Source organism: Amblyomma americanum, chromosome 4 (genome assembly GCF_052857255.1).
Source record: "Amblyomma americanum isolate KBUSLIRL-KWMA chromosome 4, ASM5285725v1, whole genome shotgun sequence".
In the NCBI taxonomy this organism is placed as follows: domain Eukaryota; kingdom Metazoa; phylum Arthropoda; class Arachnida; order Ixodida; family Ixodidae; genus Amblyomma; species Amblyomma americanum.
In genome coordinates, this window is record NC_135500.1 from 89,256,560 (window position 1) to 89,328,648 (window position 72,089).

At 48.3% G+C, this 72,089-nt stretch overlaps 1 protein-coding gene across 1 annotated transcript; it reads right to left on the bottom strand.

Moving 5' to 3' along the window:
- Positions 1-33,442: 33,442 nt before the first annotated feature.
- On the bottom strand, positions 33,443-57,002 carry LOC144129644 (uncharacterized). The gene is made up of 4 exons (XM_077663758.1): positions 56,904-57,002; positions 34,009-34,095; positions 33,732-33,939; positions 33,443-33,597 (listed from the first exon to the last, which is right to left on the bottom strand). Exons 1-4 carry the CDS (start codon positions 57,000-57,002, stop codon positions 33,443-33,445), a joined length of 549 nt encoding a protein of 182 aa, XP_077519884.1.
- Between the last annotated feature and the right edge of the window lie 15,087 nt (positions 57,003-72,089).

Genomic DNA, 72,089 nt, shown 5'->3' on the forward strand with positions numbered 1-72,089 from the left:
ATGTGTTTTGTTTATTTGCCTCTCCCTTTGTTAGCGCACTTTTGGTGCAAAGATTTTTGTTGAATTATCTCTCTCATGTGTTACTTTGCACGCGTTGCATGGTATTTGTGAATCACTTTGTATGCGCTCGTACGAGTGATAGTGAAATTCTTTGTGTCGTCTCTTCGCTGTGTAAACTTTGTTTTGTAATTGTGAACCTTTTTTTCCGACCCATTCTCTGGCTTGCGACCGGTGAAAGCTGGGCACCAAACGACCAACCCCCTTGTCACTTGGTGGCTGGTCTCCGGCTGAGCTTGCCACGCTGGGTCGAGGGCATCTCCTTTGTGATCAAGACCGCTATCCCCACACGCTGTCAGGGTGTCTGGGACCGCACGCAGAAGTGCGCGAAGTGGTGACATCCGGGAGTTCGTGGGTAAAAGACAGTCCTTTGCCATGGTCATTAAACAACTGTAAGATTTGGTGTACTGAAAGTTCGTAAGCAGAGTCATTACAAGCTTTTAAAAAGATTAAAAAATCATCAACGTACCTAAAAACCTTTAAAACCGGGCCTCCGCTAAAACCTTGTTCCAAAAGGCGATCAATATAAGCTAGATAAATGTCACATAAAATAGGCGCCACACAGGACCCTATACACACGCCGTTGCATTGCAGGAAAGGCTGCTTGTCAAATTGGATAAAAGTGACACTCAAATAAATTTCTAAAAGCTTTAAAAAATTTTCGAGGGTCACACCTACTGCCGACTGAAAGGAGAGCTCCCCCGATTTTTCAGCGGACTTTTTTACAACGAGTAAAAAGTTCAGCTTGAGGAACAGAATAAAATAAACCCTCAACATCAACTGAGAGCGCGTAACCAGCCCGTCGGTCATTCTGGAGAAAATCTGCTACTTCTTGAGACTTCTTAGTCAGGAAAGGGTCTTCTACATTAATCAACTTTAGGTTTTTCAACGAGAACCGGCTGACACATTGCTGCCCAAAAGGAATTCTCACTAATAATAGTTCTAAACGGAAAACCAGGTTTGTGAGTTTTGCCGTGAAAAAGACGTTCAGGTAGTTGCCTGTACAGCGGGAAATATAATTGGCTATCTTGGTCAAATTTATCTCTTTACAGAAATTCATGAACTTGGTTTTTACAATTAAATTGCCTTTTCTCACGCGCACAAAGTTCTTCTCAACGGCTACCCTTCCCTTTTTCGCAAATGATACATTTTGGTACTCGTTCTTTCTTCGATTGTAGATATGTAATCAATTTTCCCCCTTTTTCTTTTTTCTTTTTCTGTCAAGAAGCCCAGAGGCGCCCTGGTGTCATGAGCGCATGCGATGTGTACACGTATATTGACATCTGTTATGGAAAATAAAGCCAGTTGTTAGTAGCGTTCGTCCTTGTCGTGTCTCCCTATCGTGCTCGTCTCTTTTGCGCTACATCTTTTTCCAAGTGTGTGAACTGGGTGTATGTTTTGGGGCAGAGGGTGAACTATGAGTCGGTCGCTGATGTGTGTAGGGATGAAGTAGGTGTTGTGGGGGGGTGGACCTGTGTTGGCTGAATTTTCAGAGAGACGAAAATGTGTCTACCTGTTTATGTGGAGAGGAGTGTCAATCTGAGCCGTGCGACGAGCTTCAGTTACTTCTTCTAGTGTATTGTGCACTCTTATGCGTAGATGGGTGGTGAGAGCTCGTTGTGGGAGATTTAAGGCTGACTTGTATGCCTGCCTTATTAGTACATCTACCTTCTCCTCTTCCGCCTTTCTGAGGTAGAGGTAGCGAAGGGAGTAAACCATCCGACTAATCACGAATGCCTGTACAAGCCGCCTCAGGTCATGTTCACGCATGCCTCGGTACTTGTTTGCTGTTCTTCTATTCAGTCTGATAGTTTGATTTGTCGTGATTGTTAGTTTAGAGTGGGTCTCAGTGTTGCGTCCATTGTTTTGTAAGAACATGCCTAGGATGTGTATCTTTTCAACCTCTGGCACTGGTAGACTATTGACCTAGACGTGTATGGAGAGATTTTCCTTCCTGTTGCGGTTCGGGGTCGGGTGGAGTAGCAAGAGTTCAGACTTACCAGAGGAGCATGTGAGGCCTATAGAGGCTGCGCACTCCACTACCGCGTCCGCACCTGCTTGAAGGGTTTATTCCATGGTCCCAACATTGCCCATTGTGGTCCATAAGGCAAGGTCTGCATGGAAGGAGCGGGAGAGGTTTAGAATGCACTCTAGCTTGCGAGCCATGGGAATGAGAGTGATGTTGAAAAGTAGGGGAGATAAGACTGACGCCCGGGGTGTCCCCTTCTTTCAAGCGGAAAGGAGGGGGACTCTATAGGGCCTAGTTTGATTTCCGCTTTGCGCTCTCGTACGAAAGCTGCTATGTAGGTATGTTTTCTAGTCCCGACTCCTAGGTTGGATAAAGCGTCCAGTATGGCTGTTTGTTGGACATTGTCAAACGCCTGAGTGAGGTCTAAGGCTAGCAGTGCTCGTGTGCGTTTGCAATGTCTGAAATGCTGGATTTCTTCTGAGATTTGAAGCAATACGTCTTGCGTTGATAGATGGCTTCGAAATCCTAGCATTGTGTGGGGAAAGAGCTCTTTTGTTTGCACGTAATTTTGCAGTCTGTTTAAGATTACGTGCTCAAATAGCTTTCCCAAGCATGAGGTGAAGGAGATCGGCCTGAGGTTTAACAGGTCCAGCGGTTTGCCGGGCTTGGGGATGAAAGTGACCCTCGCGTGGGTCCACTCGGAGGGAAGAGTACCTTCCTTCCAGTGCTTGTTGAAAAGTTTTGTTAGGGCTTGGATGGAGTTCTCGTCCAAATTTTGTATCGTTTTGTTTGTGATCCTGTCTCCTCCATGCGCAGACGTGGTGCGAAGTTTGAACATTGCTGCTCTAACCTCCCACGTTGTTATGCCCGCGTCGAGCTCGGAGTTTTATACGCCCAAGTAGGAAGGGAGGGGTAATTTGGGAGTTGTTGTGAAGTATCTGTCTGAGATTCTGGATCAGGAAATCATCATTCATGCCTATTCTGTGAATGAGATGCGTTACATCACGCTGTTGCCTGCTCTTCGTGTTGTGGGGTTCTAAGAGGCAGCGCATTAATTTCCATGTGTCTCTTGGGCCCAGGTTGCCCTCCATGCGGTTGCAGAGCTGACCTTATTGCTGACGGGTTAGTTGTGCCGCATGTGCCTCTATTTCCTTGATCAAGGCTGATATCTTTAACTTGAGTGATCTGCTGTGTTTTTTACTAAGCCATTGTTTCTGCAGGCCGGAGTGAGCCTCCCACATGTGGAGTCTGCTGTGAACCGCGTCTGATTCGCGATTGCTCGGGATCTCAGATTTCACTGTAGCGACGTCCTTTGTGAGTTCTGCCATCCACCTCGCAAGGTGTTTGATTTGGGTGGGGGCGTCGTTCCGGAGGTTCCGAAACCTGTCCCACTCTGTGATCTGCAGCTTATTGTTCATGAAGGGGGCGAGTGTGTTTAGTGAGAGTGAGGTTTCAATTATTTAGTGGTCGCTGCCTAGAGAGGTCTGCGTGTGCGACCACTGACATTTTGTGATATTCTTTGTGAGTGTGAGATCGGGAGTGGTGTTTTGTTGCACGCTGTTACCGTTCTGAATTAGCGTCCAGTGCTGTGCTCCTTTCCTGCATTTGAATTTGTACCCCCAGCTGATGTGTCTGGCATTAAAGTCACCAAGCACGATAAGCGGGTGCTTAGCGCTGATATGGAGCGCTTTGCGCATGGCTGCGAGGAGGGGGCTGCTTTGCCTTTCGGGCTGCTGTATATGTTGAAGATGCATAAGCTAGTGCTATTTCTAGTTCTGAGAAGGAGTTGTATTAGAAGACAATATATGTATTCAACCTCTATGGGGCGATTTGTAGTGGTGTATGCTCTTTGAACTGGGGTTGCTACTTTTTGAATGTGTTTGTTCAATGGCGTGTCCCAAGTGTAGTTGAGTAATCTGACAGGAGCTTGAGTTTCCTGTAGTTGGACGACTGTGGGGACTTCTGTGTAGGAGAGATTGAATGTGGAGTTGCAGATTGCCTCGCTTGGAGCGATATACCCTGCAATCGTAAGGAAAGGAAACGGTGTCTGTCTCACATTACTCGGTGGACACCCGGACCGCACAGTGGGGGAAAGAAAAAAACCACCGCATTCACTAGAGGAGCTTTCGTTCATTCCAAACCATCGAGCTAGTGTGGCGGAGTGCCTATCGTACTCGTTTCGCGCTCTGGAGTCCCTGGTTCGATAGCCGATCTCGACGCATTTCCTACTCGGTTTTATTTGTTAATGCTTCTAGGATTTTCCGCTCACGGTCAACACCGCCGACGCCGAAGACGCCGGTTGTTAATAATATCGGGATCAGAATACCGACCAACGACCCAACCCTCCTCCCCATTCCTCGATCCCTTCACTGAGAGCTGGTCATCAAGACACTGCCAAAAAATATGCACCCCTCCCACCATGAGCAGCGCCGCAGAGCCCGTGCGAAGGCACTCCACCGAGTGTACGGCTCCGAGCCGGACGCCGTATGGGTGGACGCCGCCTGCACGGGTGACGAAGCAACCGCAGCCGTGGTGGACTGCTCTTCATCCGCCCTTCTCACACTACCTCTCCCCCCTGACACCCCCCAGAGGCTGCAGAGGAAGCCGCCATCGCAATTGTCATCACCCGCACGGAAGCTCAGTACATTTTAACAGACTCTAAAACTGCAATTCTAAATTTTGCGCCAAGCCGAGTCCACGTCCCTGCTTTTGGCATATTGGGCTCGCCCGATGCACCCCCACCCCGCCATGTAGAGCTTATATGGGTGCTTGCGCACTCCGGGAATCCCGGAAACGAGGCCGCCAACCTTTTAGCCCGAGGTTCTTTAAACCGGGTTCAGGTGGCCTCAGATCGGCGATTCGCGAGAGAGCGAATGCACTCGTTCAGCGAGATGACGCAGGCCTACAGAGCCTCGCGCCAGCTCTACCCCCGCCCCACCCCTCCCTAGATAACAAACACGCAACACTCTGGCGCAAACAACAGACACACACACTCCCCTCACCCCCGACCCTAGCCCACTATCACCCCTCCTTCCCCACTCCTGCCTGCACCTTGTGCCCAGAACCATTCGCCTCTTCCCTCCACAGCCTCTCCCTCTGGCCGGCGGACCCTCTCCCGCGCGGCCTAGAGGACCTCAAGACCTGGGAGGGCTGGGAGACTCTGCTGCGCTCGGAGGACCCGGCCGTGCAGACAATCGCCACCAGCCGGGCTGCCAGTGTTAAGGACCTTAGGGACATAAACACTTGAGTGCAGTGGGATCGTGCGGAGACCCAGGGGCGTGCCCCGACTTCCTCTCCAACAATAAAGTTTTTCTCTCTCTCTCTCTCTCTCTGCGAAATGGGGCTTTAACGCTGCAGCGCTAAAAAGGAATTACGCCGGTCTCGTTCGACACTCGCCCCGCGACGTAAGCGAAGAAAAATGATAGTTGTATTAGGAAAAGGAAATGACGCCTGACTCGCATTGTCCAATTTTCTTTCCCTAAAAAATATCTTTTACAATTTGGCTTTCCGAAATTATCTGCAGTGTTTGCGCGTCGTTTGGAATCTGATTTGGTTCCATGTCTGCACATACAACGAGCAGTAATACAGTTGTAAATATCACCAAAGCTAAAATAAATATGTACATTCTTGTATGGGTTGATATATCCATTTCCTCTGGGGACCGCCATATTGGATTCTTCGGACTAAGAAAATTTCACGCCGAAGGGAGGCGGCACAGCCCAAGAAATTGAGAAACGTGATGAATAAGAGCTAACGTTCTGAAAACGCCTGCTACTTTGTGTCAGTACGGCTATCTGTAGAAACCGCCACTCGCTCGACCACAAACGTAGCCAGGGAGATGCAGCTTTTCGCTGTAGACTGAAGGGTGTTAGAGAGTTAAACCACCAGCAATTTTTCTTTTAAAGCAAACGAAAGACGCATAATTTTCCCCTGGGACGCTGGACTCTTCAGTCGCGCTATAAGCGACGTGACGGTAGTGACAGATATGCGCTGCATGCGTTGGCATTCTCAACATTCTAGCAGGAACGCGGCACTGACGCCATAGACCGTCGCCGCTCTTTGTGTTCATTAGCGTCAGTTTTGGCAACGCTCTAGACTCCGATGATTTTGAGGAAGTGAAGGCGCATAATTGGCGCATAAACCTACTATCATAACTTTATGAAAACGAGCACTCTCGCAGAAATTTAATTCCGTTGCCTCCACGACGCACAGCTTTGTTTTTAAGATGCACTCTTTAATTTTCACGCAAAAGTTTAAGGTGGTCGTATCTGTCCTTGGCGCCACGCAAATTGGAAGACAAAACATTTTTTTAAACAAAACTGAATTAATAAACTTCTTATTGCAGGTGTGCACGGTGGTCCTCTTCTAGGGTGAACCTTGGAGCTAAGGGTGAATTTAAATCACAGCTCTGCAGAACACGAGAGTTATGAGCTGAACAATGTCCACATTGAAGCAGCGTGGAAATTAATGAAATTACACGCGTTTACTCGAATCGCCCTTTAGTCCAAAAATAACCGCCGTATGGCCAATTCACTTAAGGTGTTAGAGTGACCGTAACGCAATAAATAGTATCGTCTGAAGAACACACATTCAGTGCCCACTATTCGGAATGGCAGGCCAGAGACTATTTCTGGCAACCTTTACGCTAGCTCACCATGATTGCTGTCCATATAGAGCATGGCTTTAACACTTTTTCGTTTGAATGTCTACATGAATGTCTGTCCATTTGAATGTCTATGCGAGCGCAGTGCAGCGTTTTTCCCTCCAAGTAGAGAGGTGAGGCAGCAGTTCGCGGTTTTACAAGGCAACCAGTACCGACGGAGACATTCCATGTCGTTAGCTCCAGCATAATTTTTCTTTCTTCCTGAATAAGCATAAAAATAAGGTGTAAAGAAAGTGTAAGACGTTCTGTGATGCCTAATGCGCGTATCAAGCCGGGAAGACATAATTTGTTGCGTTTTCTGCATGCTCAACTTTTTGTGCGGAAAGGTCTACTTCGAAGCGGATCGGAAGTTTTGCTGTCTTGTAATCTGTTGTATGCAGGCAGCTTAGCTAGTAACGAGAGCACGTGTGACGTTTAATGACAACCTTTTTGCCGTTTATTACAGACGAAAGGCATGCAACTTTTTGTAGTTTAAAGGGTGCCTGCGAATGTGTGTGGGTTAAATAGTTATCTGGAGGCGAATATCTGAGGCCTAGATTGATTTATTTCTGTTGCGGTACTTGGCAATTTATGTAGAGTATGAAAAATTTTGCAAGCTACTTTGTTGTTTAAGGGAACATCAAAGGTATTAAAATATTGATTGGTCAATTTGCTGCATATAATTCCCCCCGCCTTGCTTGAACCTTATTTAATACATAGATTGTTCGCTTGAAGAAGGTTGATAAATGGCTCTTTTACAGTGAAAGTGGATCTATTTTTCTACCGCTAGCCGGTGAATTTCTGTGGTTGCTGTAAGGGATGCACGCAGCACCCTAAATTTGGTGTCAGCTTCTGCGTGAGCCCAAAGCAGAAGGCACCATTGTTCTGGAGCAGCGCAGCCGTGGTCATGCTTCTACGGGCGCAAAATGGCATGATCGTCCTGCATCTGTCTTCACTGGCACTCGTAAGCGTTGCGTAAAGTGCAAACAATTGCTGCTTTCAGCAAAGATAAATCAGTTCCACTTTTTCGGAGCGAAAGCATGCTTTGTGGCAGATCTGGCATCTACTTGGAGCGCTGAAGATTTGGTACGAGTGGTGTCGGCCACCACCGCTTGCCTGAGGTCCTTGTCAACGTCTAGCAGGGGCAGCGATAACAGTGGTTAGTGGCAGGATTGGAGATCAGCAGGGCGCCTTCGAGGAAGATCTGCGGCCGCACTGGGTCCGCGCGCCCCGCAGGACTGCGAGTTGACCTCGGGCGACAATCCCCTGCCACAGGTCTCGTGCCCGATCGGCGCGGGCCGGGGTCCGCGCGTTGCGCACCGGGAGCCCCTCCCCAGAGGCCTGCGGACGTCGGGGCCAGGCTTGACCTGACCTTTGCTGTGACGCCCGACTTCGCCGACGTCACCCGACTTCAGGAGCGCCTGACAGAGTTCCTGAATTGCGAAAAAAACAAGATTTGTGTCCAGGCGCGCACGCAGATCTCTCAGATGTTTGGAGAGATTGCACTCCGCTGCGCTGAATACCGCGCACTGGCGTTCGATGCCAGGGGCCGCGCGGAGGTCCTCCGCACCATGCGGAGGGCGGAACGTCGCGACGCCGTGGAGACGAGATCAAGGGCTTCGCTGGCAGAGGCGAGGCTGTGGGCGGGCCGGTTCCGGCTGCTGCGCCCACTTTCGCCGACTTCTTCCGCAGACCCCGTTCTCAAGAACAGCGATCAGTGACCCCAAACTGTGAGCCACGTTGCCTTTCTAACATCGTTGACAACTACGACAACAGCTGCTCAGCTAATACACACCATCAAATCGAACATCATCCCTGAGAAAGAGGGCATAGGCCCCGTTGTTTTTAGACCTTCCGCGAATGGTGTAACCATTTTAGCTAAAGACCGCGATACACGGCACAACTTAAGATCTGCGGTGAGGAACAAGGCAGTCACCAACAACGCAATGGCAGTATACGTCGAGGAGCGTCGCCGGCCCCACATTTGTGTGTGGGGCGTCGATTCGTACGCCGCTGACGATGCCGCCATTGCACAGAGAGTCACAAAGAATCGAGACCTCGGCATTGATCTGTAGACGATGCTGAGACGTTACTCGTTTCAAGCCAGAGACGGCACCAAGACGCACGTGCTGTCCGTGACCCCGGAACAGTTTCCAACAATTAAATTCAGGGGGCGACTGATCATAGGTTAATCCTCGGCTCCCGTCAAGGACGACCTCCACGTGCCCCTCTGCACCTTTTGCGCGCAGTACGGGCACTCCCGCCGATACTGCCGCCTCGCGTCGGACTTGACGAAGGCGGTGTGCACGCGGTGCGCCGGAGCGCACCTTTTAACGGCGTGTGACGCCTCTGGCGGTGCTGGTTCCGTGGCTTGTGCCGTGTGTAGGCGTGCGGGAAGAGAGGTGCCTGCTCACAGGGCCGGCGCGAAGGAGTGCCCCTTCCTTGCCGAGAGGATAGCAAGGATGCGGCTCCGCACTGATTATAAAATTCATTGGTCACTGCCATGTATTTTTCGAAGGGCGGATGGCCGTGCTCTTTCATCTCCATACACACTTTGTCCGGCGCCTGCCTCTCAGATTATGGCGCCGGCGTTCGTCATTATCACTGTGTCATCCCTTCCTATTGCATTTAGAGGACCGTACATTTAAAAGCTATACTTTCAATCTCTAATCACTTCTTTCTCTTTTCCGTGCAGGCCAGGTAGGCACGTACCCTGTGCCTGTTTCATTTCGTCACCTCTTTGTGCACAACTTTTTCAGCAATTCCTCTATTTTTACAGTCCTTTCTTTTTTCCAACTGCCCAAGCACGGCTCATTCGCTCGTCTACAAATGCACACCTCATTTGCCTCTCCCTCGCTTCTTAAGCGACGGGCGCGACACGGCTCTCGGTTCACTCTGGTGGCCTTATTTTCATACACCACCCAACTCATGTATATCTCTTTCACCGCCCCTCGCATTCACTGATTCTCCCTCTCTCAATATTTACCATTAATATTTCTGCTCAACTCTCCGCTACACAACTTTTCTACATGGAGCATTCCTGCTTGCACTGCCTGCAGTTTCAGCCCACACAATCAACAATAACGATGCCTAATCTAACATTTTCGTTAATTCAAGCCGACCTCGATCACTACCGGAACGCCGCACCAGTATTTATTGACAGGATGAGAGAGGGGGACTTCCAGTTCGCACTCATGTCGGACCCCTACATATTCGCAGACATCATAACATGCATTCCACCGGAATAGTCCATGTTCGCTGCCTCCTCGCACCCCCGATTAGCAATCCTCGCCCGACAAAACACATTCGACATGTTTCCTATTGTCGTTTTCCACCCGAGTTGTAGCAGTCATCTGTTCCACGGCCACCGCATCTTACCTACTCATATCAGCCTATGTACCCCCCACACACTCCCATGACCCAAACATTCGACGATATTTGACATGCACTCATCCTCACAGAGGGCATGCGGGTTATTCTTGGCGGTGATTTTAATGCAAAGCACACAACCTGGGGACCACATATTTGTAATTTTCGGGTAAGATAATTCCTTAATTTCGCTGTCCTAAGGTTTTTAATTTTAAAATACCCGGCATCCCCTCGTACCTATTCAACCACGTGCACAGATAGCTGGATCGACATAACACTAGCATCCCCCGAAATGATCTCCGCACCATACACATGGACAGTATCTGAAACAACGCACACAAACTCACAGAGGCACTACACGACTCCTACACGACATACCTCGTGACCCCTTCTTTGATGCGGTGGCCGATGTTCATTTGGGCTCGGCGGACGTAATTGACACTATTACAAAATTCCAATACATTTTAGACAAATCACGCAAACGCCACTCATTCATAGACTCACTCTGAACAGAATAAACATTCCTGCGTCCTGATGGTGACATGAACTCACCACCGGACGATCATGGATGTGCGCACTACGCAAGAGATGCCAACGCTGCAGACCATCTAATGGGACATCACGGACACATTTATTACACCATCCTTCGAACCTTCCGACTACACGTTGACGAGGCCCGACACATTGACACTCAATCATTGACATATGACTGTATAAAAATCGGCGTATACGGCCGCCGATTCAATATTGCTTTCGGTAGGTAGCGTGCACCCCTCAAACTATCATCCATATTGGTCCCTGACTGCACTCTCACCACTTCTTTACTTTGCACAGCCAACACTTTTTTGTCAGCGCACATTTCGACAGATCACACGTCCATTGACCTTCCGCACCACACACACACATCAGATGAATAGCGCAAGACCCGGCACTGGGTGGTCCGGATGACGTGCCCATTAATTACGGCGAGATTGACTGGGCGGTCTCTTGCATAAAGCAGGGCACAGCGTCCGGTCTGGATGGGCTCACGCCAAGGCTGATCACGGAACTTTGCAGAATGAATCCACATTTTTTCACTACAATATCCTCCGTGGCATTGAGTTTTGGTCACTTACCCGTGGCCTGACGCAAGGGCAGAAAAATTTTCATAAGCCAGGCAGACCACAGTATGCCCACACATCATACCCCCCCCCCCCTATCGTAATGAACTCGGTGTTAGGCAAAGTGCTGGAGGGTCTTCTCTATGCTCACCTCTACCACTTCATGGCCCACAAAATTTACTTCATTCCAACCAATTCAACTTTACATACAGCGAAGTGCCGTAAAGGCATTTTACGCTTTAGTCTCTAAATTAAGAGGGTTCCGTGCGGATGGCCTCGACGCCGTAATAATTTTCATCGATTTCAAAGGTGTTTTCGACAGTGTATGGCACCCTCTAGTGCTCAGTTCCAGCACTGAGCAACCTCTAATGCTCAGTGCCCGAGAAACTTTCGCGTGCTGCCCCGGTCTTTTCTATCGGACCGCGAGGTGGTGATCCGCTCTAACGCGGGCGACGCGGTTGCGCGTCGCACCTTGGGGAGGCCGCAAAGATCTCCGCAGTCACCGCTCCTCTGGAATATAGTGGTGAGTGGCTTGCTCGAGCTGCCGATGCCAGAGGGCCTATCGCTCTAGACGTACGCAGACGACGTCGTCATCATTGTTCCTGGGTCCAACAGAGAGCAGCTGACGGCGCTTGCGGAGGATGCGCTCGGCCGAGTAGCCTCGTGGGCGAAGCGGGCGAGGGTTTCCATCACCAGGGAGAAGACGGTGTGCCTTCTTACCTCTCCTGTTATGGGGCGGGGGGGGGGGGGGGGCGCACACCTCCTGCCATTCTCCTCGATGGAGCACGCCTGCAATACAGGCCCTCTGTCAGGGTGCTTGGCGTGGTCTTTGACGGCACCCTCTTGTTTATAGCCCACCGGGATTTACTCAAGGAGCGTGCCGAGATGCTCTCTGCACGCATCGGCACTTTCTTGAGGCTCAGTGGCACGCTGGCTCCCGAGCGGCTCAGGGCACTTTACACCCAGGTAGTCTTGCCGGCTCTCACATACGCGTCCCCTGTGTGATGGAACGAGCGTCCTCACTCAGGTTTACCTACTCGTTTGGTTTCCGTGGAGCGGGCCCGCTTCTGGCGTTGGTCTGGGCATATTCCACAACGAGCACCAGGGCGCTTAAAATGCTTTTGAGGGCGCCTCTTCTCCAGTTCAATCTTAGCAGGTTGAACGTGAAGTTTGCGGTCTTCACACGCAAATTGGATGTTTTGTTCGGATCAAAAACGTTTCGCGCCTCCGAATAGGCAGTACCTGTCGATGGCACGATCGAGAACCCGGCCGATGCCGTTGCATTCACTCCCGCACAATTACAAGCAGCGGACATACACATCCAATTCTCATTTCCCCAGATATCACATATACACGAGTGGCTCCTGCACCACAACATCGGTTGGTGATTCCTACGCAGTTTTCACCATTTAAAATCATTTGATCTCAGTATTGCGCTTTCGAGTATAATTGGCGTCCAGCTGCGTTTTTTGCTAAGGTGGTCGCCTTCCACGAGGCTCTCAATTAATAATTAACATAGCCCGGCACAACAACTCTACATTTTTACTCTGGGTGCTTGTCTCTTTTAAAACTCTAAACAATTAGACCATAACAGACCACCGCATTTTTATGATAAAAATACTTTCACAATCCTTAATGTCTATGAGACCCATTCACTTGTACCACGTTCGATCTCACAGAGTAGTTCTCGGCATTTAACTAACAGACCTCATCTCATCACGCGCCAGCCGAGCCACACGCATCTGATCATCTACACTATCACGATTATTTATTGGTAAACTTTTACACACGACAGTAATTATCCAATGGAAACACTTGTGGACAGACAACAACGACGGCACTGCAATATTTACATGAATAGCTGCCGTACATAACATTCCCAACATGTTTCCTCTGCAGAACCCTCTCACCACACTACTCAAAGGACATGGCCGCTTTCCATCATACATCGTTTTGGTTTGTCATCGTCGTCGGCTTGTCCCTGCGGCCACCCTGACGCTGATGTTTCCCACTACTTATCATCCTCATGTCCAATTACACAAAATTTAGTCAATCGCTTACCACATCACACCAAAGATGCTAATACCACGGCCTTGTGGCCATCATGGTTGGATGACCCTCCCAAATGCATATACACGACGGCGTACCGCCTCCTCTGGGGAGACATTTGGCCCAATTATGGGTGGACGTTGCCGTGTCCTTCCATTGTGTGGTGACGTGTCGCAGTCCCCAACGCACCTACACAATACGTTTCATCTCTCACGTTTATTTCTTTACACTTACACCTACACCTTCACCGCTACACTTTAATTTTATTAGCCGCCGCGGTGGCATAGTGGTTACGGCGCTGGACGGCTTGCCCAAAAGACGCGGGTTCGATCCCGGCCGCGGCGATCGAATTCCGATGGAGGCGAAATTCTAGACGCCCGTGTAATGTACAATTTCAGTGCACGTTGAAGAGCCCCAGGTGGTCGAAATTTCCGGAGCCTTTCCATCACTACGGTGTCTCTCATAGCCTGAGTCGCTTTGGGACGTTACATCCCATAAACCAAACCAAACCAAACTAAACTTTACTTTTGTTATTCCACACAAACTATACCCTACCCCTACACTAGACTTCCTTCGCTTTTTCTTTCCTCCCATCCCTTATGACGCCCTTTTGCTCTCTTCCTATATTTATGTATATAAATCTACTACTTTTCTTGCTGGCCTGGACATTTTTCACCAACTAACTCGTTACCGAAAAGGCACACCAACACGTTACACATGCGAATTGTCGTTTCTTTCTTCCTCGCTGCTCTCTCTCCGGCTCTTTTATTCTTCACAGATTTCATCTGTCAACCTCCTCTACCAGACCTTCCCACCTGCATCTTCGCCATCTTCACTCCGTCACCGCCAATAATTCTCTTTCCGTCTGTTTTCTCTTGTCTGTACCTTTCGTCACCAATCATTTTGTATATTTTGCACAATTCATTTTATTTATTTATTTATTTATTTATTTATTTATTTATTTATTTATTTATTTTTATTGCACCTCTATGAAATCTTTTTAACTTACATCATTAAAAAAAAGAAGCTCTCCGAGGCACTATCATCCCTCTGTGTTCGTTGAGCCCTTAGGACATCCTGTAACCGAGCCCAACTTTAATTCTCCAATCGGACTTCTCTAATTGGTTTTTAGGGAAAGGAAATGGCGCAGTATCTGTCTCATATATCGCTGGACGTCTGAAGCGCGCCGTAAGGGAAGTGCTAAAGGTGGGAGTGAAAAAAGAAAGGAAGAGATAGGTGCAATAGTGGAGGGCTCCGGAATAATTTCGACCACCTGGGGAGGTCTAACGTGCACTGACATCGCACAGCACACGGGCGCCTTAGCGCTTTGCCTCCATAAAAGCGCAGCCGCCGTGGTGGCCTTTTCTACAAATTATAAATTTTTGGCAACTTGGGCCCTGTTCATTATATATTGATTTGTTTAAGCCTCTTAATGCTCCGCAGGGGCAGGCTCTTTCTCATTCCGCTTTAGTTTTGTTGTTGCTTTTTGATTATTAGCCTTGAATGGGACTCCAACTGGGGCGGCGATAAGTGGTTAGTGGCAGATTCGAAGATTAGCGGTGCAAGAATAAACGAAAAGGCGCCAAAGCCACGGTAGGTGCAACTCTTTGTAGCCTTTTGCTCCGAGGAACCAAGTGGTGTGAATACTTCACAAGGAACCACGAGTTGATTAACCGCACAGGGCTTACAGTATACGTCCTTAAGGTTACGGCACGGCGCGGTCGCTACATCTGCAGCCATAGCAAGAACAAATATTGCTTACCTGCACTGTAGTGTACAACTGTCACCAATTCCGCTGCCGGCAAGCGCCGGCACTAGGCTTCGCCTGAAGAGGAAGTCGCCCCGCCCTCTTGGTGCCGGCTATGCCTGAATACGCTGCAAAATCTGACACAGCGTCTCCGAAGACACATAATAAAAGCAACCCCTGTAATTGGTGGAGTTGCGGGGTTCATCTCCTATCAACCTGGTACTCCAGAGCCGTACTCTTTCCCGTGCGTCAACCATGCCAGAGGAGACTGCCTCAGCACCGGGGGCCATTTTCACCACAGTCTTTTGTTCTGGCGTCATCCGGCAGCGTGACCCTTCCATCTTCAGAGGCACAGCCGATCAAGATTTTGACAACTGGCGGTCTTCGCACTAGCGAGTCAGGAACTACAAGTGCGGTGACCCCATCAAGTTGATTTATGTAATATTGTATTTTATGGATGTAGCGAACCTCTTGCTTCGCAACCATAAGGCCGACCTAACCACTTGGTCCGTATTTTGAGAGTTTTGCAGACGTATTCGGCCCCCATGCAGTGCGCAAGCTCCGTGGAGAATAACGGTTACGTGATAGTGCTCAACACACCGAAGAGACCCTCACTAGTTACATAGAGGAAATCATCGGCCTCCGTAAACGTGTTAACCCCGCCATGCCCGAAGCGAGCAAGATTCACCACATCCTCAAAGGCATTGCTGAGGACGCATTTCAGATGCTATTCACAAAAAATTCTACCGCCGTCAGTCAGGTCAATAAGCTTTGCCAGAGCTACGTCGAGCTCCACAAGCAGCGTGCTTCTACGCGACGCTCCAGTGTCTGCAAAGTGGCCTTCTCCACACTGCCCTAGGTGGTTTTACTCATAAGGACTCGCCTCTTCTCCACCAAATAAAAGCCTTCCTTTGAAAAGAGGCCAGCCGCCAGCTGTCCCTCATTTTACATTTTCATGACCCCACCCGCCGCAGTGACCGGGCACCCACTGTGCACGCACGGCACATCCTCTCTGCGCGAGGCGCTCGATGCGCGAGAGAATTTCCCGCAGTAGTGGAGCGGCCGTTAGGTATCGCCGGCAACGAAGAAGCTGGCGACCTTGCGACCGCTGCACACGAACTACATGCCAACAATCGGCTCCTTGCGCTGGAGGACGTGCGTGCGGCCATCCACGACTGTCTCCGAAAGCAGCACCCGACCCACGCATCGCAGGAGGTGAGCGCATCGACAGTATCACTGGCTTTCGCGCACTAACACGGTCACAACTTGTAATGATTCTCCGCGCGCGCACTGGCTGCGTGTGGCCTGGGGAACGACGGGAGCGTCACGGAATCTCGAAGAGTGATGTGTGTGACGGATGCGGTGCAGTGGAAACACTAGAACGCCTGCTCCTTCACTGTGCCGCGTTCGGCGATGCTTGTCGCGATATGCTTGCCGCCTAAAGGGCGCAGGGAATGCTACCAGACTCCATCAAGACGCTATTGTGGCTGCAGGGCAGTGTGCGCACTCGTGAGCGAACATTGGTGAGCCTCTGTGCATTCCTCGAACTCACGGGCTTGACGTCCCGTCTGTTCTCCGTCAGGTAGTTACACGCAGTGAGCGAACGCTCCGCGAGTTGTACCTTGAACGATTATTAACTGGACGCCCCACTCCAGTTGTAGCCAATACAGTGCTGTGCGCGTGTGTTTTAATTCCTCTGAAAGGAACTAATCACGCGCACAACCTGGACACATCTCTTATCGTGTAAATAAATTGTATATATTACTTCTCCCCCTAACCTCTCTTCCCGCCCCCTCGCCCCAGTCATGTAATTTCTCCATTCTGACTGCTATCCTTTATTTCCGCTGCCCCAGATCAGGTCTTCTGTATCGATGGCAGATGCCGGGGCTAGCAAAAATCTTTTCCTTCCTTTTTACTGTTATTTTAATAAAAACCACTACCACCACCACCACCAAGACCCCACCCGCCGTGCTCCTTACTCCGCCCAGTCTTTGGCCCCAACCATACTACGCCTTGTCGTGGAGAACCACGTCGCTGATGTTCTGCCGTCTAGCCCTGTGCTCCCACCTGTGACAGCACCCCTAATATATGCCCACGCGGTGGCCAGGCCTCGACTTCAGCCGCCACTCGATTCCTATCAGGCCGTTCCTCCCTTCCGTCCTCCACCGCCATCTCAGTCCCTGTCTCATGCTCCATTCTCATGAGCCCGCCCACATCCTACAAAACCCTCGGCGTACTAGGGACAATCGACCTATCTACTACACCTCGGGTCTGCCCGGCCATGTCGCGCGGCTTTGCCGCCAGCGCCTTCCGCCCACTCGACCTTATCTGCGCTCCTACACGTACGATGCCGAACCATCCTCGCCGAGAAGGCCGCCCGGCTCCCCCTTTGTGTCCGCAGATCTCAAAATTTATTCCATTCGCTAATGGCCTTCCCATCGTCACCGTTCCCCTTCTTCAATGCTGCGACGTTCCAACTCCACCCTTGAGGGAAACTAACAGTCGCCGTTCCGGGGGAAAGAATTGCGCTTGTTTTGAACTCAAGTCCTGCGTGTCGTCCCGCTAATGTACTCACACGTGGAAGGCGCCGCAGTTCTCGCTCTCGTCGGCATGGGCGCTGCTGTACTCCTCCGCACCGCCTCCTCACCCCGCACTCATCCCTCAGCCGCGTGTACGGCCTGTGTTCTCATTCAGGATGTTTTGCACACCGTCGAGATTACTGTTTTGTCTCAGTGCTCACACGACATCATCCTGGGATGCAACTTCTTTTCGACTCATTGTGCCGTTATTGAATGTGGCCGAGCGGAAATTGCTTTTTCTCCGCTGTGTGAAGACCGCTTGCGCGACGTACCTACCCATTCTGCCAAACTTCTTGTTGCCGCTGATATCGACATTCATCCGTTTTCTGCAGCCCTCGTACCACTCTCCTGTGCGGACGTCACTCAATCAAACGTTTTCTGCACGCCTACCACAGCCGTGGCCTTGTGTTTGAGCGGTCGCCTCGGCTTCGGGATGTCGGGGGTTTTATCCCCGCGGCCGCTCGTTAATCGGGCACCTCCACCAATTGTAGGGGTTCGTTTATAATGAATCCTCAGAGACGCTGTATTGGACCTTGCAGCATATTCTGGCGTAGCAAGCACCATGAGATCGGGGCAACTTGGTCTTCAGGCGAAGCGTAGTCTCGGCGCATGCCAGCAGCAGAACTGGTGACTGTTAATGCAATACACGGTAAATAATAGTATGAGTGACAGGTGGCGATATATTCACCGAATTCTGCTTTTTCTCTTATAGAGTTTAACCTCTCAAAGCAACTCAGACTACGAGGGGCGTCGGAGTGGAAGGGTCCGGGTTATTTCGACCACCTGGGGTACTATAACGTAGAGTGACGTCGCGCATTACACGGGCCTCTATCATTCGCCCGCATCGAATTTCAACCGCCTCGGCCGCAATATAACCCACGTATTTGGGATCAGCGCCGAAATCGGCGCATTTTCGCTTCTTGCTATTATAATAAAGTAAAGAGTGCACGGGCCACCGGCTGCAGTGCATGATGCACGTTTTTTAGAATATGGCACGTGCTTTAATCCTTTCGGCCTTGGAGTTTTTTTTAATTTGGTCACACAATTTTTTTCCTGCGTCCTTTTAAATCGCCTAAGGCCCCATAACTATGTAGTAAAAAGGAAAGCTCTGGTTGGAAGTGTAATCGATTTACAGGAATTGTGTCAAAATGGATCATCAGGGCACAGTGGGTGTAAAATACGAAATGAACCATTTTGGTTACCGCAATCGACAACAAAGAAATGATTGGAGAAATTCTTATTTTGCCATCTGGAGAAATCTAAAGGAGGTTGTTTTTTTACTTTGTAATGGATAGACTGAACTCGCAGCTGCCACAAAAAAAAGCCGGTCTCTCCTGTTTACCTTGCGTTTTGTATCATACCTCCTCGTTCTTCGTGCTGATAGTCTTGTGTTTCAGCTTGTGCACGTCACGTAATCAACACACTAGTTCCAAACTTGCGTATACCTCCTGGAAGGCGACTGTGGACAAGACGAAGGCTTTCAATAAATCTGTGTTGCGCTCGTGTATCGAGTTTCGTTTCATGAAGTGCTTCCGTAAGGCATAGCGCGGAACTCGGCGTACTTAAGTTCTAAACTTGCGTAAGGCACAGTCCATCTGGATTTCGCCTGTTTTCAAACTAGCTGTTTATATAGAAGAATTTATAAAGACGAGGATAATCGATCGTTTCTGTATTTTTACCAAATTCGGTTCTATCGGCATCGCAGTTCAAGCATTTCCATTCATATGTGCGGTCTAAGGAAGAAGCAGCAGAACGGTAGGAATGGGTTGAAGAAGCCGAGGAATAGCAAATTTACCGGCATGCGCCTGTTTTCAAACGAGCTATTTACTATAGAAGATCTCATAAACTGGAAGATGACCTGTCGTGTCTGTATCTTGATTAAACGCTGTTCTCTACTCGTTGCAAGAAATTTTCTGTCATTACTAAGCTTACGCAGCGCAGATATTCTCGGCCGAGAAAAAAGCAGAAGGAAGGAAGGAAAACGTTTATTGAGCTCTAGAGAGTTGGTGAAAAATTTGGCGGGAAAAAGCAGAAGATATTTTTGCGGACACCCCATATGCTTTTACAAGAAATGAGCCAAACACGCTACATTACTACAAGCGTCGAGGGTGCTCTACACGTGCTGCACGAGCGGTGGTGCACGATTTTCAGTGTGAATACCCCGGTCGCTTCATGCCCTTAATGCCGTGCTCAGAAGGGGAGGCAAGCGTTTGAAAAGAAAAAAGAAATGAAAGCGCGAAGTCAGGTCTCCATTTTTTTGTCTCTATTTTTCCGCTGCGGTTCTTGTTGACATCCGCAATGGCATTCACACTGTCATTTTCAGGCCCGATTCGAACGTTTACCTGGTGTGATAGCGAAAAATTCCAATTTCCAGTTCATCAGAAACCTTATTTGAAGATTTAGTGCATTTGCTGCGATGAAAATTCATGTCAGCAGTCCCACAAACATACCAGCAAAGGCGTATCCACAAAAATTCTGGCAGATTCTCTTCTACAAAGAGCACCTATTATCGCACTATGGCCACCGCTGGTAACCGTTCAGCCCTGGTGTTGTCAAAATCGCGCATCTTAAGAATGTGCTCATGCGCAGCGTCAAGGTATTCAATAATATTTACGGCGGGGATATAAGCTTGGATAGGCGTTTCATAAAACATTAAAAATCTGATGGCAAAAGAACGATTGGGTAGTGAGATATAAATCTACAAATTTGCTATATCTCGACTTGTTGTTTCCCTATCAAAAGATGGCACATACCCACACTGGGGGATCGGCCAAGAATCTGGTGGATCCCCCAGTGTGGGTATGTGCCATCTTTCTTCCCCGCATGTCTACCATGCTGCTGCTTCTTCCTCAGACCGCACAGTTCAATGGAAATGCGTGAACAGTAATGCCTATGGAAAAAGGGATCTCGGAGGAACTGTTGTAATAAAATTATTAGTGCTTTCTTGAAAACTAATTTTTGGGGAAAGGAAATGGTACAGTATCTGGCTCACATACCGGCGGAAACCTAAACCGCGCCTTAAGGGAAGGGTTAAAAGAGGGAGTGAAAGAAGAAAGGAAGAAAGAGGTGCCGTAGTGGAGGGCTTCGGCATAATTTCGACCACCTGGGGATCCTTAACGTGCACTGACATCGCACAGCACACGGGTGCCTTTGCGTTTCGCCTCCATAATAATAATAATAATAATAATAATAATTGGTTTTTTGGGGAAAGGAAATGGCGCAGTATCTGTCTCATATATCGTTGGACACCTGAACCGCGCCGTAAGGGGAGGGATAAAGGAGGGAGTGAAAGAAGAAAGGAAGAATAGGTGCCGTAGTGGAGGGCTCCGGAATAATTTTGACCACCTGGGGATCTTTAACGTGCACTGACATCGCACAGCACTCCATCGAAAGGCAGCCGCCGCGGCCGGGTTCAAATCCGGGTGCTCCGCATCTGTAATCGAGCGCCCTAACCGCTGAGCCACCGCGTCGGGTCTTTCTTGAAAATAAAAATCTGCTTTTGAGGAAAGGAAATGGCGCAGTAACTGTCTCACATATATCGGCGGACACCTGAGCCGCGCCGTATGGGAAGTGATAAAGGAGGGAGTGAAAGAAGAAAGCAAGATAGAGGGGCCGTAGTGGAGGTCTCCGGAATAGTTTCGACCACCTTCGATCTTTAACGTGCACTGACGTCGAACAGCTCACAGGCGCATTTTACGCTCCGCCTATGAGGCGCGAGCGGAATATTTGTGTTGCGGTGTCATTGACACCGCCAGGGCCAAATGTGTTAAGAACAAAAACCACACTCTGCACTGCACTTCTGAAGTAACCATCAGAATAAGATTAGTCATCTACTGTTTGCAGCGTTGCTTTGTCTACATTGTGCTCATTAACGGCCGACCAACATTGACAAGCCTGCAGCCCACCGAATGTAAGAATATCAACAACGTTGTTACCCTCGGTGCTGTGGCCGCAAAAATTTTGCCTAATTCCATGAGATACGCGCACTGGAGCTGTTGCTTTGCCTGCAAGCTTTTCGAAAGAGCTTGTACTCTGTGCGAAGTACGCGAATTTTTTTGGGCGTCAGGATTGAGGTAACTGTGTTATAAAAATTCTGAAACCTGATATGGACATCTACGGTAGTATACACGCCTCTTAATAGAGAAGAAGACTAACAGTTCGAGGAAAAAAAAATGGAGGACGCTTCAGATTCGCCTTTAAGAGTGGAACGCGACAGCGTGTTGCAGCACTGCCATGGAGTCCACGGAACGCCACCGCCCGTTCGGCGCGACGCTTTGCCCGTTAGACAAATCGCTCTCCTACGTACGGTGAAACGGACGCGCGGAGCGGCAAACCACGTAGAAGTGCTGCCAGGCGCCTTGCCGAAAGGCGTGGGATTCAGGTTGCAGTCGTAGTTTGTCGGCACGTCGTTCTCGATAAACCCGATGCCACAAACGCCAGCATAGATTCCGCGCCGTACGAACGGGCAGCAAGCCGCAAGCTTCGTGGTGAACGCGCCTTGGATGTACGCTGCGTTGTTCGCCGCTCACCGCGTGATTCCTGCGGCCCCACTGCGCCCGAACGAGACGACAGAGAGGCGCTGCCATCGCGCGCTATCAGTTGGGGCAGGGGCGTACATGCCTAGGAAGAGGAGGAGCGAGGAGGAGGAGGAGGAATTTTTCGCTCACGGAAAACGACGCCGACGACACCGGCTTTTCTGCTACACGGGGCCCTGAACGCTGTCGCGTCCAAATTTGACTAGTCAGTATTAGTTACCCAGCCTACTAAAGTCGGATAAAATCGATGAACGAAGCGCTTTTTGCCGTCCAAGAACCCCTTTCTAACCATCGCCGTTGGCCAATATACATCATCCTGCTAAAGTGAAAATGCAGGGTGTGCCAGATGACAGGGCATACCCGGTTCCTCAATTGTCGGGGATGAACCCCTCCCTGCATTGTCGTGCCTCTCCCTCTATTGTCACACTAGAGGGGTCAGGAGAACTGGTCGACGCTTTGATTGGTAGGGGGTCCTTTGAAGAAGAAAAGCCGCTTTTTTCTTGAGTTGTATGGTGTATATTTAGCATGTCTTAGCTGTAGTCTTATGGGCAACACCACTCAGAATGTTAAGCTGAAAAAAAAGGACCCTTCTATGTCAGAGCCTTTTTAAAGGAAATGCTGAACAACTGTGGTAAAATATTTTGTATATAATTCCATAAGAAGAGAGTGTGCAGATATTGCTTGAGTATTGAGTTTTCTGCATAGCAAACGGAATGACGTGACCCATTGTAACTTTACCTCCATAGAAGAAATCGCTTCTCTTTAGTATTCTTCCCTTATATAAAGATGCCCTCGGTGAGAGACACAGAGAACAGCTACCGCAAGTGTTACCTCTTGAAGAATCTGGTACAATAGATTACAGAAGGCTGCGGTGAACATGTCATCAAAAAAAAAGAAATGAAATCGTCCAGGGTGGCAATTAGTGTAACAATAGTAGCGTGCACTGGCACGTTGTCTGCTGGAACACGATTTTTTTCGTGATCCAATGGAACATCAGAACTTTCACTACTACGGTGCTTCAAGTCAAATCCCGACAGACAATTCGCAGCACTAAAACCGAAGAACGTAATGATTCGTGGCGGTCACCGAAACAGCAGAGGTATGCCTGCGTCCGACTCGTAACAGTTTATCATTCGTACTGCAGTGAAAAGACTTCTGTTTTTCACTCTACGATTTCACTTCACTATTTTTTTTGTGTGGAATCTTTGTGTACTCGTTTCCACAGACCTAGCTCCGTGATTTTATGATTTATGTGACAGTGGTCGATTTTGTCGCCTTATTCTTTTTTCCTGCTTTCACTGTCTTATTCTTCTGGTTTTCCTGCTCTTTGCTTGGTGCGCTGGAAGGTCGCGAAATATTCTTTCAAGTTTTCTTGGTTGCTTGAACTGCTTTAGGGACTTTTTCTTGCTTTCGTCCTATTGAGAAACATAGGTATATGTAAAAAAAAACATCATTTCAAGAGCTGTGGAAGAGTCGCAAATGCGCACTTTGGCAAATCAAATGTCCCAAATATTTTATGCAGCACGAAGGCTTAATCCAAGGAATGAAAATCACAACAAATAAGCTGAAGCTACGGGCTGGAGAAGAATGTTAGCAAACCTTCTTTACTTAAAAAAGCAAATACTACATTAAATGAGTGAATGTTTGACAACTGTTTGACTGTACAAGGCACCTTGGCCAATCTCCCTCTGTTGGTATGTGCCACTGCAACAAGCCAGAACAGCTACAAATATGCTCTTGCACTCCTGGATTATGGTACTAACTCAATCTGTGCTGAAAGCAATCGTTATGTTAGCAGAATGTAATGATGAGATACCATGTCATCCTGCTCAAGGCCTGAGGTGAAGGGGCGGGTGAAAGCGAAACTGCGACATTAGAAAGCCGTGTCGTCACTATCTATGACATGACAGCGGTCACGCAGTCCGATCTCTTCGGCTTCTTTCTTGAAATACACTGTTATGTAGTTTTGAGATGCCACAGAATAAAAAGCTTTTCCCACCTTACATGCGCTCCTAACATCATTCAGTTTATGGCAATTTAGAAACTCTACGCTGTGCCTTGAATAAAAATGATTCGTTCACCTCCTACACACGAGATTTTTTCCACTCTAACAAGAAAAAACATCTATCTTGGTAAACCGACCCAACTCTCATGGCTCAGCCATGAGACCGAATATCACTGACAGCCCTGGCTTCTGCTCGAAAACAGCGCCAACGCTGCTCCTTAATGCTTCATCGTCAAGTTCTCCCTATTCAACTGTAACATGTGTGCGCCTTCTGCTCAGGGCTCCGGCAATGACGCTTATGAAGGTGTACATTATTTGTTTTCTTGCTAAAATGGCTCTAAGAAATCATGCATGGCTTATGATGACTAGAAACTGCTGCTTTAGTTGTCCTTGTTTTCATACTTGGAGACGTTGTTTAAAGTGTGCAGTGTTGCTCACGGAAGCACAACTCTCCTTCTCCCTGTCACACTTTAAGGTCAGACATCTCATTTTACGATTGTTTGAAAAATGAAGTGGGCATTGCTCGGTTTTAAAAGCTCTCTTTACAGACATGCACGCACGCGAGCGCATGCGCACACCAACACAGAAATAATGTTAAGCTGTGTACAATGGTAGCTTTAAAAATGTGAAGAGAAGGTAGAAAAAAAAACTCTCATGGCAAAAAAACAAATAAAAAGGTAAGACAATATTTTGATATTTGACGAAAACCTAATAATGCTTTGCTTATGCTCAATAAATAGAAAAGTAAAGTCTTTGTAGCACTAAAAACACCTTAAAAGCACATTTGAGGACGCCTCTGGCCATTTTAGCTGCAAGGGGTAAATAGACGCGTTGTTTATGCTTTATTCGGGAGATATATTCTGCACACCTTTTAAGAAAGACGGTCAAATTCACATTTGCGAATGAAACAATCCTTGCACTCAATTGGACTCAGGTCGTCGTGGTTTTGAGAATAATGTCCGTCTGAGACTAACTCCTTTAAGTGCAAATTTCTAGCCATAACCTTCGATAAAAAAAATTTACTGCGGTATATCACTGATAATCGCTTTCCATCGGATCGCGAAAGTTCTTTAGTGCTAATGGTACACACGCATGGTTGAACAAACTTCTTACTGAACTCTTTTATGTCAGGTATTTCTCAGCGCTTCTAATGTTTCTATACAAAAATACTACACACGGAAAGGTCGTACTAGGTTCGTGGTTGGGTTAAATCTGAATTTTGCATTCGTCACGACATGTATTCATATGCGCTTTGCTTTGAAACGAAAAACGACCTCAGTTATCGAAAAGCCCGCAGAATTGAAGCATTGTTTTTGCCTTATTTTACCAGTAATTAAAAGAAATTGAAGGTACGGTAAGGAGTTGTGAAAATTGAATGGCTGCCATAGGGATGCCCTTACGCTGAACATATTGATTGGTAGTGAGACCCTGGACCTGAGCTGAACATGCGGAGCAATGCTGCGCGCAAAAACCGTACGATGCAGCGAGCTGTTACTGGAAGCAAGGTTTGTAATTTATTAAGCTGAAAACAACTAATTTTTCCAAAGTACTTAACCGGCTATTCGCTGCTTATGTTGCTCTCAAATGGCTGTCTTCTGCACTCGTTACACTTTTCTCGTGTCGTGTTCACAACTGTAGGCTCTTTAATGAATTACGAATATCAGCGCACAGCCGGCCAATATTGTGACATTTTGAAGCCAACGTCGAAAGAATTAATGTACAGCGCAGTGTGATGAACTGGAGCGACGAAACAAGTTATACACGGTGTGCTCTTTTGCAGGCTCGTACGTATTCTCGCCCATTGAGCAACTTCCTTACGTCATAGGATGCCGCACAATCGGTCGTTCGATATTTGTGTGGTGCTTTTAAAAATTCTACAAATGCTAAGCTCTATTTAAGCAAAGAATTGAGAAAGAAGCTTTCACCGCGATGGCGTTTTTCTCGCTCTTTGACTATGAGAGCACTCTGTTCACACGTTAGCAGACTATTGGCAGGCGGCGGCTCCGTCAACGGTCCGGAGCCGGCTAAGAATACAGCTAGACTATAAGCTTCCCTGATAAGCTTGAGGTCCTCTGTGACATCTACTAGTCACCTGGCGACTACTTTAGACTCTCTGCTTCGTGTTGCGCCTCAGACATGCGTGGATTTTGGCGTTGTTGGCGCTTCAGATTCTCACGAGCACGCCGCACTTCGTCCAGCAGTTATAGCTGATCTGTCGATCCCGTGTCTGCACTGTCATGGGAACTGCACCACGCGACCTTTGACCTGAGCCCCAAATAAGACGAAGTGGCAACCCTGCTGCGCTGTAAATTTATATTTATCTGCCGCTTGAGATAAACCTGGATGAACGTTCTCCTGTGTGGATCTGCACAAATCCATGTTCAATCCCCCCCCCCCCCCCCCGTGGGTATGTGCTATAGCTTTTGAGGCAACAACAACAACAACAACCACTCTGCTTGGGCAGTGCTGGTGAGTGCCATCGTGGACGAGCTCCCTAAAACAGATTTTCGCTGTAAAACTGGATGCCTGCCCGTCGGGTATGAAGGTGCAGAAGGAATTGGGCGTCAAATTTTCCGAACGGCTTTCATAAGGTCCAAAAGTGGTTCGAGTGCGCGAGCGACAAGCAGCCAACTTCTACCTTTAATAATGGGTGCGCTAGTTCTGCTTCTACAATGGCATGGATCATTACTTAGGGCTTCATCTCAAACAGTAAGTTTATCTTAAGAAGCATGCTAAGTCATTTGACACCGCTTCGAACATTCTGCGTCAAAAGGTTGGCCCCTAAAATTTATACAGTATAAAATGGCGGTCCCGGGGGGGGGGGTCCCAATTCTATGGCTGCTGCGCTGGAAAATATATAACAGACAGAAACTAAAGATACAAAATGAGGCCCTACGCGCCCACTAATGCTATGGGACATATTGTGGTCAAGCGGCTACTGCTTTGGTCAATTTGAAGTAATAAGAACTAATGCTCTTAAAGCTCAGGACAGGCTTTCTTCCTTTTTCACGCTTTTAATTCTTAACATGTATTTCCAACACGCCCATCTTGCTTTATTGTGTTAAAGTGATGAATTCCTGCGCCGGCGGCGCTCAGCATAAAGAATTGAACATTAGCGGGATTTCCGGCACTATAATTCGGCCAGAAACGTTAGCGACCCGCTGTGGGATTTTGTTATATTCAACCAATGTGCCTTCTTCGCGTGGGTTTAATGGTAGTAGATCACTCTATTCACGGTCGTATCCTTACGACATTCTATAGTGTTTGCAATGGTGGCCTGAGGATAGCAGAGCTCTTGGCTCATAAATAAGTTGTTTTATAAACATCTTACTGGAAAAGCCGCTGTCTTATAATTTTGCCTAACCTGCGCGAGATTATAATTTGATTCATCCTGTGCGTGCACGTATAAGCACGTAAATGCTTTGCAGGGCCCTTGAAGCAGTATATCTTCACAAAAAAAACGAAAATTGGTTTTTGAGCAAAGGAACAAGCCACAATAATCCGCTCACATCTCGGAGGCTATATACGCCGACGACATTACGATCTGGTGTTGCAGCGGTAATGAAGAGGAAATTCAATACCGGCTTCAGGAAGCAGCGAATGTCGTGTGCCAGCATGCGGCGAGGCATGGGTTCACGTGCTCTCCCGAAAAATCAGAGTTACTCCTGATCGACCGCGGCAAGAAGCAGAATACGGGGCTTTTGCCGTCCACTCCTTCTGTCGCCATTAGGGTCCAGGGTATGAGCATTCCGATCAAGAAAGAGATCAAGATCCTGGGAGCCATCGTACCCAGCGGCAACACTAACACTACTAAAATCAGACAGCTCCAAGCCTATTCCGAACAAGTGTCTAGAATGCTACACCGGGTAATCAAGAAAAGAAATGGGCTAAGAGAGAAGGAGGCCCTAAGATTAGTTCAGGCTTTCATTCTCTCTAAACTAACATACGCCACCCCGTACTTACGGCTCAGCAAAAAGGAGAAAGACCAACTAGATGTTATTATTCGAAAGGCAGTTAATACGGCGCTGGGACTCCCTTTATGCACATTCACTAATCGCTTATTACAGCTTGGGATCCATAACACCATCGACGAACTAATAGAGGCCCACCGTGTAAATCAAATTGTCAGGCTGTCAACATCTAAGCCTGGCAGGAAAATATTACAGAAGCTGAGAATCAGTCCACCCCGGGAAGTCGCTAACAAGACCGACATGCCCATGCAGATGAGATCACACATCACGACTCACCCCATACCAAAACGCATGGATGAGGAATACAACAGAGGACGGAGACTAGCCAGAGCTAGACACCTCTCTAAGCGCTGGGATGGAAACAAGGACACGATCTACGTCGATGCGGCTGGACCCGCTAACGGAGTCGCGGCAATTGCAGCGGTTTCACCCCGGGGAGATATCATTGCAAGCAGCCTTATCCAAGCGGTGGATACCACATCGGCTGAAGAAGCAGCTATCGCTCTAGCGATATCAAAGAACAGCGAGGCAGCGGTTATGTCCGACTCACAAGCAGCGGTACGCAATTACCTCAGAAGCCGCGTTGGCGCTCCGTGTTGGGAAATTTTGGAAAGGTCAAATCCTTCCAACATCCAGATCTTCTGGACGCCAGGGCACCTCTCAACGACGGGCAATGAGGCGGCCAACACAGCTGCTCGAGCTCTCCTCCTCCGAGCATCTGGCACATAGCCTCTCTCTGACACAGTTGACAACCCCTCACCCTTGCTAAGCTACGCAGAAATTACGGAGTACTATAAGATCACAAGAAGGAAATATCCTCTTCTTCACAAAACCCTCCGTAAATATGAAGAGCACATAATCAGGCGACTACAAACTTATACTCTGCCCAATTCTTGCCTAATGAGTAAATGGTACCCAGACACCTACGATTCGTTTTTCCCCTTCTGTGGAGCAGTTGGCACACTCTTTCACGCGGTTTGGGAATGTCAAGAAAACCCAGACTTGGACAGCAATCCCGATCCGACATATGAGCGCTGCGAGGCAACCCTTCATAGGCACAGCCTCCTCGACCTGAAATCGTTGGTTGAGAGGGGCCGGATTATGATGGCGACCAATGGGTTTTTGTACTGCACCCACCCAGTTTTTATGCTCTGAATAAATGTTTTTCCTCCTCCTCCTCCTCCTCCTCCTCGGAGACACCCGAATGGTGCCGTAAGAGGAAGGGCAAATAGGGAGTGAAAGAAGAAAGATACCGTAGTGGACGACTCGGTAATAATACCAACTGCCTGTGAATCTTAAACGTGCACTAACATCGCACAGCTGCTCCTGCTATTGCTGTCAGGAAGAATGAAAAGGAAAGTGCTCGGGCCTGCCGACTGGCTCAAGCTGAGCCACAACCGCGGCCACGTGCTGAAAGTAGGAGAGTCGCCAGTTTTATTTACATCAATATGATGTGGGCAGGCTCAGGCAAAAAGCGAACGATTTTCGCTTGAGTGAGCCCGAGCCCCTCTACATGGCGTACAGCAAGGGCAAAAGTTTAAAAAAAGTAAAAATTCACACACTGCATAACAGAATATATTACAAGAAATTCAGAACCATCGATATAAACTTTTGCTACATGCTCAATAATACGCAATGCAGAGGTGTTAACAGAAATTCAAACGTAATACACATCGCACCTTGAAAGAAAAAGAATACAGCGGGTTACAAAAAAAAATTAATGTGGATTAGATCAGCTAATCCAGGATACACAAAGCGAAAGAAATCGCCGTTTACTGTGTTCATTGGCGCTGACGTTGACATTAGAGAGTTTTAGCTGAGCGGGTTTGCGCGCCCGCTCCGCTCAGCGAGCTAGCGGGAGCGCTACAGCGCATGCGCGAAACGCTCAGGCGGGAGCGCGCGAGCGGAAGGGCTCCTCGGCCCCGCTCCCGCGCGAGCCAAGAGGAGACCGGAGCGACGCGGCGAGTGGGCCTCGCGCAAAGCCTTCTGGGCTCGCGCTAGCTGAACCAAACGTACACATTCAACATGGCGGCCGCCAGCGCGAGTGTTTCAGACTCATGTGTAGCCCCTTCCGCAGAACGCACGGACCTCGTGTCGATTCGAAAACCTCGAAGGAATTTTAGAATCAGCGAGGATCTGTGCCTCTTGCGGGAGGTGGTGTCACTAAATCCTTTTCAAAACCCGCTTATGTGGCACGGGGTTCAGAAGAACGTAGCGGCCGCCGTGCAACGCAAGGTGACTCTACGCGCCGTGCGGGACAGAGTCGACCTGCTCATTGGATATTTCAGGCAGCAAGACCGAGCAAACGTGAGAAAGTAAGTGGTTTTGTTTTAATCTTGATGTGTTTTGAGGTATAGCTTTGTGTTGCGTGGGAGTATTATGTGCGTTAGTTGTCTATGTTTCTCGCAGCCGACTTTCTCGTTTCGGCGCACGAGGCGCCTATGGCGCCCGTGTATTTTGGCTTTTCCTTTAATCTGTTTTTCCCTCTCTGTTTACTTCTATTCGCATGCGGTAGTGGTAGTGATCCTGTTGATTGTAGTGTACAGGTTCGTGCGCATTGCTCTTCTTACTGCACTTACTGCTTCTACTATCTGACCTGCTTGAACACATAACCAAGCTAACGATTCTCGTATTTCCTTCTCAGATCCGGCACTGATGAAGACTACGATGAGTTGGAACAGCTTCTCCAGGAAGTCTCCGATATGGTGCGCGAATTTGCGCATACGCCGAAAATTGTGCCAAGGAAGGGCAACGCATCGGTACCTGTGAAGCGCAAAGCACTCTCAGCAACGATATCGGCCGCTTCTGAGATGCGGTTGGCACAGGAAGTAAGGGACTCTGCTTTGTCTGTTGCGGAGCGCAGCCAGAACAACGACAGTCAGACGAATGGCAAGTGTAGTTTTACTCTCGCATATTTCTACGCGAATCCTCTAATCCAAGGTTCTGCATGTTGAGATGTTGCTTGGCATGCAATAGGTGTTTGCAGGACTGCAATGATTATTAAGTGCATACAAACACTCGACGAATTTCGATGTGGTCTAAATGTGCTGGCTAAAGGTGTATGTGTACATAATGTACCACATTTACAAACTGTGAAATACCTTTATTCCTTACTGTCCAAGTTTATTACCTAAGCATCTCTGTTATTTGACGCACAAATTTACTTTCGGCACTGTACTTTTTTTGCAGTGTGTGGATTAGCAGCCTCAGAGCTGCTCATGACCTTGTGCGGATCTGAGCAGCGGCCACCACCCTCCCCACAGAGCCCGTTGTCCCCACAAAGTGGTCAGCAGGACAACACAGGTGGTGAAAATGGAGCTGCTGTCTTTATGGACACCAGTGTTGCGTCTGGAACGCGCAATACACGAGAACCGCAACAAAAGCAGCTGTGCCGGTGGGGTGGGACAACAGGTAAGACAGTTCTTACACAGTGCTCTCAAGCAGCTTGCGGGCAGTAGCTAGGAATCTCAATTAATTCTGCATATATTACCCTTGCAGGAGGCGTTTTCGACTGTGAGGGAGCTGTGTGTTGTATGCTTGGAAACCTATGTCCTACACCTTAAGACACTGAAACTTTTTCTTGCATGTGTAATGATTTTCTATGTAGACGTAATGCAACAAAAATGCACACTAAACAGCTGCTGCAGATTTGGTACGGCAAAATTGTAATGTGCACCTTGTCATACTCGTTTTATTTGTTGAAACATCAACTAGAAAAAGAAGTGAACACACACACACAAAAGTAGTACACAAAAGTTGAGGCACAGTTACAAGTACTACCATTGTGCATTAATTGGTGTGAAGTGAATGCCGAGATAGACTACAAGTGAGTTTTGAGCGCACAAGATTGGCACATTAAATCACCGAAAAAAAGTCAGCACTTCATTAATCGAATATATAACATTGGCAGAAAGAAAGAAAAGAAAGTTGTCGACTGAAATAAACACTGAAAAAAGTCAGAGTATTTGTCACATAAAAATTGTTGTCCAAACCCTATGCATAAGCATCCACACAGCACTTTGACAAAGGTTGTACACACCCCGTCAAAAGTATACAGGCCAAGGGGTGGTGCTCACATGTATGTATGCAGCTTTTTTTGTTTTTGGTGTGTTTACAGTTCCATGTAGTACATGCATCCTTTAGTTGGAGAATGTGAGTACAAGTCACAGAGGACTTTTGAGCACTAAATTATGGTGTGTGACCTCATGCTGGTGTGTTTTCAAAATAACTAAGATTTTCCTTTTGTTATCCCGGCAGGTGTCCGAGGGCTACAAGCAATGGGCTTGGAGCTCCTGGCCCGCCGTGAAAACTACGAATATGAGCTGAGGAGAGAAGAGCTCGCGCTAGCAAGACAGCGGCTAGCCCTCGACGAGAGGAAAGTGGCTCTTGAAGAAGAGAGGCACCGCCTTGATGTACACCGCCTGGCAGAGGAACACAGTCGCCTGCTTGCCCGCCTGGACCGGCTTGAGCAACTTTTGCAAGAAAAGAGTACCTCAGGGGCTTGAATAATAAATAGCAAGAAAGAGTGGGTGGTCATGTCCATTTTTCGTGCAACTATCAAGAGCACCTGCAATATGTGCAGGCCATCATTCACAGTAAATCTTGATGGAATATTCATTTACTGCTTGCAAGTGGCAGGGATGTGGTTGTGGTTTGTGGGGTTTAACGTCCCAAAGCAACTGAAGCTATGATGAATGCCGTGGTAGAGAGCTGCAAAAAATTTCGGACACCTGGGGTTCTTTAACTTGCACTGACATCGCACAGTACACAGGCCTCTAGCTTGTAGTCACGTATAAGTACACTGGTGAAAACAATGTGACCTCTTCAGTCCTGTTTTTACAACTACAGTTAGAGACGACTTAAGAACGAAGCGGCTTTTCCCCTTAAAAGACAGGCTTCAAGCAATGGCTTCTTCCGATTCTCATGAGTCTGCTAGCACGGCAATACACGGAGAGGGAGTTGAAAGGGGATAGTCCCCTCATAGCATTGTGATGCTAGCAGGTTGATGAGAATCGGCCCACGCCATTGGCTAGAAGGCGGTCCTTTGTCAGGGAAAAGCCACTTCGTCCTTGAGTTGTATCCGACTATAGCCCGAGGGGCCCAGTGCAGCATCGGGAACCTTGTAAACAAAAGTTTAACAGACAAATACTACCCAATTTGTATGCTCAAGTGTGGCATTAGCGAGGGGCTAGGTACACTTCAAGTGATGGGGGGTCGACGCCGAAGTACTGTGACACCTGGGCAATGTACAAACATGTGTGGCAGTTGGCGAGGAGGGCACCAGCTTTGAAGATCCTTGGCACATTTTGGCGGTAGATCTTTTGGTTCTTTTTGAAGTCACAAAAGGCAAACAGTCCAACAATCCTCCCGAACCCCCACTCAACTGCCTGTCTCACGGTGCTCATGGCTTTGTTGAAAGCTATCTGGCTATCTGTTGTGGTGTTATATGGGCACTGCCATATGGCTTCATCAGGAGAGGCCTGAGTGGGTACGCCGGGTCTCCATATATGCAATAGCTTTGACCTTTGACCAGGCTCGTCAACTTTGTGTACACATCGCTCTTCCCGAAGTTACCTGGAAGGGTATAAAAAGAAACCATACCTCAAAATTAGCACAGAAAAACCGATCTCCAAGCTGCGGGCTTAGGAGCAGCTTGTTACACACTGTATGCTTAATAGGGTTTTTATCGCCGACGTTTTCACACTCACCGGCGTCATGTTTGCTGCCTGGATACGATCCGTCTAACTGGCAGATGATCCCATTCGGGCACATGATTGCCTGGTATTTGAGAGCATGGACGCATTTGTGCCCACTGAAATAGATCTTTTGATCTTTCGACGGCCGGCAAATTGGCCGCGCCGTACCGTCGATAAATCCCCAACAATTTCTCAGCGGGGCTCCTTTGGCGTGAATGGCCTGAAAACAGAAGGGGCGATTGTGTAAGCAATTATCATTTGGGCAATTTTGCTGCGTTTTGCTCCTTACCTGCGAGAACCTCTCCAATGTGTCAGTGTTCAGCCAAGAATGGTTGTTGACATCATCCATGAGATGGGAGAAGTTCTCTTCGAGGTGCTGAAGAATGGTGTTTGTCACAGACGATAGAGTCGAACTGTGCCGCCAGTAAACGCCTTCGAGGACGCGGAGGCGGTTCGGATACGCAAGCCAACGTAAGGTGATGCAAAGGGCATCATCCCCAGGCACTGTATCCCTTTGCGGAGTGGCCAGCGCATCGGGAATTAGCAATGCCCTCTGCAGCCTGCGTATATCGTTTTTTTTTCAAACCTAAACGCAGTCCGAAAGACCGCACTGTCCACAGTATCGATGTTGACGAGCCCGTGCACGAAAAACGGGTCACGGCGATTTTGTCCGAACACTTCTAGACGTAACAAGTCCTCTATTTCGGATCATTTCGACTGTGAGAGTAGGAGCGGGTCTTGCAGAATGCTTTTCGGCATCGCGAACAGGTGGTGTCGGATAACCTACTAACGAAACCCGAGGAAAACTCGAACGCGATGCTCGCAGCCGCACCCAACGATCACACACACTCACGACAACGCGCTCTGAGGAATGGCTTGCGTGGTCTTGACTTGGCTCTCGGAATGGCAAACTTTTCTAATTTTCGTAATGCGAAAACATTGCTGCTAAAACCAAATCACTGCTGTTGCCAAAATCATACAGTAAACGTAATCAACTATTACTATTTTATTCCCTCATAAATTAGGCAGTCTTGCTTATAACCATTTTCTGTTAGGTCCAATTACGATCACTAGGTGGCGCAACAAGACTCCTCGCTTGAGCGGGCGGGGAACACGCGGCGCTAAAACACTATTCTTGAGCGACGCCCCGCTGGGGCTCCGCTGGGAACTGCGAGCTGAGGGGACAGTAAACCCGCTCTGCTAAAACTCTCTATTGTTCTAAACGGCGATGGTTTTGAGCAAATGAAGGGCGCATAACTGGTTCCCTGGATATGTGGACGCCTCATTCGTGCTTTGATTCGAGGTGAGAGAGAGATGTCGAATGAATGAATTAGCGCGGACAGCGTTGTGGGTGACATGCGGCACTGCAGCAATACCTAGGCCGCAACGTTCTTTTGGTGATCAATCTCTGGCGATCAACGGTTAACTGCATGCGACCTTTCAGGGCGGCAGGGAGGGCGCCCCTCCAATCCAGTGTGCGGAACGCAATCAAAGCACGTTTTTGACACCAACGCCATCTACATGAAAGCGATATTTAGGTCTGCATTGACCCACGGAGCCGGTTGTGCGCCTTTCCTTTCCTGAAAATGAGCAATCTTTGCAAAGTTGTCAATAATAATAAATGGTTTTTGGGGAAAGGAAAGGGCACAGTATCTGTCTCATATATCTTTGGACACCTGAACCGCGCCGTAAGGGAAGGGATATAGGAGGGAGTGAAAGAAGAAAGGAAGAATAGGTGCCGTAGTGGAGGGCTCCGGAATAATTTCGACCACCTGGGGATCTTTAACGTGCACTGACATCGCACAGCACACGGGCGCTTTAGCGTTTTTCCTCCATAAAAACGCAGCCGCCGCGGTCGGGTTCGAACCCGGGAACTCCGGATCAGTAGTCGAGCGCCCTATCCACTGAGCCACCGATGCGTGGAACATCGGTCATACCATGCAAAGTTGTCAACAAAAAGGAATTCTATGAACGCCGTCGGCTCCCTTGTTTTGTTTGGTTTTTGAGGAACGGAAATGGCACAGTAACCATCTCACATATCTCGGTGGACACCCGAACCATGCCGTAAAGGAAGATATAAGGAGGGAGGGAAAGAAGAAAGAGAGAACTGAAAACTGAAACCTGAATTTTGAGGAGAGGCGCGGCGATGCGCAATGGCGGAATACCTGTTGCTCGGTGTGACTGGGGAGCGAGAGAGAGAGAAAAGGCGACGGAGTCGGCGGCGTCCACATACGCCCTGCGTTGCATCACTCGTGCGCCGACATACGCCGGCTCGCGCGAAGCGCGGGGCTGACTAGCGTAGTGAAACTTTTAGCTTCAAAATCATTTCTTAGAGTTTGTGAACTAGATTTTTGAAGAGAAAAACGTTCAAAGATGAATTGATTTAGTAACCTAGGAACTGCGTGACGCATCATCTGTCTACCATGTTCTGTATACGGCAAAAGTGAATGGCCCAACGTTCGTCTTTTCGAAATGAGTATGGCGTTGAGTTCGGTTCGAGGGATGACAATGCTATCGAGAAGTTGTCACAGTGAGAAATAGATTTTGTATATCCTATGATCAAGAAAAATTCGTATAGCTTATGAACCTGTATGATTTTGAATCGCTTAAACAAGGTCATCGTCATGTTAGCGGTATTGTGGCCAGGTAGGAAATGTTCACTTTCCTCATACTTCAGCTTTGACAGAATAAGCAAGACAGATTAATACGCATCGTTAAAATTTCATTTTCATTAAAATGACTTTTCAGGAATGCTAACAGAGTAAAACCTTTAAAACAAGAACACTAGGCTTTCTTTCAGTTGCTTCAAGGTCTTCGCTCTGGTAGTTGGTGACAAAACCACCGCGGTGCTTGTAACTTCATCAAAGGGACATAGTTTGGGTTTTGACATTTATTTAATGTGCGGAGATGCTAGGACATCAAAAAAGATAAGTAAATGTCAATAATAAACACATCATTTCAAGACAAGCTTACAGGATGAAAATAAAAATATAAGAGAGAGAAGTGGTAGAGGAAAGGCAAGGAGGTTAACCAGTAAAATGTTCCGGTTGGCTACCCTGCAATGGGGGAGTGGGATGAGGGGGGGGGGGCGTAAAAGAATAAGAAGTCGAAAAATGCGGTTCGTAGCAAGCACGACAGGCAATGACACAAGCATTGTAATTCACAGGCCACCGCAGCTGTAGCCTGCACTCCTTTAGGGCTGCCGACTGCTGCGACCTGTGTGGAACAGATCGATGGCCCTCCATCACAAGAGAGCGCAGACGTTTCAGTGTCCAGAAAGGCTGCTTGCGGTTGAGGCTGATAATGTTGATGACAACGTAAGCATGGGACTTCTTCTCGAAAGGATGAGGCTAGAGGATGCGTTGTGCCAGCTATTGGACAGCTGCAAGCACTGGATTCAACAAATCCAGCATCTGCAGTGCATTCTGTGCAGCTGGTATGTGCATGCTGGAAAGCTGCACACGCATGGCATTCACGATTGGCTTTAGCATTGCAATCACTTGCTCATCTCCGACCTGGTCGGGTTTCTGACCTACTACCCGACCAGCAGTAGGCTCAACACACTGGGTGCGCGGTGCTGGGGTGGGTGCTGGGTGCTTCGGGAGCGATGGCCAAGTCACTTGGCGGTCCCGGTCTTGGACCGTAGTTGTGACTTGTGCTTAATTAGCTGTGATGTTTCCACCTGTCGGGGGTCAGTCACAGAATCCACGGGTCCTGCTGAAGCGAGGAGAAATGAGCCAACAAGGCGGTAACCCGGCAAAACAATATTCTTCTCTGCCTGAAGGGGAAACTGGTGGTCCGCTCACCGCTGGCTTTCTGGAGCCTCTGGTTGTAGGTCCGGCCGATCAGGGCTCCACTCCAATCGTCTCGCGTCGGCGGGCCGCGGCTGCTTCCTCTCTCCCGGGGTCTGCCTCTCTTCCCGGCATCTCTCGGTTGGCGGTGCTGTGACGGGTGGAGGCCATAGAACTCTTTTGCGTTTCGGCTGGCGGTCAGTTTGCTACGGACGCTGAGGTCCGGCTTCGCTGACTATAGACCAGCACGATATCTTGCGTCCGTTCGCCTCGCCCGTCTCTGCTCGACTCCTCTTCTTTCTCCTTACCCCCGCCGCGTCTCTCCGGAGATTCCATTTCTCACTCTCTCTCTCTCTCTCTCTCTGGGTAATCGCCCAGCGGTTTTTCGTCGTCGCTGCTCACACAGCCGATCAAAGGCACCCGCCAAAGTTCTAGGAATCCGCGGCTGTTACGACGGGAAGGCCGATGGCGCCGTTGGGGATGGGTCGAAGGGGATCAGGTGTCCCTCGGAGGGCGACGTTTCTCTGCAGTCAGTCAGTCCGTCCGACCTCCTCCGCCACCTCGAGCCATTACGCAGCCCGTCGTGTCCGCTGCTAGTAAGGTCGCCTGTCGGCCTGCACACACAAACGCACAAACGAATCCGTCTTCGCGCGCCAGTGGGAGGGGGAGGGGAAGCACGGCGCAAACCGCAGGGAAGACTGCGGCTGCGTAGGGCACCGCGCGCAGCCTCTCCTCTTTAGCCGTCTGGCGGTCTTTGCACATCTGTCTTCTGCATCTCCCGCCGCATTTCCCACCACCGTCTTCGCCGACATGTCTGGGTCGATAAATTTGAAGGCAGTTAAAATGTCTTGGGCACTGGTCGCCTGGTTAGTTTTTTTCAGCAATGCCGGGGCCTCCCGTATGCGGCCCTTCACAATCCCCTCTTCTTACACAATCCCCTCTTCTTACAATCCCCTCTTCTTACGTCACTCTCACAGCACACTGTTCGTAACAGGGTTCTCATCTCCATCTTTCATAGCACCACGTTATGAACGGGCCAGTAACTCCATCAGGCAGATCAGATTAATATAACCAAACAAAACAACAAATTCAAGTCCGCTCTTATTGTAAATCACCAGTCATTCACGCATGACAACTCAGAGACAAAATTTTGCTACTAAGACGAGAATGTGTAGCCAGTCAGTCATTCTCATTGTTCAATGGTCGCAGACTCCCTTTATGTCATGCTGCCCAAGAAAATATAGGAGGTGGTCCATGCAATTCTTTAACCCTCGGTGTCTTTCTCCACTGGCAGTTTCTACAGTGTTCTGCCACATCCTGTCTCAGTCCATGCCAGAAAAAGCCTTCGCTAACTGCCCTACGGGTCTTTTGAAAGCCTAAATGTCCTCTGCCTTCCATATCATGGCATAACCTCACAACTTCCCTTCTCATTTGCAAAGGGACAACAGCTCTGTCTGCGGCCCCGTGCACTTTGTCTCTGTAACGGAGTATACCACAAGAGTCCAAATGATAAAAACCCGACTCTTTTCCTTCTGAGCTGTTGCACACGTTTATCAATTTTAGGACAGACGGATGTTTCCTTTGCTCCTTGTACAGGCGGGTTCGCTCAATCGCAGGGGGAACATCGATTACCCTGGCGTCCGCCGCACTGCTGAGCGCATCTGCATGGCGATTGCTGTCCCTTGCCTCGCGCAGCCCTTCTGCTTTGCCCACGCATAGGCTCACTACCGCTTCTGAACGCCCTCACTCGTGATGGCCGTCAGTAGAGGTTCTATTTCTTTCCTCAACAGCTTCACGGCTGCCCTTGCCTTCTTCCGTACGCCGCTCGTAACAGGCCGTGTGACCTGGAATGCGCCCGCGCAATACCTGACGCATACGACAACCACGTGAGGTATGCCCGGACCTGCCGCACGAGAAGCACGCGCCTGATTCGACGCGTCGATTGAATTTTCCCGTCTGCCTGGATGGAGGCTCTTCACGTACCCGAATGCTCTTTACGAGCAGCTTCTCCAGCCGATCTAGACGTTCACTAAGCTCACTCATCTCTTCCCCGCTTTCTACACGTCGGACAATAGCGGTGTTCGTGCGGGTCACTTCCTCTAACAGCTCTTCTCTAGACGCTACCTCCACCGCCTCTTCGAATGTCTTGGGATCATGTGACAGAGCAAATCTCCTCACCGGATCGCGGAGCCCATTCAGAAAAATATAGGTCAGCTGTTCCTTAAGGATTTCGCGTCTCACTTCACTTTTCGACGCCTCATCGCCATCAACGTCCCCGAAGGCCTCCACCCCGAGCTTAAGCAGACGGCTCGCGAACGAGCGCACATTCTCACCAGCGTTCTGCCTTGAGCTCAGAAACTTCTCAAACTTCCTGTACGCGGGCTCAGTGTCAAAATCGTTTCAGCGCGAGCGCTTTAAACGATCTATACGAAGTCACGCCGGCCACCTCCTCATTCAACCACGCAAAGTCTAGAGCCGCCCTGACCATCTTGCACCGCGCCATCCGGATTAACTGTTTCTCCTGCCATCCGCCCAGATTACCAACCTGCTCAAAAATTTGGAAAAAAAATTTCTTAATTTGGGACCGTTGTCGCCCCCCGTGAACGATGGAATCGCAGCTCCCAGCAGCAACTGATTTGCTCCTATCACCCCTTCGTGAAGACTCGGTGATACCTGCAGCGACATGTTGGCCCCTTTCTCCTCGGGTACTAGGGTAAATTGTCTCGCACCAAACTTCAGCAAGATCCCACCGCTGCCACCAATTGTGACATTCCCACCCGTCGGGGGTCAGTCACAGAATCTACGGGTTCTGCTGAAGCGAGGAGAAATGAGCCAACAAGGCGGTAACCCGGCAAAACAATATTTATTCTTCTCTGCCTGAAGGGGAAACTGGTGGTCCGCTCACCGCTGGCTTTCTGGAGCCCCGATCTGCCGGACCTACAACCAGAGGCTCCTGAAAGCCGCCAAGCGTTCTGATGTTGCTCAAACTCTCAAGCGCGTTCCGGTCCATGACATCAATGGCGACGACATTCCTAAAACGATTCACACTCACATCTTTAATTGCTCCCGGGACGCGAGCCTCCAGGAACGCGGACGTGGCTTGCGTATTGATGTTGTTGAGAATGTTGGTTGGAGTCTCTGGCACAAATAGTACAGTATGTGCCGATGATCCTTGCTCCGTAGTAATCGTGGACGTACTCGACGACGACGAGTCCTCACCTTTGCGCAGTCTCAGTTTGGCCTTCTTGCTTACGACTCTGATGAAGCCGTCGTAAGCCGAAGAGTCATCCCTGGTGGCCGAGTACACCACGGTGGCCTGGCTGCTTGCGTCATTCGGGAGGCCAAGACGTTTTCTCTGGGCGGTAGCGGCTGACCGACCGGACTGAAGTTCAACAGCGTCCACTTCCATCACCGTCACCAAAAAACAAAGAGTGGTTTCATTATAATGTCGTAAATCAGGAAAAAACTGAAGAGGCGAAGGGACGGCGTTCTGATCTAGAGCCACTTCATCATCTTCATAATTAATTCCTAATGAATTCCTAATAAGACACACTGATTACATTACTTTGCAATACTAACTAACAAATATAGGTTGCCACAGAACAGACAAAAAGGATAAAGGAGAAAAACAAAAATCGTGACCAATGCAAACGGTGTAACAAAAGTAAAAACAGCGCTAATTTTTACGCAAAGCATACAGAAATAAGGTCGTTAGGGAACGAATCAGATTCGTCCGAAAACCTACCCGCTCATTGCCGCTCCTGCATTGATAAAAAGCGAAAATAAACTTAACCATGACTTGGCGAGTTTAAAATTCTAGCTAGAAGCAAGGATAGATTTGCTCAGGAACTGGAAGAAGCCTTTTTTATCAAAGATAGAGGTGACATGTGCGTCAGCACCACTTCTATCTGCCTACGAGAAAGCAAACATTGATCGCTAAAAAATACGCGATAATGAGTAGGTTTCCTCTGAGTTTGAGTGTGTTTTATGTTCTTGTTTTTCTCCTTTCTTTTTCTTTTTTTTTCTTCCTTCTTCTTACCATGTAAGAAATGAGCATGCGTTCGGCTTCTTCGGGCTATATATATGCAGCATGTGGCTTTCAATAAACGTAGTTGGAGTCAGTGCCCGTCCTGTATGGTCTTTCTGTTTGGTTTGTGCAAAAATTAGCGCTCTTTTTACTTTTTTTACACAATGTTACGCCAACTAACAAAACAAGAGGCACTGTTTAATGCAAACGGTAAATTGGTGGCATTTAAAATACTTCATTTTTCGTGGAATGATTTATGGTAGCGAGATATGCGCATAATTTCATTCAGTACATCGCTGCACTGTTTTTGACACGAGATAATGGAGATGAGTTGAATGCTTTCCAATTATTTTCTGACAGCTATTTCAGTGAGCAGCCATTTCATAGCTCTACAAAGCGCACTTTGTGGGCTTCCACCAAATCTGTCTCGGACGGCCTGGACTGCACATTTTTTGTGTACACTGGTCCAACTCTCAGTTCAGTGTGTTCCGTGCCATCTATCAAACTATGATACAAAAATACAGCTCAGTGCCCTTCATTTGCAGGTCCCCTGCATACCCTGCAATAGACAAATGCATTGGTCTCTCAGTGATTGACTTCACATACTTTTTTTTCACAGTTAGCGGAAAATAGAGCCTGACTAGTTCTGCCACGTGGGACCGAATAAATCTCGTGAACAAGTCGTGAATGCTGATGTCTTGGTTTGCAACCGATGTCAATTAAAGGGATTCTTCACCAAATGCTCACATTTGCGTTGATAAAAACGGTGGTACTGTGCATTTTATAGAAAATGAAGTTTGCTGGTAGTTTTATTATAAAAAATCCTTTCAACCAGCAACGGTTGCTTCTAATGCGCTTTTACATACGGCCACAAAATAAATACATAGGAATTTATTATGCAAATCACAGCTACTTGTCAAATGTTAGTGCTGGTTTCTGTGGTTTGACGAATGTTGTACCGTGCCTGCCTTTTGCTGTCTTTAAGTGAAACGTGTGTGCCATCGCTCGTTGCTGCCAGGTCTCAGTCGCCATTCTCATTAAAATTAAAAGTCGTCAGGAGTGTGCTAGAGAGGTCAAGAAATATGACTCGGGACTTTTGGATATCATTACCATGTTCAAAATAATTTTCTCTTGTTTTATGTGCTGCACTGCTCTGATATCGCGGATAATATTCTGCATGTATCCTTATGCAGATTCGCCTGTATTCATTAAAGTCTCTATTCCTCGTCCTACTTATGCAGACTCACTGAGCCCTCATGCCTTCATATGTAAATGCAGTTGATTTGGGAGCATCTCTGAAGCTGCTCATCGGCAGAAATAACTTCGACGAGTAGGACTTGATCACACTGAAGAGCTTAGAAAGCGCTTTCATATCAGAAGCAGCCGAGCAAAGCGAATGTTTTCTAAGAATAAACGCCACCTCCGTCTAAATTTGCGTTTTTCGGTGTAGTTCAGGAATCCCACTTACTGTGAACTTCGGATTCAAAAAACGCGAGCCCCGTGATCGTCAGTTATAAGTGGGATATACTTTACACAGCAGCTAGAGGAAACCTAGCCGTTAAGTCAAGTAATCTGAGTGCAGGTGTGTTGACGCTCGTTATTTTATACTTTCGGGCATGGAAGTGGAATACACACAGAACTCCAGTTGTCGTGTTTCTGCGGGGGCTGCTGTCCATATGTTGCTGTAAGTATTGATAGAACCAGGCCTTCGGATAGTTTGCGGCGCTTCCATGGAATCCCGAAAGACGCACTTAAGGATCGATCTATCTTGTCGTCTTTGGGACAAAAATGCTGCGAACACACGTGCGCATACAGCCATACTCTGTCTTTCACCTTTCGTAGTGGCATAGCACGTAACCAAGTGGTCAACCATTCGGCATCTTTCATCATTTTATGGTACACCAAACCACCGACACAGCTGCTGCCCTGCTGTGATTCGGCACGGCGTTTAAGACAACCCACAACGTTGCATTGCCCGAACATTTGTTGTGCTACTACCTCCATCTGCGTTGTTAGTACGGCGTTGTCCCGTTTATCAAAAAGAGACCGACGACGCAGTACATCCGCGTACGCTGGCTGTGACCGCAGCGCACACGGGGGCACGAAGCTGCGTGCACTGCACTGACATAGTGAAAACTGCGGTGAAGGCCAACAAACTGCTTCCGAGGCATCAGCTTTGTCCAGGGAGCACGGTTAGGATAGGCGCCGGCATATCATTTCCTCCTTCCCCCGTGAGCACCCGTTGCAAACTAAATAATGTAACCGCAATGCGGCGAGTCGCGAGGGGCGAGAAAAAGGTCGGCGCACCGCGCGGCGTCGGAGGCTGTCTGAGGGTTTATGGCAATTTGATTGTGATTCCTTGAAAAGCGCCGTTGCACGGTGGAGCATAGGGCATCGAGGAGGTTTCCCATGAAACCGTGCGCTCTGCACGTTCCCGGAAGTAAGGGGTCAACTGCATCTGGCTCTGGCGCCCACTGGCATGCACCTTCAGATGTGTACTGTGAATGGATTAAATTGGCCGAAATCACGAATAAAACAGTTCCGCCCAACTGTCGAAGTTACTTAATGGAGACGCGAAAAAAAACGAGTTGGATGAGCGCGTCAAGTCTTGTATTTTGTCTTGAATTTTGTCTCCCGTTTATCATAAACGATTTCGGATGAGTAGTTTGAAGCTGTCTTGCACAACCGGAAACGTTTCGCCGGGCTAGCGTACGCTGACACACGGTGCTCTTTGTACTGCTAACTGCCTTGTACAATCACCGATCATCGCGCCATCATAGATTTTCATCGACAGTGGCGATCATCTGACCAGCATTAACAGGCTTCTTCAAAGGTTAACTACCACTAGTAGCTCCACTTCGGAGTTCCTCTGGTGTTCCGCGCTTATAAATTCAGGCACGTCGCAAACGAAACCATGCGGGCTCGCAAAGCGCATAAACACGATCCTCCAGATATACTTACCTGGCCGCCTGTGGCACAGACAAGTAAAGGCTTTCTTTGGTTCCAAGATTAAGGTTGGTCTTTGTCTGTCTTTTGTGTAATAAAAGTGCTCTTTGGTTTCAAAACAAAACTTTCTTCAATCTTCAAGCGCGCAAAATTCCTTTGTCAGCCTCAGAGATTCGTGGTGCTGTTGTTTTATGACGTCATAACGCTAGTAGTTGTGATATTGACCTGTAGCGGCGATACCTGTATTTTGGCTGTTGCTATTTTGTTCCTTACGGGAGCTTTGTTTTCCGTAAGAGTGGCGTTTTTGTGATCAGGAGCTGGTATTCTATCGATACAAGCCCACTTCATATTCATCGCAGTGCTCCTTTAAGAAAAAGTAGCCAAGCATGCTGCATTGTATCGTGTGTAGAGGGCGCACCACACGGCCACCATGAGCGGCGGTCGATTCTTGCAGCTCGCTGCCGATATTCACAGCAGGAAGAGATTGGTGAAAAGATGTACAATGCAAGGTCTGGCGTCCACTTATCCGCACTCTTTCTATGCTCCGATGTGGGCCTCCCGCAACTCCTCCTGGAGCAAAGGAACAGTGGGAATGAATGGACGCCTCACCTTGCCATTTTATACCCACAGAATACCCACACTTTTAGCCAGTACACGCGTTTGGCGCCGACAGGGACGGGGCAGCGCCCTCCGATGCGCCTCAAAATCACTGCACCCATTGTCCCAGAGGACTAAATTCTTCGTATTCCTGAGGGTTGGTGACACAGGCTGTGGGTGGACCCTGTCTCAAGTAATATGAATCCGGACCTCCACCAAGGCCGTCGCGCAGTGCGGGCGCTGACTCGAAACACGGCGCCGAACGAGGTGTCTACTACGTCGACGTGGCTTGTCCGGCCCGTTCGGGTCCCTAAATGGCGGAGGTAGTGAATCGCAATACGAAGCTCAATGGCTCTCTTGCCGCGCCGAGAGTGCTAATGGGGCCGAGCAAGTCGCAACTGCCCTCGCGGTTTCCGACCCCTAATGCCGAACTGTTATCACCGATTAGAGATTCACTTTTGATAGCGATATGAGCGGTGAGGTTGGCACACTGGCCCACTACTTGCTATACAATTCGGGCGGCGACGCAGAACTTCACCTTAGGTGCATCGTGTTTGCGGCGGCCCATCAGGAACTCCCAGGGAACAATGCGACAAACAGCGCTGCCGGCGAGCTTCCTCCGATCCCCCCATGACGAGCTATGTCTACCGCTTTTGTGGTTCACAGAAATCACAGACGACTACAAAGCTCGGCACCGATGCTACCGTCCTCCGGGAAATGAGCTGTCGAAGGCTGACGAACGCGTTCTGCGGCAGCTTCACACCTACACCTTCTGGTGTCCTGCCAAGGCTGCTTGCTGTGACCAGAACGCGAAGCCCGAGAGTACCCGCTCTGAAGAGAGCCGTTGCTCTCTACCCCACGTGGTTTGGGCATGTAAATCCAGTCCCCACTTCCCTCCCCAACCCACGCCAACTAAAGAGGTTTGGGAGGCCTTCCTCCTTGTGCGCTCGGCGGTCGGGGCACAAGCGGCCCTTTACCGCCGTGCTCGCCAGGCGGCTGGCAGTTGCGGCTGCCCGGACTGAAGCTGCCGGTCGCCGTCGGTCTTAGATTGCGTAAATAGATATGCTGCACAAGCTAAGCCTTCGCTCCGGTTGCTGTTCGCCAAAATCTGCATTAGCATTGAAAGGCTCGATCCGAACATTCGCGCTCTAAGACAGAAAAAATTTTCAATTTTATTGAAATCTTGAAAGCTTTCTTTCTCGACATAACGATGGGACACTGGGACTAAGTGCCCAGAGAGCCTGACAATGGTCACAACCTTCTTTTATACATATTTATGGTAGTGGTGATGGTGTAATCAAATGCAATAAATAAAAGGAATACCTCGAACAGCAGAAGACAATTACTGCAACAAAAATGATTGGAATATATTTGATTACCCAAATAAAAAAAAATATAAAACACATTCGCAATAATAATAATGCAATGCATGAGCACTGCTAATGAGGCATATATGCGTATATAGAGATGTAATCAATTAAGTAACTCTAATTAGTAGCAGGAAATATCATTCGGAAGTAATAAGACACTTCTGCGCCAAAATCCAACAGTTTCTCGAACTAATTTAAAAATTACGAATTGAAGATCAAAAAGCTAAATGAAGATTTGGTGTAATTTCCGGAAGGAGTATTCATGACAGCACTCGAACGAAGTTATTAGTATAGGTGCACCCGCAAAAAGACAAGCAGATGTTCTTCTGGATAGATTGCCTATCATCACTCAAAGGTCACCGCTGGAAGCCGTTGTGCACAGCTGTAGTCTCAAATTGACACATGTCAGAAACGCGATGGAACGAAGCAATTACGCATTCAGTAGTTTTTAAGACACGTGTATGAGGCTGCATAGGCGTTTCGCGAAACATTTAAAAATTTGATCACAAAAGTAGGAATCGTAAGTGAGATATATATCGACACATTTGCAGTACATTAGCTGCTAGCGTTTTACATTACAGAGCATATTTACTTTTTTTATTTTGGGGCTCTTAACTAAGCTGTTCAGCCTCCTTTGAGGTCTATGCCGTGAACTCCGAGCTCCCTGCATCGCACACCACGCGCGGCCGTTCTCACAGCGGCGCAGCGGAAATGCGAAATAAACACAACACGGAGCAGGACGCTTTGCCAGGGGTCAAACGTTTATTGGGTTCTACCAAAATCGCTGGCTGCTTGAAGCTTGATCTGCGACCCTTGCCATCTGTCCTGGTCGTGCGGCTGACGGCACAAGGTGGTGACAACAAAGAGGGAATATGGGAGGTATATACCTCACTTCCTCTCGCTCTCGCAGCTCGCTGGAATCTCTCCCTGGCCACGACCGGCACCACCACCACCTAGACTAACTCAAGGCCTCCGCGCGCCGCCGTGACGTCACGCTCGCGGGATGGGCCTGGAAGTCGGCTTCACCTCGCGCGGTACTCCTGGACGGATCTTCAGCGCGCTCCTTACCCCGAGGCCGTCGGTTTATACCGTTTCGTTCATGTAAGGACCAGTAGTAATAAGAACTACTATTACAAAATACTTTCCCGACAGAAACACAATCACTTTTAATTTTGTGGTTTTATTTAGCGTATGCACAAATTAGTGTGCTTTGCGCTGATTGATAGGATCTTCCGCAAGTAAATTTCGCCGCGGTGTCCGCATGGAAATGTTCTGGCCAGGTCATTTACCACAAAATATAAATTCAGTCACCAAGGAATCAATACACGGCATTTAAAGCAATGTAAATACACAGCCTGTTGACAACACAGAAGAAAGGAAGCCAGGAATGAATGGCTACAGTGTTTCAAGAAACGAGTGATTTATTACGGTAAACAACACAAAATTGAGGAAAATATGTACAATGCAGCATAATCACAGCAAGATGAAACAATACACCTCTTATGCATTTTTAACAATTCCAGTAGTTTTGCGTGCAGTCACTTCATGTCTGTACAGTTTGCAGCTTTCGCTTTGGTTTTGGCATAGCCAGTTTGTTGTTGGCTGCTTTGCATAGATTGTTGAGGAGTGTATTGGCTGCCGCACTGAGGATGTGATGCATGACCTCCTGCGGAGACTGCCCCGAATCGCAGTAGTCAGGCGCCTCAAAACCATCAAGAGCATGAGATACGAGTGCTACCAGTGCCTCCTTTTGATTAGCCAGAGCAAGAAACTGCGAAGAATACTGTTGGCTTCTAAGCTTGTCAAGGACAATCTCAGTGAAGAGCACCGCATTGACGACCACTGCTTGGGGGAATTTCAAACCCCCTCTTGTCATGCCTGCAATGAGTACGTTTTCATCTTTGTCTAAATCTGTATTTTCTAAAACAAGCATTTCTTTACACGATGTACACATGAGCTTCTTCAACGCAGCATGCGCACAATATCCAGCAACGTATTTCACAGCTGGCATCCTTGAAGTTTTTTTTTCAATGTCTCCGTTGTAAACTTTTATTGGAAACTGCTCGTGAAATGAGCTGGCAGTTGTCTTCGACACCGGCCGTCCTATGACATCTAAGTCGGGAAGATCTAGGACTTTTTGCAGCCGCAGTTTGCTCTCGGACTCATAAATCTGCCGAGCCGAGACATGATATTGGGAACCGCTCAGCTGGCGATATTTTCCGAACCTCTCTTCTAGAGAGTCTGTCTGAAACTTTCCAAGTAGGACATATTTAAACCCAAGCTCCTCTAAACAGTAAAGTGAAATTTCATGCAGAGCGTGGCTTGTGTGTCCGAGAGCCATGTGTGTTTCTGGTGTGAAACGCCCTGCATCATGCTTTAGGCTAGCCCAGTAGTCAAGCCACTCTGTTATCTTCTTCAAAAATTCCAACTGAGGGCATGACGTGGAACTCACAGGATACTGCATCTCATCCCGCATGCGCTGACCTTTCCTTGGCGTCTTTACATTGACTATCCGCCACCAAGTCAGAATTGTAGAAATAAAATCAGCAGTTTCTTTTGCATGCTGTATGTTGGTAGATTTCAGTGCAGCCACTGTGGAGTCATTGAAAATGCGAAGTGCAAGATTCACGTTTTGCCGCTCCATATTCGATGGGTCTAGTGCGTTTAATGATAGGGTTGGTGCTATTTTTAATAGCTCATTTTTCTCTGCATCGTGGAGCTCGCGCAAAGTTTTAAATGATGCTGTCAGAATCGGTGGATTTGGTTCAGCGCTGTTCAGATCTGGAAAATACATGCATTTGCCAATGTTACGCTGGTTCAACCAGTTATTTCGCACCGACTTTAATACATGAACTGGGTCTAAAATGAAAAACAGTGGCCGAGAAGAATCAGCTGGATGCTGATAGACAATGCTGGCCTTTGGCGGACTTGCGAAAAATTTCATAGCCTTTCGATTTATTGAGTTATTGTCTGAGACAACTGCTATAATTTTCAGTCCAAGTGATTCAAGATTCCCTATTAGTTTGTGTAAGAATTTATGAAGAGTTTCTGCATCAATCTGAGCTACGGGCAGAATGTGAACATCTTTGTGGTTTGAAAGAAGGCTTTGTATCATAAAAACATGAGCTGTTTTGGCTGGACTTGAGCTGTTTACTGCAGCGCCTGTGATAAAGCCACCTTTATAATCAAAGTAGCTTTGGAGATGAATCTCGTCCATCATCAGAGTAACAGTCCGCTCATGCTCTTTCATCACGCTCAACACTGTCTTCGTATAGCTCAGGAAGGAAGAGTCGTGCTGCTCTAGGGCAGGGTTTACCAGATATGAAGAGCAGAGGCGCCTTATGGTTACAGGGTGGGGCCACTTCACTTTCATAGAACTTCGGATAAACTTATATGCATGCGGTGATATTGTGTACAGCAGTCCCGCAAAAACAAGCATGTCTGAAGAGTAACGTAAAGCATTTTTCAAAACAAGCTCTACTTGACTGCTTACAAATTTGAGAACTTCCAAGTGCCATCCCTGATTTTCTTGTTGCTGGTACTCCTCGCATACATCATGAAGCAGTAGCAACGCAGTTTCCAGAAGATGGTGAGCCTTTCGGTTTCCATCCGCAGAGCATCCACTTTGTAGCTGCTCAACAGACTGCAATACCTCATTTAGCTGCCTGAGGTCTTGCAAGTGTGAAGGCACATTCACAGTGGAAAGGTTCTTGATGCACGTTTCTCCAATAAACACCTCAACGCACAGTTCTGCTGACACTGTCACCAAACTACGCACAGCGGGAGCACGATCAAATGACAGATCCAAGAATAGGACCTTTGACTCTTTGAAAATCAGAGTCCAGAAGTCGCAAATCGAGGAGTTTGAAATTGCATCGCAAAACTCCCTGAAACTGCCTACTTTGTTCTTCCGGTTTTCTTCTGCTTGTGCGGCAACAGAAAGCTCAATAGCTTTTCGCAGCGACGCAGCTTCTAATCGAGCTTTCTTTTCTTCTGGTGCCTCCCGGCCGGACGCTGTCGGGCGAGATAGATACTTCGGGCAGTCGGCGAACACACTGGGCACTGCTGTTTGCTTTAGGCGAACGCGTTCCAGCGGCACTTCAATCACCTTGCCGGTCTGCGCATCTGTGTATGTTGCAGTTCTAACGAAGTCTGCTTCGACAAAATGTTTCTCGCACAGCTGAAAAAAAAAGAGTAATGTATAGTTCTATGCACGCTTACGGGAAACGGATCGAAGCGAGCATGAACACAGACTTAACAAATACCTACAGGCGAGAGAGCTAGTGTGCCGCAATAAGCACAACAAACGTAAGGAAAAGCGCTTGTTTTATGTTACATATACATAGAGCATAACCAAAAAAAAAACGATGCTTACCACAGTATGTTTTGTTGGCGTGAAATTTTCACGAGAAATCGCCTTTGTCCACGCCGCTCTCTGCTGCAGGTCGCTCGGAAACCTGTAGACGCGGACACTTGAGACTTTCAGATCGTAGTTAGACTTGCAATTTGGGGCAAAGCATGAGCCAGGCATTCTGATCTGTGCCTGCGCACGGCTCCTATTTCCAACAGCACCTTTTCGTCACCATTGACAAACAACACGAGAGAATTCGACGACAATTTTGCACCAGCACAGCCACCGAAGGAATGCCGTCGCCTCGCCACTCGGCCGACCCGGTAGAAGTTCTGTGTGGTGACAGCCAAACCGGCTCAACCGGTAGTAACTCAACGGCTCAACTCGTCAGCGTGAGCAGCTTCATCCCCTGACTATTCCCGGCTCCATCCCGCGGTCGTGACGTAGGCGGCTGTGAGAGGAGGTGGCGCGCCGGCCTTGCAAGTTCTCGGTGGTGGTGCCGGTACCCGCCGATCTCGGCGCACTTGCCCGTTGTCACATACGGCCAATGGATGGATGGATGGATGGATGGATGGATACGGCTGAACCCTTTACATCGGGCGGTGGCTCAAGCCACCTAGCCATGTCTTGTGAAATTTTACTCCTGTCTTGCTTTTAGCCACCAATCAGATAACCTTCGCTTGGTTACTTCTAACCTCTTAAAATCCACTTTCCCCTCACTATCCCTAAACCCCAATGCCTTGGGTAAGTCAGCCCCGCTGCCTTCCACTGTAGGGTGAAGCCCTTTACAGAAAAGTATCAGGTGTTCAGCCGTTTCCTCCTCCTCTCCGCACGCAATGCACAAAGTGTCTATCTCCTGGTACCTGACTCTATACGTCTTAGTACGCAAAACTCCAGTCCTGGCCTCAAACAGCAAAGAACTTCCCCTACAATTATCATAGATATTTTCCTTGACAATTTCCTGTTTAAAGGTCCGGTATGTTTCCAGTGCAATCAGCGACCGCTCCGGCGGTGCCTGGCGGCGCGCGCTTGCGACCAGTTTTGAGGAAGGAGGCGGCGCAGCGCTCTCGAGCTGACCTTCTGGCTACTTGCCCGTGGGAAAGGAGGAAAGCGTCCGCTTTCCTGCTTCTCCATGTCGCGCCCAGCCGGCCAAGGACGGGTACGGCATTCCGAAACTCCCACACTCCTCCTCCCTAAACACCGAACGACCCCTGAGCTCACCGGACGGTAGACTGCAATGATCTCATTAAAGTCTTTACCTGTATTGTTTGCAGCTTATGAATCCCCCAGCAGATCGAAGTCCATCACTATGGTCCCGATCTCGTCGTCCTCTGGGCGTAGTGCTCCTTGGGAGGGCGCTGCGTTAGGAGGCTCGTTCCTTGGCCCGGGTTGTGCGACCAGGGCTGGGGGCTCCGAGGCGATCTTCACCCGAAGCACCCTGGCCGCTAACACAGGGTCCCGGGCCATCTGGGCAGTACGTGGCCGCTGGCTCCGGTGGCATCACGGCGGCTGGCTGTGCCGCCAGGTGGCCCTCTTCTGGGATTTCTGAAGTGCATTGACTTCTTTGCGGTCTCGGCCGCCCCTTTGCGCTAGTGGGTGCAATCTCCCGAGCTCCCTCCGTCCTTCGTCCGCTAATTAGCCTTCTGCGCGGCTCGGGCCCCCTTCGCCCAGTGTGTCCCCTCGGGTATTGTAGGAGTGCGTTGGGGTCAGCGCCCTTTTCCCGCAACTTCGCGTGGCCAGAGCCTCCCTCTCCGCAGCGACTTCGCTTTGGAAGTACCTTTTTGGTTCCCTACTTGGATGGGCCAGCTGAGTCGAGCCGAGTTCGGATTCCTCCACTTGTAGTTAAGTGGCGAGAGCTTCTCAGCAACTATGAAGGGGCCTACCCATTTGGGTGCGAGGCCTGCCGCAAATCCCGTGCACGCATCGCCGAGCGCGTGATTGCGTTTGAGAACCAAATCTCACACTTGGAATTCCAAGTCCCGATGTGCTCGATCATAGGCCGCCTTCTGGATCGCTCTGGCTCTCGCGCGATGGCGGCTAGCCTCCACTGCGTTTTCTATGCGTTTTCGCACATTCCGCGCGTATGTAACTCCCTCCCGAACATCAGGAAAGCCGGCGTGAAGCCCGTAGAGCGGTTTTCGCTTGTTCGCAATGCGAAGGTGATGGCGTCGAGGTGCTCGTCCCAGTCGCTGTGCGTCCGGTGGTATGCCACGAGCAATAGTTTCACATCGCGATTGCGACGCTCAGTCTCATTGGACTGTGGATGATAGCACGTCGTTTTTTGCTGCCGTACTCCCATTGCTGCGCACGTGTCACGAAAAACCTTTGACGTGAAGTACGATGCATTGTCGGTGATCAACCGGTCAGGGAACCCAAAACGGCAGAATAATCGTGAGATTCTCGCCACGATCTCCTTCGTAGTGGCTTTTCGCAGCAGATAGAGTTCAGCGATCCCGCTGAAGTGGCAAGTGACCACCAGCACAAATCTGTGCCCTCTTTTGCTGCGCGGCAGCGGTCCAATCAGGTCACACGCCACGATTTCCCATGGATTTGTGCGATCGGCTGAAGCAAGCCGGGTGGCCTTCCCCCTCTCGGCCTTCGCTCTTGACAGACATGGCAGGTTTCTACGTATTTATGTACTTCAACCTTCATTCCAGGCCAGGCAGCGTACCGGCATAGTTCCTTCCATGTCTTTGGCGCGCTCCCATGGCCGTCCGCATCGTGGTAATGCTGCATCACAGCTTGCCTGAGCTCGTGCTGAATGACGGCTTTGAAGCACACGTTTGAGTCCCCTTTGCCTGGCACGTATTTCAGCAGAGCTGCGTCGGCATCAAGCAGGAAACTCTCCAGCTCACCCGCAGCACCGCAGTCTGCACTAGAGCTGGCGCCTACCGCATTCCCTGCGGTTCTCGGGCGCCTTTTACTAGATTCGTCAGGCGGTCCATCTCTTCACTAAGACCGGCGACCAGCCTCCGACAGTACGAGTCTTCCTACTGAGCCTTGATAAGCTCTTCTCTGCTCAACGCTACCTCGATGGGAACCTTCACACCAACAAGATGCGCGTGCAATCTAACGAGATCTTTATCCCATCGGCTTGGCTCTCCCGACGCGTGGGGATGTTCCTGCGGCGGCTACGCCTCTCCATCGTCTGGGGAGAGGTCATTCACCGGCACGCGCGACAACACGTCAGCAACCACGTTTGCGGCCCTTTTTCGGTAGCGCACTTCAAATTCGAAGCGCTGTAGCATCAGGGCGCAACGCGCGAGTCTTGCGCTCGGTTCACGAAGGCGGGTTAGCCATGCCAATGCCATGTGGTCGGTTTCGACCGTGAACCCGATTCCCTCTACGGAGATCTCGAATTCACCCGCCGCGGTGGCTCAGTGGTTAGGGCGCTCGACTACTGATCCGGAGTTCCCGGGATCGAACCCGACCGCGGCGGATGAGTTTTTATGGAGGAAAAACGCTAAGGCGCCCGTGTGCTGTGCGATGTCAGTGCACGCTAAAGATCCCCAGGTGGTCGAAATTATTCCGAAGCCCTCCACTACGACACTTCTCTTTTCCTTTCTTCTTTCACTCCGTCCTTTATCCCTTCCCTTACGGCGCGGTTCAGGTGTCCAACGATATATGAGACAGATACTGCGCCATTTCCTTTCCCAAAAAACCAATTATTATTAGATCTCGAATTCTCGTAGTGCGTAGATGATTGCCAAGCATTCTTTCTCCGTAACTGAGTAATTGCGCTCGGCCGGCGTCAGCGCACGGCCGGCAAATGACACGGGTCTGAGTTGTTTGTCCTTTATCTGGAGTAGCACTGCGCCCACTCCTAACTCGCAGGCAAATGTCTGGATCCCGAATGACTTGTTTAGGTCTGGCATTTTCGGTGACGCGGTGTCGGCGATAGCCTGAGCCAGTTGACGAAAACTTGTCTGCTCTTCCTCTCCCCATTACCACGGAGCTGCCTTCCTTAACGACTTTGTCAGGGGGGCTTGCAGGCGTATGCAGTTGGGATGAAGTGGCGGTACTAGCCGACCATCCCGAGAAAGCGGCGCGCAGCCTTCACGTCGTTCGGCGTTGGAAATTTCAGGATCGAGCGAAGCTTCTCCGGGTCCGGGGACACCTATCCGCGCCGTACGCGGTAGCCGAGTGGGCTGATTTCCGCTCTGCACAACGGCGCTATGGCGGGGTTGAGTGTGAGGCCTGCTGCTCTGAGCTTTCTCAGAACATCTCCGAGATGATCCAGGTGCTCCTCGAAGGCACGGGAGTAGATGACGATGTCGTCCAGGTAGACGAGGGCGTGATGCCATTTGCGTCGCCGAGCACACGGTCAATCAGCCGCTGAAAGGTGCTCGGGCTTCCGGAGAAACCGAAGGGCATCCTAACAAACTCGTAGAGACCCCTTTGGCATGTGAATGCCGTTATGCACTCGTCGCCTGGTAGCATCTCTACTTGGAGATAGCCTTTGCTAGCGTCCAGAGTAGAAACATACCTCGCTCCGCCGAGATTTGAGACGATATCGTCACTGCTTGGGAAGGGGTACGCATCCTTCTGTGTGACTGCATTCAATCGCCTGAAGTGCACGCACAAGCGCGATCAACTGTCCTTTGTGGGCACGAGTACGACTGCAAATCCCCAGGAACTCGTTAAGCGGCGAACAATGCCCGCATCGAGCAGCTCGTGCAGCGCCGCGTCAATCGCCTGCCGTTTGGCGGGGCTGACCGGTGTGGGATTGTATTTCCAAAGCTGTGCGTTCCCTGTTTTGATGCGGTGCTGCACCACTTGTGGGCAGCGTGGGTGGTCCATAACTATCTCCTCGAAGTCGCTTAACAAGGAAAAGATGCGGCCGCTCTCACGCTCCGTCAAGTCACCGCGGTTGCGCGGAGACCATGTAATTTGCCGTCCTTGTCCGCACAAAAGGCGCGGGGAAGGGGACAGGCTGCAGCTACTGACTCCAGCGGATGGGGGGGGGGAGCGTTGTTGTCTAGGGAGGCATTCCTCCTCTCCGCTTCGGCTTTTGACATCCGAGCCGTCGCGGCGGGCGCGGTAGCGAACGGATTGAGTGGCGTGAACGGGCTTTCCCGGTAGCCGTCGTTGCCGGTGTTAACTACGATTCCCGATTTTGCCAAGAAATCTCGTCCGAGAATGACGGGGACTGTGAGTCCAGGCAGGTGAATGAAGCGATGTCGTCGTCTACGTTGATTCCAGCGCACGACAAAGCGCGCATCACCGCCGGAGCACGCCTCTCCGCGCGCGAGTTGGAGGGGCACGTTGCGCTTTCGCAGCTGAATGCTGCGATGAGAGACGACCTCGTCTCCGATGACCGACGTGCTCGCGCCAGTGTCGAGTAGTGCTTTCAACGTAAATCCTGCGATTGCAAGTTCTATGAACGGAGCACTCACACTGCTCGGCGTTCCGCCCTGAACAGTGTAGGGGCCGCGATTGCGGCTGCATCGTCCGGTTCCGCCACGGTTACTACCGGCGACCTGCCTCGTTTCCCGGCCCTGTAGGGCACGCACGAGCAATGTGACCGGCTTGGCCACAATTGAAGCAGCGCACAGAGTTCCGTGCATTGGGCAGTGACGGAAGAGGCTGCTCTCGCACACGGCCATCCGTGAGCGCGTTCCGGACCTGCATTTCCACCTGGTGACGCTGTCCGTCTGGAGGCGTAGACCCTTCGCGATCGTTTGACCGAGCTTGGGAATCTCGGTCGGGCGGTTGGCGAGAGGCAGACCAGACTCCCGGCCGTGTGACCTCTGTTGCCCTGAGCCCGGATGAATAGGGATCCAAGGCGCGATCCGAGACTTCGAAAACCGCGCCTTGAGCCGGTGCCCGAGCGGATTCGCTTCGTGGGCTGGTGCTGCCGTTCCAGGCGCAGCTGGACTCCAGTGATTCCGATGGAGACGACGGGGGCCGGTACGCGCAGGCTGCCGAGATTTCGTCTTGTACCCGGCGCGCTTCTGCAGTTAGCTCGTTCAAGTCTCCGCTGCGATTTTCCCGCAGATAGAGAGCAAACGTGGGGTTGCTCTGTCGAACTACCCTTTCCACTCGCTAAGAGTTCGAAGCTCCGGGATGGGCGTAGTCGTATAGCTCCTGCCTCGCCCTCACGTACTCAACCAGAGATTCGTCAAGGGCTTGCGTGCGCAGCTCCAAATCCCGCCGCATCCGCAGCTGGTAGTCGTAAGGCAGGAACTCCTCCCTGAACATTCTGCGGAAATCGGCTATCGTGCTAGCGGAGTGGCCGACCAACCGGTGCCACCGAGCGGCCTTATTGACGAGCGCAACGGGGACCACTCTCCGATGCATATCACGCTCACTCGTGCCTGTTGTCTGACCGCACTGGTCAAGAGCCAGCAAAAAGTGGTTAACGCTCGTTTGATCGTTGTAGCCACTGTACTTGGGGGTCGGAGTTCCGATACGCGGCTGGGATGTGCGGATTGCAGCGCTTGCTGTAACGCGCTGGCCAGAACTTCGGCGAAATTTGTCGCATTTGCGGTGTTTCGCTGTCAGGAGGCGTGCTGAGGGGTGAACTCGTCCCATGTGGCGCGGTAACTGTTGTGCCGTTTGGCAGGTTTGAGACGAAAGGCGATTTGCCCGCCTGTTCCTAGGCAACACGCGCCGATGATGGATGAGCGCCAACGCTTGGCGTGCTGGTACCGTGGTATCTGGCGGAGTTTTCCGGCGTCCACGATGTTGCGTACGTCGCGCCTGCGGCGGTGTGTCGTCCCGTCCGTTGAGCTGATTCCGCTGGTGGAATGCCTGGGGCAGGGCGTTCCCGAGACCACTGGCCGAGCTCTGTGAGTCACATCAGATCAGGCAGGGTACACTGCGGATCCGCCATGTTCGCTGGGAGCGAGTTGCTCGAGTGCGTCTGCGGGTGAGAACCACTGAGGTGCCAGTTGTGGGCGTTCTTACTAGACCATTGAGCCTCCTTTGAGGTCTATGCCGTGAACTCCGAGCGCCCGGTATCGCGCATCACGCGCGGACTTTCTCACAGCGGCGCAGCAGAAATACGAAATAAACACAACACGGAACAGTACGCAATGCCCTGGGCCGCCCAAACGTTTATTATGTTCTCTCAAAATCGCTGGCGGCTTCAAGCTTGATCTGCGACCCTTGCCGTCTGCCTTGGTCGTGCGGCTGACGGGGCAAGACGGCGAAAACAAAGCGGGAAGATGGGAGGTGTTTACTTTACCTCCTCTTGCTGTCGCGGCTCGCTGAAGTCTCTCCCCAATGGGTCTCTGAAGCCTCCACTTTTATGTTTGACATTTGTTTGTTTGTTTGTTTCCGGTGTTCAACGTCCCAATGTGACTGAGGCTATAAGGGGCGCCATAGTGGAGGGCTCCGGATAATTGCACTGACATCGCACAATGCAACGGATCTCTAGAACTTCGTCCCTATCGAAACTCGGTCGCCTCGGTGCAGTCGAACCCCCGTCTTTCGGGTAAGCATTCGAGCACCATGGCCACTAAAACACTGCAGAGGCTCCTCTAACATTTGAGGTGAGTTGACTTGTATAGGCTGTGGCTAAGAGAAGGCCACGTGGTGCGAAAACTTAAACGAAATTCAACTAGAGATGTGGAAGGTTGCACAATGTTCAAGCAATAGCCAACCTACTTCGAAAGAAAGTACTGTCGCACGTTACACTCTGTTTAATAGCGTTAAAACTATTTTTTTCTTTTGTGGGTAACCTTCTTTAACTCTGCGACGCCATTCCGAGGCCGATGCTGCCAAACTCCACAATTGGGAATAGCGTGAGCTTTTATTTTTGCCGCTTGCACAAACGACAACGGCCACGCAGTCGCTCTGAAGTGTTGTGCAAGCGCAAAGACAACGCACATTGGGCATAGAGAGTAGATTAGCACGTGTAGGCGAATAAAAGGGAGGCCTTTAGTCTTAAATTTTTACCCTTCTACCTCACGCACGATTCTGCTGTATGGCAAAACTCATACCGTCTTGAGCAGTGGCAATTAAAAATTTGTCGGGTATATTGGACAAAAATTTGCAAGATATATACCTAACGAGATGCTTCTAGAGCCATAAAAATTTGTTTGCCGGTTACATTCTAAACCTCTGGTGCTATGCGGAGACTGTCGCCAAAGTTGTAAGAGATATATCTCCCCTTCAGCAAGTCTCAAAATTGTGAGAGCCAACGGGAATTTCTTTTACAGGGGCGCCCAAAAACAAGAGTGCAGCTAATTTCAACTCGATTTAAACGGCGGTAAGACATTTTTGAGGAAGTGCTATCCCTAGTAAGATTACAAACAACGTCCTTAAGCACATATATGCAGCTAAAGGAAGGAGGGGCTCTAATTTTCCTGAAACGCTCGAAGAGATATTTATACGATGTTCTGGAATCGAACTTGCTCATTTCTAAGCGCTTGAAAATAATTGGTGACGCAGTATTTATTCCAGGCCACAGTAAGATTACCGCCTGCTCTATTCGTTGTCCTTGATTAGAAAAATGTCTAAACCTGACCAGGGGCCTTTTTAGTGCAGCTTTTGGATGTCTGCCACTGGTAACCGTTTATCGCAAAAAAACACGGGAGATAAGAACCAGGCATTCAAATATTAAGCTCGTTTTTAATACTATGGCAAACGGCACCAATTAGACCGTAGAAAGGGTGTCTTTTATTTCAAATAAACCTCTGCAGAGTTACAAAATTTTGAAGTGGAAAAGGGATAAATCGCAACATCGTTTGAGCGGACATGCTATACGGATTGGTGTATTCATTGGCGACTATAGGACTTTTGTCACTCACGAGCATAATGCCACGCATGAAGCGACAGACGTGCGGAGTGCTTATTGTTCAAATGCCACAGCTGGAAGCGATAAACGATTGCCTTTTTGGTAGGCAAACTGTGTCGTTTGTAAGCGAAGCAGATGAAATGTCATCCCACCCCCGGCATCGCATGAAGCGCGGACGCCGGGTGCATTGACTGCAGTTGGGCAAACAAAATGCTGCGAGAAGAAAAGGTGACGAGTAATACGCTCCTCCGAGAACTCGCACAACCGTAAACATAGTTCACGGTTCCATAAAAGACAGCACATTAGCAAATTCTATTATAATACAACTTTATGGCGCGCTCATGATGCGAGTCTTGTAACTTAAACTACTTAGCTTACTTTATTTCTATAGCTGCACCGCTTCCGTATCGTTTTCAGGGCGCGCTACGCATGGCTTCGGCTGGTCACCCGCACCAGGCACGGAAAATCGTTGTGTCGCCAATGCGCGAAATCAAGGCCACGTGAAGCGCCTCCATGAATGCAAAGCCTCTCCTTCCGAGTGATAGAGCGGGCTTCGCAACAATTTTACTCTCACGCCTGATTACTTAGCCACAGGCATTCTTAAGAATGCACACCGCACTTCGTCTGCAACTTCGATCAGTGGCATGTTGAGAAAAGGTTCACCGCCTTGTACAGCCGCCGCATACGGACGCGCACAAAGCAGAGTTGGCACGTGCTACGCACAGAGTTCTTGTTTGGATGTTTCATGCATGGGCAGCTCATTGGCTGTAAAGAACACAGAACACCATGTCTGGGCATTAAAACGTTCTGGTTTCTCAGCCCAGCATCGACCTTACTCAATGGATCATATTTTCTGCCGCGATGATGTAATCAAACAAGAAACAGCTGATATACCGGATATCGCAGCTACACAAACCAAGGTTTTCAAAAGAATGATGAGTCTTAGCCGATTAAGGCACGCTTAGTGGTGTTGAGAATTTTTTGTATTTCTATATTCTCCGAAGGAATTATTTACTAAAGACTTGCCTAGTAATTTTTAAATACTGAGTATAGAAATAAACTTCAGTCCAGAAGTTCGACATTGCTTTGACAAACAGCTCGCTTAAATAATTGCTCTTTTCCATTTATGCCGCTTTATTTATCGGTTTAAAAGAAAAGCTGTGGAGTTCAAAAGTTTCCGCTTTGCAATAGAGTTATTTGGGCAAGTTGCTGACTATTTCTAGATAGAAACAGTGCAGCTGACGGAGGAGTTGAAGAAGCTCTTCAAAGGACGGGCGCTGAGTGTCGATTGTGGTTTTGGTTTCAAACCTTTGAATTTAAATGTGAAAAAACTGAGAATTCACAAGCTATGACGATTGATCATACAGATAACAACAAAACATAAGAATGCGCACGACGATCAAGAAGCGCCCGAAAAACTGAGTTCTTTATCTGACAGGCCTATAGAAGAACCAGAGTGAGAGAAATTATTTTAACGACAGGAAAGGAGGAGAGGTCGGCCTGTGTTAACACGACCGTGGCCTGATACTCCACACTGGGGAAAGGGAAGGGGTTGAAAGGTGAAGAGCGATTGAAGGTGGGTGATGGCATAACACTATGAGTTTCATGGGGTGATGTCCGCACGCAGACAAACACTGGCAGGCACTAGCATCGCGATGATTAGACGCACGTGAAATTCATGTCTTGAACACACACCGACGCATGTCGTTAACACATACTGGCATAGGCGCTTCATGATAACACAACTTTGCAAACGCACGCATGATGTCAAAGTTGTCATTGCGTATGCACTAGCGCGGTACGCTGTGCAAACGTGTAGTCAGTGCACAGACGGTCAAAGACGGGTATCCAGGACTATTTCTTATAAAAACCTGAGCACGCCCTTGGTCACACGCCACCCATCAGCACATATCGCTCTGGCGCATAAAAGAGTTTCTTCAGAGAGAGGGCGAGAATCCAGCTGTGTAACATTTGCTTACAGTGTTCTCTCATCAGTGTAGTTCGGGGAATCGCAAAGAAGATGTCCAATAGTCTCTGGAGTGTGGCACTGTACGCAGTTTGGATTTGTTTCTATTCTTATCTTACACCTATCATTTTTCTCTCCATAGCTCGCTGCGCGGTCTTCTATTGAAGTTGAACCATTTTCGTTACAGCCGCCGCTGTGGCGGAGTCCTTACGGCGCTCTGCTGCCGGCCCGAAAGACGCGGGTTCGATCCCGGCCGTGGCGGTCGAATTTCGATGGAGGCGAAATTCTAGAGGCCCGTGTACTGTGCTATGTCAGTGCACGTTAAAGAACCCCAGGTGGTCGAAATTTCCGGAGCCCTTCACTACGGCGTCTCTCATAGCCTGAGTCGCTTTGGGACGTTAAACCCCCATAAACCATAAACCATTTTCGTTACCCTCAAGTTTATTCTCCATAGGTGAGCACCGGTATGGTACAGTTGTTGTATCCTTTTCTGCAAATTCTTTTCACCGCATACTTATTCTTCTGGTCATTTCACTCTCCTGATTGGTATCTGCGGTCCCTACCTGCCCTAATTAGACGTATTCCTTTACAGCTTCTAACACCTCGTTACCAATTGTAAACTGCTGTGCCCTTCCGATGCTATTCAACATCAGTTTAGTTTCCTGAATGTAAAGTTTAAAGCTAAAGCTTTACTACGCCAGCCAGCGAGCCATTTCGGCTCGTCGCGCACTTCAGCAGTATACGGTATGCCATATGCCGTGTTCGACGAACGACCTTGAGCCGTCGTTGCCTAGCAACGCCCCAGCCGCGCTCCAACAGATGGCGCCGCCGTCGACGCCGCTGCCGTTCCCGCTCGCTCCACCAGATGTGCTCCGCTGGGGTAGAGGGAGAGGAGGAGTCGCCTCGCGGGGGTGTATGCGCTTCACCTCAGTGCATTGTAGTCGATATGGAGAGCGCGAAAGATACGTAACAAAGACAGAACGATGCTAGGAAGAGACAACGCGCCCAAGAGACACCAGGAGAACCAGCCGCACGACTCGAGAAGTGTTGTAACGAAGAGGCGGCTAGAAGTCGTGCCACGTCCCGGAGTGACTCTTCAACTGCGGAAGAGACCGGTTTGAGTTCTCGAGAGCGTCAGAATGAGACGTTGCGTAGACGACGTGCCGAGGAAACGAAGCTTTCGCAATTCAATTAGGGTTAACAAGAGCTATAGCGTAGCCAATTTTATTAGACCCACCATTTTGCTCTGCCTGTCTAACTCATTGATCATGCTTTGCAGTTCGTCTCTTGACTGACTTAGCAAGACAAGTCATCACCCAGTCGAAGGTTAATAAGGTTTAACAGTACATTGTGTTGGGCAAGTTGGAAGTAATTCATATTGTATTTCAGCGCAAAACGGACAACGGACCTAGGAAAAAGAAGAAGCGCCCGTGTCTTCTTTTCTTTCGTAGGTCCGTTCTCCGTTTTGCGCTCGCCCACAATGTGCATTAATAAGGTATTCTTCAATAACTCCCAACCCGAGCTTTTATCAAGCTGGCCTCTGAATACGTCCTGAAAACTGGGGGTGAAAAACATTGGCCAGGTCGTCTCTACTGGCGCCACACCCAACCTAGTTGTAATTTTACTGCTGACTTTATAGAGGACTATGTCAGCTGTGCAGCTGTTTTAGATGTTTTCCAGTATATTTACAACAGGCTCTTCTGCACCCGCAGTGCCTGCATGACTGCTGAACTTTCGACTGAGTCAAATGCTTTATCGTAATCTGTGACGGCTATATAATGGAGTTGGCTGTATCCTGCAGATTTTTGTAGGCCTTGATTGGTAGTGTGAATATGGTCTTTTCTGGATTACTTTTTTGAACTCCTGCCTGATTATTTGTTGGTTGAAGTCTACTGTAGTCCTGGCTCTAATCTTCAATAGGTTATTAAATACCTTGTTTGGTCGGAAAAAGAGCTGATCGGTGTGTAATTTTTCAAGCCTTTGACGTCTTGTTTCTTATAGGTTAAGGTTATGTGCGCGTTCTTCCAAGCTTCTGGTACGCTAGAGGTGATAACGTATTGCGTACAGGATGGATAGATTTTTTTAGCACAATCTCGCCTTTGTACTTGAGCTACTCTGCTGCCTGATCCTCGCCAGCTGTTTTCCCCCCCTTGCGTTGCTTCTAGGGTTTTCTTAACTTCTCTTTCTTCAATAGTGGGATGTCACATTGCTGTGTGATACTGCCTATCTCAATCATCTCTCGATTACATTGGCTCCTGTATAGATTTGTGTACAACTCTTCAGCTACTTTGAGCCGTCGCGTTGGCTCAGTCGTTATGGCACCCCGCTGCTGGCCCAGAAGATGCGGGTAGGATCTCGGCCATGTCATTCGTAATTTAGTGGAGGCGAAATGCTAGAGGCCGCGTACTGTGCGATGTCTGTGTACGTTAAAGTGCACCAGGTAGTTGCAATTTCAGAAGGCCTTCACTACGGCGTCCATTATATCCTGAATCGCTTTGGTACGTTAAACCCACAAAAACCATAAACCAAACTTCGGCTGCATAATCTATCTTATCCATGCTGCTAATGACGTTGCCCTCTTTGCCTCTTAACGCATACAGCTCATTTTTGACTATGCCTAGTTCCTTCTTGGGTTTTAGGCTACCTTCGTTCTCTCGAGCATGCTGGATTCTTTCCATAATATAGTTCCTTAGGTCAGTTACCTTGCACTTAATAACTCTGAACGCCCTGCTAGTTCTGTTCTGTCTGTGGGATTTGATGCTTTCATCTTTGCTGTTTCTTAATAGATCTTTTCTCTCCTAAAGGGATAGTGACAGTAATTTCCTTACGAGTTATTTTTTTAATTACACTCCTTGAACTTACTAACACATCTAAGTACCTTGGTGTTCACTTTCAGTCCCATCTGTCATGGAACCAACACATTAATCTAACGCTGGCTTCTCCTAACCGCTCGCTGGGTTTCAAAATGCATACTCTTAAGCAGGCTCCTACTGACGTTAAAAAACCTGCAGACATAACGCTAATACGTCCGAAACTTGTACTTGCGTCAGCAGTTTGGGATCCTGACCAAGCGGATTAATCAATAACATCGAAGCCTTCCAGAACCGTGGTGTGTGTTTCAACTTCTCTCATTATTCGCCCCACTAGAGTGTGACACTGCTAAAAAACCGCGCTCAGTTTGAGTTCTTAGTGAACCGCCTCAAGATAGCCCGCCTATCTCTTTTTGAGAAGTTATATCAACATCCACTTCTTCGCGAGGACTTTTTTGAGCCCGCGGCTGCTATCCTTCCGAGTAATGATTATTTATATAAAGATAAAAGCGTCATATGTCGTACTGATCATTTTGCGAGATCATTCCTTCCCCGCACTATCAAAGATTGGAATGATTTGCCTTCACACACTGCAACCTAAACTAATCTAAATTCTAAGAGCCTTTTCGTTCATCCACTGCTATCAAAGATTTTGTATTTTATTTTATTTGCTTTCAAACCATCATGTCCTACCTGTAATGCGCCCTAATCCTGTGACCCCATTGATGCATGATATTTCTTCTTGATGCTTTTTGATCGCCGTTCTTAATTGTATTTTTATTTTTGCCCTTTTCGTGTAACATTTGATGATTTTTTTTGTTTTCGCTTATCATCTTTTTTCTTTCAGAATTATCTATTTTAGTTTTCTGTTCTGATTATGCTTGCACTTTTATTTGTTTTCTGGAGTTTATCCCACTTTCTGCTCAGCCTATTATGTATTTGTGTTTTACCCTGGTATATGTATTTGTGTTTTACTCTGGCAGCAGCGGTGACACAGGAAACATCGTTCTAAGCCACACTCCTGTTTTTCACAGGCACGACAACTTGGCAGGTCCATCGTCTCTTCAATTGACCGTGGTCATCCCCAGAGGCTGTAATCACACGCTGTGATTCAACTGCTGCGCAGAAGATCTGCTCCGAAGCAACACTTCGTCGAGCTTCAAGGCACCGCCAAGGCGGATTTAAAGTGGTGGCGAAGGCTGGGCCGAAAAGTGGTTTAGCGCGACTGCAGCACAACCAGAGGATGGGGGGCAAAACACTCATATAAAGAAATGATAAAGCTACAAAATTGGAATGTAATCTGCCAATAGAAAAGAAAAATATATTAGCACCTTGTTTTATGAAAGAGGTAAGTCATTTTATTAAAACCTGGCAAATTTTGTATTTTTGCAACACTCTTGACCTGCCCCCTATTCATGAGTGTGCGGTGCATTACAGCGCGTCTTTGCAGGCCTTGTTTCGATACCCGGCTAACCCGGCCACGCCAGTGTCTGGAAGTGTTGCTGCCTTTCTATGCTGCCCCTCCTTTACCAGTCACTTTCATTGCGTTCCCAATTGCACATTAACAAGGCCATAACTAGCAGGAACTCGAGCACACAAGGCGAGCACATTTGACTGGCAAAGGTTGGGGCGCGCTGAAAGGCAGCAACCTTCGAGAGGTACGGGCTCGAAAACGCGGATTCTACAGAAAGACCGCTTTATAATTCGCGCCAAAGCATACGTATGCGTGACGTCATTCTACGTCACGTTTGCGTAGTTTGCCCCCCAAAATCCAGGGGGCGCTGGAGTGCCCACGAGCCGCCAATTTTTGGACCAATGGGCGTCTATGGAGCCTTCGCTACCAGTGTACATCTACCTTGGCACCGCAAGGACCGACTGACGTCACACTTGCCAAGGCTGACAGCTACATAAGCCGAGGAAGAAGCAACCTGCTTTCACTCTGGCAGCAGCAGTGACACAGGAAACATCGTTCTAAGCCGCACTCCTGTTTTTAACAGGTGTGTGCCTTTCCGTGTACTCTAAGTAGTTTTCTGTCATTCCTTCGTGTCCCTGCTGCTGCCAAAAGTGTGTATTTTGCTCTGAATGATGAGTGATGATGACTGCTTAACGTGTGTAGCGTGCAATGTAGAGGTCGACAGTGAACATTACCTAAAATGTAATGAGTGTGAATACGCCTACCACTTAGGAAAGTGTTGCGGCACCTCAGAAACGCAATATATTGCACTGAGGGAAGTGACACGAAAGACATGGCGATGTCAGACATGTCGTGTTAGCAAATCAAGAGGTAATGCGAAAGGAAAGCACAAGGCTGACGAAGCTGAGAGCAGTGTTGCGCAGCAGAATCAGGACAGGCCTGACATCAGCTATGTCTTATACGACATTCAAGAGAAGATCAGCGCTCTCATGTCATTTAATGACACTGTTGAAAACATTGAAGTATCTGTACAGCTAATGTCGGATAAATATGACAAAATTCTTGCTGACACCGCGCGTCATGACAATGAGATAAAGGACATCAAGAACAGAGTCCAGGCGCTAGAAGCAAAGACAGACATTGCATTGCCGTCCGTACAGGAGCAACTGAATGATTTGGAATGGCGGAACCGCAAGCTCAACCTAGAAATACACGCTATCAAGGAAACAGAAAATGAGGACCTGCTAGCAAAAGTAAATGATATAGCGCAGTCACTGGAAGTCACACCCCTCTCGAAAGCAGATATTGTAACAGTTCATCGACTGCCGCCTAAGCCAGATAAGACGCCCGGTGTCATCGTACGGTTTGCTGCACAAGACACGCGGGACGAATGGTTTCAGAAAAGGCATGCGCTAAAGACATCTGGAACTTCAGTTTACGTTCAAGAAAACTTGACTAAGCATTGCAGGGCTCTTCTTTGAGACGCGAAACAATGGGCGAAAAGCCACAACTTCCAGTATGCATGGCACAGGAATGCAAAGATCTTTGTCAGGCGGAAAGATGACGAGAATGCGTGGCGCGTCAAGACAGTAGGTGACCTGGCAACGATAGAATTGTAGTTTCCATGGTTGTTGTTGGTTAAGCGGATTCTTTTTTCTTGAATGTCAGGTGAACGCTACATAGATCCAGATAATATATACAACTTTCTTGGTGCAGGTTTCCAAACTTCGTTTAAGGTATTTCACGTGAACACGCAGTCGGCAAGAAATAAAAGTACTTTACTAGGCACATTTTTCAGTCAGTCAAGAATTCAATATCAGGTTATAATGTTCTCTGAAACTTGGTACACATGTGATATGGACGCCTACAGACTTCCTGGTTACAATACATGCAACTTGAACTTAACATACAGTCGTGGAAGGGGTGTATCCTTATTATTACATGACACCATAAAGTATGAGCTGCTGCCATCTTTTACACTTTGAACTAGAGATCTAGAAGTACTATCAGTACTATGCGACAAAACCGTACTGGTAACAATATACAGGCCACCAGAAGGAAATTATTCATCTTTTTTTGCGTTTTTCGAACGTCTTTTTACATATGTTAATGAGAATAGACTTCATGTTGTCTGTGGCGGTGATTTTAATCTTAACATTCTTTCAAATTGATCAGCTGTGAAAGACCTCAGTCTTCTACTTAAGGCACATTACATAAAAAATACCATTAAACTACCCACAAGAGTTACATGCAGTTCTGCAACGCTAATTAATTTATTTCTAACTAATTACGAATTAAACCAAACTGTGTCAGGAGTTATGGCTTACGGCTTCAGTGATCATCTTCTAATTTTTATATGTGTTAAGTTAGGTAGAAAACGAATAAACACCGCGCGATCTGTTTTGTATCAGAAAATTTTGCCTTCAAGTTTGATAAGGTTTCGTCAGGATCTACAGAACGTCAATTGGTCGTATGTGATAAAATGCTGTACAGGCAGGTGACGCATTTGATTTGTTCCGTGACAAATTAGGTACACTTTATAATCAATACTTTCCTGTTATAGAATATCGTACCTCTAAAAGAATTCGAAAACCTTGGATAACGACTCAATTGTTAACCAAAATTACCATGAAGAATCAACTGTTTCGCAAATTCTTAGCCACCCGTGAAGTCAGCGACTTGCGCGAGTTCAAAAAAATACCGCAACAATCTTAATAAAGCACTGAAGGTTGCTAAAGTAAGTTATCTTGAAAATTCATTTCAAAGTACCGCCAGTGACGTTAAAGTTACGTGGAACAAACTAAACAGTCTCTTAAATCGGTCAGCATCTTCAAGTTCTGTAGACGATCTTGTCATAAATGGTCGAACAATATCCGGTTCTGACTTAGCGAATGCATTCAATGAATACTTTACTAATTTGCCGACACCGACGTTGACCGGTGCTGCAAGTTCTTTTATAAAACCTAACCACACAAACAGTATGTATCTCCATCCAGTAACGGAGAACGAAGTAATCACCGCGTTTATGTCCCTCAAAAACAGTTGCAGCTGTGATGCGTATAACATGCAAATCAAGCCTATCAAATTTGTACTAGACATCATAGCCCCCATTCTTACTGATATATTTAATATGTGCTTCAGAGATGGTGTCTTTCCTGCATCAATGCAGTTAGCGAAAGTAACTGTCATCAATAAAAAAGGTGAAAAAAATTATCTCAATAACTACCGTCCTATTTCTATCTTGCCAGTCCTCTCGAAAGGACATGAAAAATTAATTCACAAACGGCTTACATCATACTGTGAAAAGATGAATATACTAAGCGACGATCAGTACGGTTTTCGCAAGTACCGATCAACTCAGTTAGCTCTTCTTAAGCAGGAAGAATATCTAATTAAAAATCTGGAGGCTAAGAAATTTCTACTAAGCATATTCATTGATTTCACTAAAGCATTTGACTACATGAATCGCAATCTTCTTACTGACAAATTACAATATTATGGTATATACGGCCCACCTTTAGACTTACTGAAGTCTTATTTGAGTAATCGCTCCCAGTACGTAAGCATAAACGATCACCCATCAAGTCCGTTGCCAATTAACTCTGGAGTTCCTCAAGGCAGTATATTGGGCCCACTTTTATTTAACATATATCTTAATGACATTTCAGCAATTGATGCACGAGCAGAATTTGTAATATATGCGGACGACACCACCATATTACTCTCATCAGACACGTGCACAGAACTTCTTGATACCGGTAACTCAATTCTACATAAAGTTAGTAACTGGGCAAGGGCAAATGGTTTAGTAATTAATGAAACAAAAACTAAAGCCATCATTTATCGCGCAAAGTCTCGATCTGTTCCGCAAAACACAACATTTACCCTCAATAATTGCACAGTAGAGATAGTACCTAGTTTTAAAACGCTAGGCGTATTATTTACAGAAACCTTGTCTTGGGACGCCCATGTGGACCACATAGCTTCCAAGTTAGGAAACATGGTAGGTATTTTTCATCGCCATTGAGACTACCTTCCTCAGAAAATAGCATTATTCCTATACAATTCTCTGTTCATGTCGCACATAAATTATTGCATTCTTGTATGGTGTACTACCACACTAAGCAACAAGTTAAAACTGTCCCGGCTCCAAAATAAGGCAATCCGTGTTATGACCCGGTCTGCCTATGATCATCCGATTGCACCCTTGCTCCATAACCTGAATTTGCTAAGCGTTAATGATATACATAGATACCAGCTTTGTAAATGTTTGATTCGTGGCAAACTACAGCACAATAATTATCTTATTAACCTTGGTGAGTTGGAAATCAAAGAGCCATCGGGTTATAATACGCGAAATCCCTTATACTGGAAAGTAGAGCATTATCGAACTAATTATGCAACACAATCTCTAAAATACCAGATACCAACTGTTCTCAACAATTTTCTTCAAGAAAATATAGACATTCTTAACATTCACCTCAAACATTTAAAACAACTTTTTTTTCCTTCATGATAATTCACGACAATATTTTTGTAATGTCCTTATTAGTTTTATATCTTAAGCAATGTGCAGCTGTACCATAATTTTGTGTCCTTATCGCTATTTTTAATGCTCAGCGAGTAAGAACCTAACGGTTTTTTTCCTTTGTTTCCCATGTCAAATGATGTGCTAGACATTCTTATGTGCCTTCATTGCTTCACGTCATAATATGCTGTGCTACTCATCCTCCTTCCGTACCCATAACTTCTTCATTGTGTACATTGTCGACTTGGCCTATCACTGCATTTTGTGTTTGCTCCTAACCGAAATTTGTTTTTCTTTTGCGCAGATACTTGAATCTATTGTACATTTTAACTATAGTCTTCATTATTTTTTGTTACTAGTTTCTGATCGGTGTTCGGTCTGCGTTCACTACTGTTTTGCCTTTGAGGGGATAAGGCCTTAGTCAAGCTTCGTACGCAGCTTTTTGCCTTATCTCCTCCATTATATCTAATGAAAGACCAATAAATAGGGGCGGTAATAATGTAATACCCTCACACTGAGGGCCCTTGAGAGCCCTCATGACCGCAGGTTCTTCGAGCCTTCTTGTCAAGTTGGTGAACCACTGTACGTCGACACGCTGACAACAGCATCGAGAAACTAAGAATTTGCACGAGTACGAGCCACAGCCGCCTTCAGAGACTGATACGGATCACTGTATTCCTGAAAGGGAAAAGGTTCTGCTTGACAGGCTGCAAGTGATTATAAATATATGCAGACACACCGTAATGTTGATGCCGACCGGCACGCGGGAATATTCCACCGGCTAGACACAGTTGGCCACCAGCGAGGCGTCGCGTCATGGGCACCAACCTGCAGTCTCCACAGAAAAGCTGTGTTAGAATTATATGCTTTTCACTACAATTGCTATTCATAGCTGACAGTTATATCCACAGTCATCGCGCACATGTCGGAAGCATTGCATTTTCAATATTTACTAGACTCTAAAGGGTCTCTGTTTACTAATGACAAGATTTTCTTTCTTCATCGCGGCATAAATGTGCTCAGAACACATTTATTGAAGCCAGATGTGTATAGATGTACCGATCGGCTCTATTATGTACTCGAGAAGCGACTGCGTGCCGGTAGTGGTTAGGCTCGTCATTATACTACTTCACGCACTGAACATTAAAGCAGTACGCGGTGATTCTCACAAACGTGCTGCAACGGCCCTGCGCAAATCCCTTTCCAGGAGCAGCTAAGATAGCTAGAAAGAGCAGATGATGGCTTCAGCAGAGGCGAATGGAAGCTTGCGCTCAAGGCGATGCGGCCCTGCTGTCGACGCCTACATCGTTTCGTGTACGCTTTTGAACGGGTATAACAGCTAATATCCCCGTCATCTGTCCTCACAAGAAAAATATTTAGACTCTGAAGGTGAGAAAGAGGAAGTCTTCTCAGTAGCCTCTATTTGTGTGCGCTGTTCAATGCAGCTGACGTTCTTCCGTAGTTCACGCAGTTAATGGGCTCCTGCCTCTTTTCGTTTCCGAAACGAACGGGTTTCATCTGGGAGCGATACCTTTCGGTTCATGTTTCTGGTGGTGAATCTGAGTAGTGAAGCTAGTACGTGCTTTCGGACACAGGGGAAATTTTAGAGGACTGCGGGCTACATGCCACAGCTACGCAGGCCACATGTAGCCCACAGAATACGTGTTTGATATTTAAGTTCAAAGGTTCCCAGCGCAACGGCACGAGGCCAAAGAAGACAACAAGACGAAGGACGAACACAGCGCTGCCTGACACCTATTTATTTAGGACACAGACAAAGCTTAAATACCCTAAAAATCAAGGCATGCGCACACCGTGCAAGGAAAC

Bases quoted from the DNA above. Each gene is read 5' to 3' on its own strand.
- LOC144129644 (XM_077663758.1), bottom strand. From the start codon at position 57,002: ATGTTCAGGGAGGAGTTCCTGCCTTACGACTACCAGCTGCGGATGCGG. The intron at 34,096-56,903 runs GTGAGGGCGAGG...ACCATTCTTCAG, and splicing joins ACGAATCTCTGGTTGAGTAC to CACCTCGAAGAGAACTTCTC. The intron at 33,940-34,008 runs GTAAGGAGCAAA...TTCTGTTTTCAG, and splicing joins CATTGGAGAGGTTCTCGCAG to GCCATTCACGCCAAAGGAGC.